This window comes from Garra rufa, chromosome 24 (genome assembly GCF_049309525.1).
Source record: "Garra rufa chromosome 24, GarRuf1.0, whole genome shotgun sequence".
NCBI lineage: Eukaryota > Metazoa > Chordata > Actinopteri > Cypriniformes > Cyprinidae > Garra > Garra rufa.
The window spans coordinates 27926088-27998176 of record NC_133384.1 but is presented as its reverse complement, the minus strand read 5'-3'; the positions used below and the strand labels follow the sequence as shown (position 1 = coordinate 27998176).

Here is a 72089-nt window from a genome sequence, read left to right as displayed (position 1 = left end):
CTTTTGTGTGCATAGAGTGGGTGATAGCAGTGCTGTACGTGTGCGTCCAGTGGTGTCATGCACCTTTTATTTTTGATCCAATAACAGTCCTGGTCCACTGCTTTGTGCACATTTTTAAATACAGTAGTTCCAGTTTTAAACAAACAAACAAAGAAAAAAAAGCAAAACAACAATTAAATTTAAATGTAAAGAGGCTTGTAATGAAAAATATATACCATGAATGCAATATAATTCGCTTTGGAAAAAAGCTCTAAAATGCATGAATGTAAATTAATGCTGTCAAAAAGATTATTTGTGATTAATCACATCCAAAATAAAGTTTGTGTTTACATATTATATGTGTGTGTAATGTGTATATTGGTATAAATATGCACAGTACACACACATATATTAGGCTATACATGTACATACATACACACACACACACACACACACACACACACACACACACACACACACACACACATATACAGGTCCTTTTCAAAAAATTACCATATTGTGATAAAGTTCATTATTTTCTGTAATGTACTGATAAACATTAGACTTTCATATATTTTAGATTCATTACACACAACTGAAGTAGTTCAAGCCTTTTATTGTTTTAATATTGATGATTTTGGCATACAGCTCATGAAAACCCAAAATTCCTATCTCAAAAAATTAGCATATCATGAAAAGGTTCTCTAAACGAGCTATTAACCTAATCATCTGAATCAACTAATTAACTCTAAACACCTGCAAAAGATTCCTGAGGCTTTTAAAAACTCCCAGTCTGGTTCATTACTCAAAATCGCAATCATGGGTAAGACTGCCGACCTGACTGCTGTCCAGAAGGCCATCATTGACACCCTCAAGTAAGAGGGTAAGACACAGAAAGATATTTCTGAACGAATAGGCTGTTCCCAGAGTGCTGTATCAAGGCACCTCAGTGGGAAGTCTGTGGGAAGGAAAAAGTGTGGCAGAAAACGCTGCACAACGAGAAGAGGTGACCGGACCCTGAGGAAGATTGTGGAGAAGGACCGATTCCAGACCTTGGGGGACCTGCGGAAGCAGTGGACTGAGTGTGGAGTAGAAACATCCAGAGCCACCGTGTACAGGCGCCAGGTCAAGCCACTTTTGAACCAGAAACAGCGGCAGAAGCGCCTGACCTGGGCTACAGAGAAGCAGCACTGGACTGTTGCTCAGTGGTCCAAAGTACTTTTTTCGGATGAAAGCAAATTTTGCATGTCATTCGGAAATCAAGGTGCCAGAGTCTGGAGGAAGACTGGGGAGAGGGAAATGCCAAAATGCCTGAAGTCCAGTGTCAAGTACCCACAGTCAGTGATGGTCTGTGGTGCCATGTCAGCTGCTGGTGTTGGTCCACTGTGTTTTATCAAGAGCAGGGTCAACGCAGCTAGCTATCAGGAGATTTTGGAGCACTTCATGCTTCCATCTGCTGAAAAGCTTTATGGAGATGAAGATTTCATTTTTCAGCACGACCTGGCACCTGCTCACAGTGCCAAAACCACTGGTAAATGGTTTACTGACCATGGTATTACTGTGCTCAATTGGCCTGCCAACTCTCCTGACCTGAACCCCATAGAGAATCTGTGGGATTTTGTGAAGAGAAAGTTGAGAGACGAAAGACCCAACACTGGATGAGCTTAAGGCCGCTATCGAAGCATCCTGGGCCTCCATAACACCTCAGCAGTGCCACAGGCTGATTGCCTCCATGCCACGCCGCATTGAAGCAGTCATTTCTGCAAAAGGATTCCCGACCAAGTATTGAGTGCATAACTGAACATAATTATTTGAAGGTTGACTTTTTTTGTATTAAAAACACTTTTCTTTTATTGGTCGGATGAAATATGCTAATTTTTTGAGATAGGAATTTTGGGTTTTCATGAGCTGTATGCCAAAATCATCAATATTAAAACAATAAAAGGCTTGAACTACTTCAGTTGTGTAGTAATGAATCTAAAATATATGAAGGTCTAATGTTTATCAGTACATTACAGAAAATAATGAACTTTATCACAATATGCTAATTTTTTGAAAAGGACCTGTACATATAATATTTACAAGTGGGTATGTATTATTATTATATACATATAAATATACACAGTACACGCATATATTATGTAAACAAACTTTTATTTTAGATGCGATTAATCATGATTAATCGATTTGACAACACTAATATAAATATGAAACTTCTCTCTAAATTAAACCAATTCATTATGTGACAAACACTAAAGCAGGGTTATTGTAGTTAACTAAAACCAAAACCATAAACATTTTTTAGTTACATTAAATAAATACAATCTAAAATAAATATTTTAAACACATTTGAAATGAAATATTGCAAAAATCTTGATTCAGCTAAAACAAACACTGAAATAAAAAAATAATAATACCACACAAAAAACTACTAAAAATATCTAAAATACACAACAAAATTACTACATCATAAATATAAAAAATATAATTTGCATATCATATATGATATTAAAATAAAACTGCCCTGGAATATATATATATATATATATATATATATATATATATATATATATATATTTTTTTTTTTTTTTTTTTTTTTTTTGAACATATTTGCTTGCATTTATGACACTTAACTACTTATTAAAAAAAAACATTTTGTGGATAAACGGTTTTTGATGAGAAGATTAAATAGATAAATAAATAAATAAATAAACAAATAAATAAAAAGAGTAAATGAATGAATAAATAAATACAAAAAAATAATTAAATATTACCTGAATAAACTCTTTTTTTCTTAATTATTAATTATTCTTTTTTTCCCTTCCTTAATGTGATATATGGATATTTGCACAATTAACAATGCCAAAATCTTTAAGGTTTTAATTATTTTTCAGGCTAATTTTTTTTTTTTTTTAATTCACCAAATACAAAATCTATTATTCTATTTACTACAAATTAACTTAATTTGAATTAATTAACTTAATTTGATTTAATTCAATTTTATTTAAAAATTAAAAAGTCATCATAGAAAATGTACACGATTTGCATTTTTTATACATTTTTTAAGAAATAGATTGGACAAAAAATGTTGCATCATTGATCCTAATATCTTATTTAGTTATTTATTTCCATCCTTTTTCTTTTCTTAATATGACATACAGTACTTGTGGATATTTGCAGAAATCTTGAAGGTTTTTATTAGTAATTCATTAAAATTACATTTATCAAATATCAAATGTATTATTCTCTTTATTACAAATGTATACATTAACTTAATTTAATGTAATTTTTAATTTAATTTAATTTAATTGAAAATGTAATTTATTTTAATTTAATAATCATCACAGAAAAGGTACACGATTTGCATTTTTTATATATTTTTTTAATAAATAGATTGGACAAAAAATATTGCATCAATGACCCCAATATCGTATTTATTTCATTCTCCAACTTTTATTAAATAGATTTTAAAAAATGCAATACAATGACATGAATATACCCTTTTGCTTAATTATAAATAATCTTTTTTCTTTTCTTTTTTTCCTTTCCTTAATATGACATATAGTACTTGTGGATATTTGCAGAAATCTTGAAGGTTTTTATTATTTTTCAGGGTAAAGTTTTCATTTTAATACCATGAATTAGTAATTCATTAAAAATCAAATATCAAATTTGATAAATGTAATTTATTTTAATTTAATAATCATCATAGAAAATGTACAAGATATGCATTTTCAATATATCTTTTAATAAACAAATTGGACAAAAAACATGGAATCATTGACCCTAATATATTTATTTATTGCATTCTCTAACTTCTATTAAATAAATAAATACAATACAATACAATGACATGAGTAAACCCTTTTATTACTCATCATTTTCTTTTTCATTTTCATTTATTTCTGACATTTTCCAACATTTATTAAACAAATTAATAATAAATAAATAAATAACCCTTCTATCAATGCATGTAACCGATAACGTCAACTAAAAAAGGAAAGTCAGTTTAGAGGCGGATTTCATCATTTAATTTCAATAAAATTTTTCAATAACGATTTATTTTGGACATTTTTGCGTGGGACAGATCAGAAATGAAAGGACGTGAATTGGGAGAGAGAGATAGGGGGCGGGATCAGGAAAGGTCTTCGAGTCGGGATTCGAACACGGGATGTGTTGTTTTTCTATGGATTAACATGCACTGATGAAACAGATACATAAGTGTATATGGTCAACATTCATGACACGAATAGACCCTTTTTTCCTTAATTATTAATGACTCTCTCTTTTTTTGAAAGTTCTATTCAAACTCACTTCAACCAAGGGATCTTCCCTTCTTTCAAAGTTATCTTTTCCAAACTTGACGTCTCTGCGAAGCAGTGTCGCACCGCACTCTCTCATCTCAACTACCTTCAGTACTCAAGGATACCAAGTTCGAAATGTAAGGAAGACGCTGACACTGATGTGAATCTGGCAGAAAGTGAGCCCTCATCACTTGTTTGTCTTTCATAGTGCGCGTGAACTTCAAGGGTAGAGCTGAGACAAGAGGCGAGGTGATCAGAGAAAGAAGAAAAGCGATGCTGAACAGGGCCCGAGGCGCTCCGCGAGGTCTCTCTCTCTCAGAGACCTGAGAGACTGTCAACACGGAGCCCCACTGGGCTGCCTTACAAAGCTTCCCATCTACCCTCTTCAAAGACACCCCAGCATTTGAATAAGTTCAATCAGGTCCTGCTGCCACGGACTGTAACGTGATGCGGCCGGGTGTCGAGGCGAATTACGCTCAAACCTCCGGGCTCATCCGGCTCAATGCTAGTGGCTCTCAGAAGATGGTCAGCGGCACCAGCGGGACGGGTCGAGCGCTGGGCGCGCAGAGGACAGGTGAGAAGATCACCTGACAACTATGATCAAAAGACGGATTCTGAATGCAAAGAGGCTCTCATCATAGTACATTCTGTAAAAAGATGTTTCAAGGATGTCCTCTTGGGCTGACTTTTATTTGATGCAGAGTCAAGTCTTTACAAAATTACTCTCGTTCAGGAACCTTATGATGGTTAGGATCCTATTTGGGAGAAAATAACCTATTCCAGGTTGGTTTGAAGCCAATAGAGGAAAAATTGACTTCTGGGCCTCGGCCAGCAGTCAATACATAACATTAAAGTTACATTAAACCCGTATCAACGGTCTAAAGATGAATCAGTGCCTAGTTTTAGACTGGCTGACTGATGAAGTTAAGACTCACATTAAACAGCGGCACATAAAGATCTAACGCGGTGTGCTGGAGAGAGAAAGCGTTATTGCGTCGTCTCAGAGCCGTTAAGGCAGAATCGGCCGGTTATTTGACGGTGCCGCGCTCCATAGATGGGTATAAATCTTCTGGCGGGCCTGCTGCTGTCCCAAGTGCTGTTGGAATTGATTGGCTGAATTATTGATGAGCGTGAAAGGCTGTGTTTAGATGGCTTAGTAATTACTGCTATCTGTATTAAGAATTAAACATGGCTCTGCTCAGTGTCATTAGCTAAAATTGTTCTTTGGAAGTTGATTACTTCACAGTAAACACAAACAGCTTTAAGAAGACGTGAAACAGCATCTGTAAAGCATGTTCCTTCTGTAGTGTGAAATACTTAAGGATATTTACTGAAAAAAGTACAAGTCCAAAAACAATAGGTTTTAAGTGTTTTTCAGGGTAATGTTTCTTTTTTTTTTAAATACCATGAATTTTTAATTCATAAATATATATATATATATTTATTACAGAAGTTTAGTAATTCAATTTAATTTAAAAACATGCTCATCATAGAAAAGGTACAAGATTTGCATTTATAAATGTATTTTTGAATAAACAGATTGAACAAAAAACACTGCATTATTGACCCTCTTATTTATCTATTTATGTATTGCTGACATTTTAACACTGATTTAAAATGAATTACATAAATAAATTAATATTTATTGATTTACCCTCATGTCATTGCATGCAACTTAAATGATGTCAATTTATAATTTAATTTAATTTAATTTTTCATTTGAAAACATGCTCATCATAGCATCATTGACCCTCTTATTTATCTTTTTATGTATTGCTGACATTGTAACATTTATTTAAAATTAATTAATTCATTCATTCATTAATATTTATTTATTAATGCATGTAACCTAAATTACCCCATTTTTTATTTATTTCTTTAATAAATAGATTGGACAAAAAAAAACATTGCATCATTATTTATTGCTGACTTTTTAACATTTAATTATAAATAAATAAATAAATAAATATTAATTTAATTTAATTTAATTTAAAAACCTGCTCAGCATAGAAAAATTACAAGAATTGAATTTTTACTGTATTTTTTAATAAATAGTTTGGACATAAAACATAGCATCATTGACCCTCTTATTTATTTATTTATTTATTTATTTACCCTCATGTTATTGCATGTAACCTAGATAATGTCAGCTGAAAAGGAAAATCATTTTATTCATTTAATTAAACTTTTATTTAAAAACATACTCATCATAGCATCACTGACCCTCTTATTTATCTGTTTATGTATTGCTGACATTGTAACATTTATTTAAAATTAATTTAATTAATTAATTAATTAATATTTATTTATTTGCCCTCTTGTCATTGCATGTAACTTAAATGATGTCAATATATAATTTAATTTAATTTTTCATTTAAAACCATGATCATCATAGCACCATTGATCCTCTAATTTATCCATTTATGTATTGCTGACATTTTAACATTTATTTAAAAATAATTAAATAAATAACTAAATTAATATTTTTTTTTATTTTTTTATTTACCCTCATGTCATTGCATGTAACCTAAATGATGTCAATTTATAATTTAATTTAATTTAATTTAATTTAGCATTTTTATGTATTTCTTTAACAAATAGATTGGACAAAAAACATTGCATCATTATTTATTGCTTTATTCATTTTAACATTTAATTATCAATACATAAATAAATAAATATCCTCATATAATTGAATGTAACCTAGATTATGTCAATTAAAAAAGGAAAATAATTTTAGAGGCAGAGGTAATAATTAAATTAAATTTAATTAAATTAAAAAAATGAATTAAATTTTTAATTTAACCTGCTTAGCATAGAAAAAGTACAAGATTTGCAATTTTACTGTATTTTTTTAATAAATAGATTGAACAAAAAACATAGCATCATTGACCCTCTAAGTTATTTATTTATTGCTGACATTTTAACATTCAATTAAAAGTAAGTAAATAAATAAATAAATATTTATATAATTGAATGTAACCTACATTATGTCAGTTGAAAAGGAAAATCATTTTAGAGGCAGAGGTAATAATTTCACTTAATTTAATTTAATAATAAGTAGAAAAAAGAGCAAAATTAGCCTTTTTACTGTATTTTTTAATAAATAGATTGGACAAAAAACATAGCATCATTGACCCTCTTATTTATTTATTAATTTATTTCTGACATTTAATTAAAATTGAATAAATGAATGAATGAATGAATGAATGAATGTTTACCCTCATATCATTAAATGTAAGCTAGATGATGTCAATTTAAAAGGAAAGTAATTTTAGAGGCAAAGGTAATTTCACTTCAATAAAATGTTTTAAAGAGAAATCTTTTTTTTTTTGATATGCACGTAAGTGTATCAGGTCAAATTTAATTTAGTTCAATTTTAAAAACACAGGACATTGCACAAAGCAGAGATCTGAAATCTCTATTGTCTTCTCACTACTGAGGACTTTCGCTTTTGAAACAAAAATGATATAGTTTCAAACAAGAATACAATAGCGTTCTCAAACTCATTTCCAAGAACGGAGAAGAAAATTATATTGACCTCGTCTGAATTATAGTTTGCAAATGCGCAAGGTCTTTTGCACAGGATGGATGAGCATTTATGTGAATTCATATTTATGTTAATGTGCACTTGTGGTTTTTGCGTGAATACCAAACCGCATCAGCCACAGGAGGATCTTTCTCAGCTTTAACCACAGAACATCTTCCAGGCCGACTACAGTTCCCTGCTCATGTTAAAAAGATTAGATGTCTGATGAGTACACGTCCCAGACACAGTTATGTCAAAGGAGGCAAACAACATCGAAGAAGAAGAAAAAATCAATCAGCTGTGTATCGCAGACTGTCTGGAATATTTTATGGGTTTGTGTATGAATGACTCCCACGGCCTCAATTTTAGTGCACCGCTGTGTCTAAACTGCAAGCAAGCAATGCGACAACTAGATTGCTCCCATTTTAATCAACAATGCCGTCTACATCACAATACTTGCAGCTTGATTATAATGGGAGTGATATAGGCTGCGTATCAATTTGTATACTTTTACTATGCACTGAAAGTACAGTATGTATTTTGCTGGTGTTAACAAAGTACACACTTTTGAGCATAAAGGCCCATTCATAACAAAAACGATAACTGATTATTGTCCACACCAGTTGTTTCAGCATGCTGCAAATAATATGGTAAGACACACCAATTTGCAATATCAAGCAGCAAAACCAGCTGTTTTGTACAGCTAAAAATAGCTGGACGCTTATGAGACTGGAAGCCTGACCCATAACATTTACAAATTTAACCCAACAAAAAGGTGGATATGAATTGTATACAGTTTGATCTGGGTTCAAACTGTTATTTGTTAAAAGAAAAAGCAGCTTGTGTTCAGTTAGAGATTGAAAGCTAGCCTGCTGTCTGTCTCTTTACTCTATTGAACTGTTGTTGTTTTCTGTTTCTGTTGGCTCCCGGGATGCCATTTGTGGTGTGTGTCTCCATTTGATTCTACATTTAATTGATGATGTTGGTGATAAGGATTTCTGTGTACTTCAGTGTGAAATTTTTTTTGAAACAAACATTTAAATGGTTTGAAGTCTGGGGCAATTAGCCTATTGCACAGTTATTGCCAACGCTACTTTTAAGATATGAATGTGCTTTGGCTTTTGCCCTCAGGGATTTTTGCAGATGTTATTTTTTTCTTTTTTAAGACTGCCACTTTAACACTATATGTCCACAGCGCAAAAGAACCACACAACACATAAAAACAAGCCCTTTGTCTAAATTTGCATACTGTTCATACTAATTTAACCACATTTTATGTAGTGTGACAGTACTTAGCTATTTTCATGATAATGTAGCTACTTATCCAGCGAATAGCGGTGTAGCATGATCCAAGGCTACTTTTTATCTGAGGGGTGTAATCAAATGCGCTCATCTAATGGTTTTCTTGCTTTCTTCATTTGAAATGCAAGAAAATGCTGTTCATATTCATTCCAGTGAATTTGTTCTATCACTTTCTTTCATATCTAGTGCTAGGAAGTCTGAATCAGTTCTCCTAAATGGTCCTTTTGGTCTCATAAGTATATAAAGATAGAAATACTTTATATTTTACTTAATTATTCTATTGAATCGGTTCGTTCTAAACAGTTCTTTCTTTCAAATGTTTAGCTCTGGAAAAAACAATTCATCCCTCTTCCATACTATAAGTAGCAAATAAACAGATTCATAAAAAATTATTCACCAGAAAAATCACAATGGCAGATGGAAAGTCTGAGCGATTATGGCATAATTGTTCTATAAAAAGCTTCTGTGACAACCAAAATTGGTGAAAATTGGACCAAAAGTCTAGGAGGAGTTCAAAAAAGTAGGTTTTCAAAGAAAATCAAAATCGTGAGATTCAGGCCGATTGTGACATAATTGGAATCAATGTTCTCACCATGATGTACTACACGCATGTTCTGGATTTTTTTCTTTATTTATAGGGTTTCTTCGTGTTTTATCATAATCATACAGCTCCATTATAGCCTATTTTAAATGATCTTGATCATGTTTTCAAATCTCCGGACCACTAGGTGCCCCTGTAGCAAAACTGAGCAGGTAGCCTCAGGTCACGGTTATCATAACACACACCAAGTTTGGCCTGAATACAACAAAGAGTGGGAGTGTCTCATGTCTGATTTGGGAAGCTTTTCGTCGAATTCAATGTGCGGTTTTGGAGAATGGATGGGTCTATCAAAAAGCTTTTGATAACTTTTTGCCAGGATGGTCTGAAGATGATCTGTGCCGATTTTGGTGAAAATTGAATGAACCATCTATAATGAGTTCGAAAAGAAAAAAAATGTTTTTCAAACTATTAAAAATTGCAGAAAATCTTGACACATACAATTTTTAATTTTGGTGTCCAAGAAATCAGAGGAAAAATAATTTTGTATTTAAACTTCACAGTTCAAAAGTTATTAACATAAACTTGAGTGCAACTTGGTGGTACTAGAGGGTTTGGGGTAGAGACACCAAATTTGCTGTGCCATTTCATAACTTTACTGCAAGCATTTCTATGGCCTGCCATAGACTTCACCTGAAGAAGATAGATAGATAGATAGATAGATAGATAGATAGATAGATAGATAGATAGATAGATAGATAGATAGATAGATAGATAGATAGATAGATAGATAGATAGATAGATAGATAGATAGATAGATAGATAGATAGATAGATAGATAGATAGATAGATAGATTTGGATAGATAGATAGTTTGGATCCTTTCTTCAGTGCAAGTCTTTGGGATTTTTGCCAATTTTCTTGGTCGCCAAGGGAAAATCATTACAGTCTAATTGCTCAATATGAGCCTCGGAAAGCAGCACTAATAAATGGATCAGATATCCACCAACAGACACTCACCCAGACGCTGACTCAATAAAACATCTATCACTGCTTTTTATATTTTTAAACAACTCACAACCAAAAGATTCCATTCATATTTCCAATAAAGTTTCTAATAAACAGACTTGTGTATGAAGACTCATCAGTTGTGGAAGGAACCTCATTTGTTTGGCTCTAACAAGCTTCATCTGTTACCATATGTTCATTTGTTGGGCAGAAGCTTTCTTTGCTCTATCCACAGCAAGTTGGAAACTGTGGAAACAATGGCTGCTATAGTGCCTGGCGTGACTTTGTGTTTTCAGCAATCTGGCGATGACAGTTCCTGTGGCTCCAACACTCAGACGGCATGCATATAGTTAGTCAATTAGACCTTGTTATTTCCCATATGAGGAATGTATTTTTGTACGTTGACAGGAGCTGACAACATGGAAAGTAACAGGATTATATGGATTTTATGTTACTCCGCAGGCTAGAGTCACTCCGCTTAGCATATTTCATTAAACGTTTTATGCTGAAGTTGCCTCCGGTCTGATATGAATTAGCGTCTTACATCCTAGGATGTTGTAGCACAAAGAGTGGCAAAAACTCATATTTAAGGACGCATACAGAATGATTTGCTGTGTAATTAGATTTCTCTTTAAAGCTGCTCTTTCAGCTTCAGAAGAACATTGAGGAAACCTTTACATTTACAGTAAGAGGACAAAGAAAATATGATTCAACCTAAGAAGTGATATTATTATACTATCCCAAGGCCCAATTATACAAAGTTTTCAGGGGTAAATCAGTTGTACTTCAATGTTTCGTAACTATTTTTCTCAGACCCTTAGAATCCTCTGACCCTTTTTACCTATATGTTTTCTAACAATGTTATTTTTCTTCTTTTACTACTATATGTTTCTGGCAGGAAATGCAAGTTTATATTTGGTTTAACTTTTTTTTTTTTAAGTTCTTGAGTACAAAAGCTTTCTCACAGGGTTAAAACCAGCACAATCTAATAAAACATGCTTCATGGATAAGAGGTTTTGATAGAAAGAACATATTGGTGGATCTTCTCTTAAAATTAAAAACTTGTGTTTCGTCCTGAAATGGCCTATTCGGCATCATTCTATCGATTTGAAAATGATCCTCATCCTAGACACAACTCTTTAGCATAATGGTAACCCCTAATACATTAAAATAACAGAATATTAAACACTAATAAATAACCTTGCTATAAACATGCTCAAAAACACATAATTTCAATTGCATCATCAAGCATCTTGCTCAAAAAAACCACAAAATAGTACAAATAATGTGCATTTCACCATGAGGCAACTTGCTCAAAAACAAACAAACAAAAAAAATCTAAATATTGGAAATTTCATCAACAGGAAAGTCTGCTGGACTGTGCATTTATAGATCAAGTTTTCCAACCTTGTGCACATGTGTAAGGTCTGTATGTGTCTGGAATTAACTGCACTAATTGATGTCACCACCAGACACTCACAGTTGCTTGTTAAGTCAGGGTTGAAGAAGACCATGGAAAATGGCAAGAAAAACAACAGAAAATGAGTTACAATAAGCTAATGCTGCATATTTCTTGCATGTTTTGTTTTAACTTCACTGTATGCTATACATTTAAAATGAGTACAATTAAAGAGATAGTTCACCCAAAAATGAAAATTAGCCCTTAAGCCATCTTAGGTGTAAATGACTTTCTTCTTTCAGACTAATACAGTCGGAATTATATGTGACCTTAGACCACAAAACCAGGGTCAGTTTTTCAAAACTGAGATTTATATATCATCTGAGAGCTGAATAAATAAGCTTTCCATTGATGTATGCTTTGTAAGGACAGTATTTATAGCTGAGATACAACTATTTGAAAATCTGGAATCTGAGGGTGCAAAAAAATCTAAATACTGAGAAAACTGCTTTTAAAGATGTCCAAATGAAGTTCTTAGCAATGCATATTACTAATCAAAAATTAAGTTTTTATATATTTACGGTTGGAAATTTACAAAATATCTTTATGGAATATGATTGTTACTTAATATCGTAATGATTTTTGACAATCAATAAATACAATGTACTTTTGGCTATTGCTACAAATATACCCGTGCTACTTAAGACTGGTTTTGTGGTCCAGGGTCACATATTAAAAAATATATTCTTTATAATGGCAGTGAATGGCTGTTTTTGAATGTATTTTGAAGTATGTCTATCCACCATAAAAAGTACTCCACACAGCTCTGGGAGGTTGATAAAGGCCTTGTAAAGTGAATCGATGCATTTGTGAAAGAATAATATACATATTCAAACTTTATAAACTGTAATCCCTAGCTTCCCCTAACTGTCGTACACGCATTCACAAGAAAGTGGCGTTCTAAAGGATGATGTAGGATGTAGACATAGTGTAAGCTCTGGTTAGAACATGCTAGTCTCGCAAGAAAGAAGTTTTGTTTACAACAAAGGAAAACCAGTCTCCACTTGGTTTATATCAAAATCCTCCCAACATTTTTCTTTACAAATTCTAGTTTTGTACTTTTAATTTATAGCCGTGTTTTGTTTCGCTCTCTCCACTGCCCTTCCAAAACTAGAGATTACAGTTTATAAAGTTTTCTAACACAACTGCATTGATTAACTGCAGAAGGCCTTTATTAACCCCCCGAAGCTATGTGGAGTACTTTTTATGATGGACGGATGCACTTTTTTGGACCTCAAAATCTCAACACCCATTCACTGCCATTATAAAGCTTGAAAGAGCAAGGACATTTTTTAATGTAACTCCAATTGTATTCCTCTAGAAGAAGAAAGTCATATACACCAAGGATGGCTTGAAAAATCATTTTAATTTAATGGACTCAAATGAAATAACTCATAAACTTTGTTTAAAACTTCTCTCACATTTGTAGTTAAATTTATCTTGTTTTCCAGAGTATCTTTCCTTCCATATTGGATGTCCTGCACAGCAGTCTGGAAACCCACACTTTGGCAGTGGATTAACTTAAATTGCAATCAATTCTACTCTAAAAACGTATGTCCGGCAATGTCCAGTCCTACGGTCAGAATCCATTTGTTCAAACTGAGTCCGCATAGACAGACTGACTCCAGTATACGATTAGATTCCGAGCCTCCACTAAAACAAGGTGCCAGGTGGGATTTTTGCAATGAGGGATATTTACAGTATGACTCAGTAACTTCTGAACTGTAGAAAACTTTCCTTAAGTTCAAATTCTGTCTGTATTTTATGTAAGATCAAACGTGACCTCTCTGGATCTGTTACAGAAAGTCAGACTCAGAGCCCAGAGGGAGGGCAAATGAAAGAATAACTTTTTAAAATAAGCCTTCCTAAAAATCAGTGATTGTGTGAGAAGAGCTCTGATTCCACTGGGGCAAGAAGAAAAAAAACAGGAAGGAGGAAATTGGGAACAAAGGGATTCGCCGAATCCCCCGTGAAAGCATGAAGCAGCACCTCAGCAACAGAAACAGGATGCCTCGGTCTGATGGGCCGTGAGACAGATCACTCCTTCAGCCATTTTTGTTTGAGCGAGGATCTGTGAAGCAGGCGCACAGAAGAGCCGGTAGAATTCAACACGGTGTGAGGAAGATCAACCATGTCTTCCTCATCCCTGCAGGCAGACAGTGATGAAAGGAGGCATTTGGATGCATTGCGCCATGCTGGGGGTTTAAACGAAAGTACCCCTGAGAGCTGTTTCTCCCTAATGCGCTCCGTCGACACTTTGTTTAAACTAATCAGCGCAGGATAATGACGGGGATGATTGAGATGTGCATCATGGGACGGGCTGACCGAACTCTGTGTTGGAATAAACTGTTGTTATTCTTTTTCCGCAGAGGTGAGAGAGAGAAAAAAGACAGAGAAAGAGAAAAGGAGAGACAGTGGAAATCAGTTTAACAGCTCACTGGCTGCATCATAATTCGCTCACTGCTACTATGCACTACAATTATGTACTTCGCTGGTGAATGGAAAGTACGTAGGTTGGAGTACGTATTTGAGGCAGTAAAGAGGCAAAACAATCCCTTAATAAACTGTGTTCTAACCAGTTTCAAGTTCAAGATTTAAACAACAAGCACTTTGTTAACTATTACGGACAATAATGTATGTATGCATATTTATATATATATATATATATTAATATATATTGTATACATATATTTAAAATGAAATATACACTACCAGTCAAAAAGTTTTTTAACAGTAAGATTTGTAATGTTTTTAATGTCTGAAAACAGCTGAGTAGAATTTTTCAGGCTTCTTTGAATACAAAGTTTAGAAGAACAGCATTTATCTGAAAAATAATTTTTTTGTAACCTTATAAATGTCTTCATCATCACTTTTGATCAATTTAAAGCGTCCTTGGTAAACAAAAATGTTAAATTGTATTATTTATTTCCCAAAAAAAACTAAAAATTATACTGACACTGATCATGTGACAGTGAAGACTGGAGTAATGATGCTGAAAATCTAGCTTTGATCACAAGAATAAATTACATTTTAAATATATTCAAATAGAAAGCTGTTATTTTAAATAGTAAAACTATTTCACAATATTACTTATTCTGTTGTATTTTGGATCAAATAAATGCAGGCAAAATCTTACTGTTTAAAAACTTTTGACTGGTAGTGTGCTTATTACTTACATTATCAGAAAAAAAAAATACAATTATATTTTATATTTAATGCCAAGTATGAATCTCATCAAGTTAGTGTTTTTAGGCATTTTACATTTATTCCAAAATAATAACTCAAGGCAGTAACAATTTAATATTTATAAATAATATTTGCGATCTTACATTCAGCTATTCTTTTTAATAGTAAATTATATTTTTTAATTTTTCGGATCATCGGTCATTAAAGCTCGGTAAATACTGGTCACAGACACTGAGATTTACATTAAATTGAAGCTTATCACTCACTAAAAACTCCCACAGATCATGTTTTCATGTCATTTTAAGTCTTATTTTGACATACAAAGTAGTTTAATCTGTGAGTGATTTGTTTACTTACTTTTTTAAATTAGTCTTCCATTAACGCCATATTATAGTCTACTATTGATTCTGACTCGCGAAAGCGGAGCGCGCAGAACGAAGGAGGCGGGATTTATCGCATGAACCAATCAAGGCAGAGCATAACCAGTCATATCCAATCATATCGCGATTGCCTCCTCTCGCGTGACTTGTCTGTTAAAATCTAAAACTCAAGCTCAGAGGAGATAAAAGAGACTGCTGGTGTCGCTGTTGGACAATGTTTCTTTAGAAAAACAAGGCATTTATACATTTTTTAATGTTATATTATATTGTTAGATTATTTTTTTAAATCTCCAAATCTCACATACAGTATTAATGATGCGAAAATTACACACTTCACCTTGAACTTCCTTCTATTCATTCCATCCACATTTTCTCTGTCTCTCACTTTTTCTGATACTGTCTTTTTGCTTCTCATTGCTGTCCCCTCGACAAAGCTGAGAGTTGTGATAAAGCTAAAATTTGATTATTATAGAACATCTACTGTTGCAGAAGCCCCCCGGCGCTTCAGGTGTTTTGTAATACGAAGCTGTTATTTGTTCTGCTGTAATGGAAAAGAGGTTTTCAGTGATTTATGAGAGGGAAAGTAGCTGCTTTTGTTTTCTGCATTTCTTGGGGTTTGTATCATCGTTTTGAATCAGTATGTGCTACTGCAGATAGCAGCGACCGCACAAGATTACATCTCAATGCAATGCCACTAATAAATACACACACGCTTTCAAATACTGCACTCTATTAATATCTCAAATACTGTAGAAACCACCCGTGTCGTTTCTCTCTCTTCCAGACAGATATTAGACAGTGATAAACCTGAGCAAATCAATACCAAAATCAACAGCTAACAAACTTGCATTTAAAATCCATAATAATTTTAGAAGTGCTAGTGCAAAATTACCATTTCAAGCAATCATTTTCTGTCTGGACACACTGCTTCCCTGTGCTCTGTCACTGGAGAGCGGCTCAGGCAGGGAAAAATTGTTTTTGCTGCATTGGGTTCCTCCTGCGACTCGCTGTGGTAATTAGTGCAGTACCACTACACTTGAGCGTCTGTGGTTTATAATAAAGTTTAGTTTATTAATTTTCAAAAGCCTTTAGAGCAGCATATACCATTTGTTTTCAGACATTTTCATATAACATGTCATTATTATTCATACACAGTGGAAATATGAATCTCAGGAGTATTTTGTGTATGCATGTGATGCAGTAGTTGTTATTTTTCCAGCAGCCTACTGCTAAATTGTGGCCTGTTACTGGAGAATGACTCAGCCAGGGAAAAATAATGTTCCTTGTTTGTTCTACATTATATTCCTCCTTCCTGCATAAACATGCAGTAATTAGACATCAAAGTCATCTGAAAGTTTACATTTACATGTAGGTGAAAATATGAGTACACTGTAAATAGTGGTAACTATTTACAGTGATTGTTACTTTAAAGAGATATTCATGATTTAACTCCAACAGAATTGTGACCCTGGACCACAAAACCAATCATAAGTGTCCATTTTTTAATACCCATGCTACCTAAGACTGGTTTTGTGGTCTAGGGTCACAATTGTTTTGTTGGTATAATTTTTTTTACATCGATTGTGATATTTTTGACTTGCATAAAACCAGTTTATTTAGATTCTACCATTTTTAAAGGAAACATTTCACCCAAGTATGAAAATTTGCTAAAAGATTTACTCACCCTCAGGCTATCCAAGTTGTAGATGAGTTTGTTTCTTCATCAGATTTTGAGAAATCTGACTCTTGCTCATCAATAGATTATCTGCAGTGAATGGGTGCCATTAGAATGAGAGTCCAAACAGCTGATAGTAACATTTCAATAATATACAAGTAGGCTATCAATTGACATCTTGTGAAGAGAAAAGCTGTGTGTTTAGATCCATAATTAGGACCTCTGTAACTTCCATCCAATTACTTGAATTTAACTTGAATCCATTGCTTTCTTAACTCGAATACCATTGAGTCCTCTATCCATAATATTGCTTTTTCCAGTGAAAAAGTCATCTTGTTTAAATCAGGAGAGAAATATGCACAGGTCAAGCACCGTGAAGTGAAAACTGTCCAAAATAGTACTAAACACATCTTTTCACTTCACAAAATGTTAGTTGATGGACTGTGGATTATTGTGATGTTTTTATCAGCTGTTTGGACTCTCATTCTGACGGCACCCATTCATTCCAGAGGATCCATTGATGAGCAAGTCCTGTAATGCTAAATTTCTCCGCCTGTTCCGATGAACGCATCTACATCTTGGATGGCCAGCAAATTATCATTTACTCACTCTCAAGTCATCCAAGTTGTAAATGAGTTTGTTTCTTTATCAGATTTGGAGAAATTTAGCATTATATGACTTGCTCATCAATGGATCCTCTGAAGTGAATGGGTGCCGTGAGAATGAGAGTCCAAACAGCAGATAATAACATCACAATAATATACAAGAAGTCTATCGACTGACATCTTGTGAAGTATAAGCTGCATGTTTGTAAGCAGATTCATAATTAAGACCTCTGTAACTTGAATCCATTGCGTTCAGCTAAAATAGCTAAGTCCTTTATCCATAATATTGCTTTTTCCAGTGAAAAAAGTAACCTTGTCTAAATCAGGAAAGAAAAATGCACAGGTCAAGCACCATTTGCAAGTGAAAACTGTTCAAAATAGTTGTAAACACACATCTTTTCACTTCACAAAATGTTAGTTGACGGACTGTGGATTATTGTCATGTTTTTATCAGCTGTTTGGACTCTCATTCTGATGGCACCCATTCACTCCAGAGTATCCATTGATGAGCAAGTCCTGTAATGCAAAATTTCTCCGTCTGTTCCGATGAACTTGTCTACATCTTGGATGGCCAGCAAATTTTCATTTTTGGGTGAACTGTTTCTTAATAGTCAGTTGCAAATATGGCTTGACCCCAAAAAAATTCTAACAAAAGGTTTCTCAGTGGTTTACAGTAGTATCAGATGTACTTAAAAACATACTAAAAGTTTACCAAAGTTTGACTCCAAGAAAGAAAATGGCGGCCGCCAGGTCCTTAAAATGACCATTACTCCTTTGTATTCCTCCTAGACCAGGAATACTGGTGCCTGATACATGTTTTGTCCATGTAATATTTTAATTAGCATATTTGCATGATAGATACAGGTGCATCTCAATAAATTAAAATGTCGTGGAAAAGTTCATTTATTTCAGTAATTCAACTCAAATTGTGAAACTCATGTATTAAATAAATTCATTGCACACAGACTGAAGTAGTTTAAGTCTTTGGTTCTTTTAATTGTGATGAGTTGGCTTATATTTAACAAAAACCCACCAATTCACTATCTCAACAAATTAGAATATGATGACTTGCCATACAGCTAATTAACTGAAAACACCTGCAATGGTTTCCTGAGCCTTCAAAATGGTCTCTCGGTTTGGTTCACTAGGCGACACAATCATGGGGAAGACTGCTGATCTGACAGTTGTCCAGAAGACAATCATTGACACCCTTCACAAGGAGGGTAAGCCACAAACATTCATTGCCAAAGAAGCTGGCTGTTCACAGAGTGCTGCATCCAAGCATGTTAACAGAAAGTTGAGTGAAAGGAAAAAGTGTGGAAAAAAAGATACACAACCCGCCGAGAGAGCCGCAGCCTTGAGAGGCTTGTGAAGCAAAATCAATTCAAGAATTTGGGTGAACTTCACTTCAATATACTGAGGCTGGAGTCAAGGCATCAAGAGCCACCACACACAGACGTGTCAAGGAATTTGGCTACAGTTGTCGTATTCCTCTTGTTAAGCCACTCCTGAACCACAGACAACATCAGAGACATCTTACCTGGGCTAAGGAGAAGAAGGAATGGACTGTTGCCTAGTGGTCCAAAGTCTTCTTTTCAGATGAGAGCAAGTTTTGTATTTCATTTGGAAATCAAGGTCCTAGAGTCTGAAGGAAGGGTGGAGAAGCTCATAGCCCAAGTTGCTTGAAGTCCAGTGTTAAGTTTCCACAGTCTGTGATGATTTGGGTTGCAATGTCATCTGCTGGAGTTGGTCCACTGTTTTTTAAAAACCAAAGTCACTGCACCCGTTTACCAAGACATTTTTGAGCACTTCATGCTTCCTTCTGCTGACCAGCTTTTTAAAGTTGCTGATTTAATTTTCCAGCAGGATTTGGCATCTGCCCACACTGTCAAAAGCACCAAAAGTTGGTTAATGGGGGGCAGCCGTGACCTAATGGTTAGAGAATCGGACTTGTAACCCAAAGGTTGCAGGTTTGATTCTCAGGTCCGGCAGGGATTGTAGGTGGGGGGAGTGAATGTACAGCACTCTCTCCACCCTCAATACCACGGCTGAGGTGAGTCCCTTGAGCAAGGCACCGATCCCCCAACTGCTCCCCGGGCGCCGCAGCAATGGCTGCCCACTGCTCCGGGTGTGTGTTCACGGTGTGTGTGTGTGTGTGTGTGTGTGTGTGTGTGTGTGTGTGTGTTCACTACTGTGTGTGTGCACTTGGATGGGTTAAATGCAGAGCACAAATTCCTAGTATGGGTCACCATACTTGGCCTCACTTCACCTCCTTTCCTTTCCTTTCCTTTCCTTAATTGACCATGATGTTGGTGTGCTTGACTGGCCAGAAAACTCACCAGACCTGAACCTCATAGAGAATCTATAGGGTATTGACAAGAGGAAAATGAGAAACAAGGGGCTAAAAAAATGCAGATGAGCTGAAGGCCACTGTCAAAGAAACCTGGGCTTCCATACCACCTCAGCAGTGCCACTGAATTGAGGCAGTAATTAAACCAAAGTAGCCCCTACCAAGTATTGAGTACATATACAGTAAATGATCATACTTTCCAGAAGGCCAGCAATTCACTAAAAATGTGAATTGTTTTACTTATGAAGTATTCTAATTTGTTGAGATAATGAATTGGTGGGTTTTTGTTAAATGTGAGCCAAATCATCACAATTAAAAGATCCAATTTATGCACAAGTTTCACAATTCAAGTTGAATTACTGAAATAAATGAACTTTTCCATGACATTCTAATTTATTGAGATGAACCTGTAAGTGATTACAAGTACAATTATATATTAAAGCAATTTGAAATGAGTGACCATTTTAAAGGGTTCACACACAGGCATCTGTTCGGGCTAATTCAGAGTTGTTTATGATCAAACAACTCCAATTTAAGGAACTTTTGGGTGCAATAACTTTTACATTGAATGTCAAGTTAGTGTTTTAGCAAAAAAAAAAAAGCTGTATGTGCCCAAAAACACGTACTGAGTAGGAGTTACATGACATAGGCTAAATCGTTTACATCTCTGGTTCACCCCAAACAAAGATAAAACCTTACAGTAATCTCACAAAATCATGTATTCCATAAGTATGTATCATGTCAGTGCAATTTAGACAAATCCAATGGATTTATAGACCCAGAAAACATGGGGTTAGACTGCAAGATTGCTTGGCTAGGTCAAATAATGAAGGAGTTAGGATATTTTAAGGGTTTTCTGCCCATCTTGGACGCCATCTTGAAAATGACACCTTTCTAGTGGTCAAACTTTGGTAAACTTTTAGCATGTTATTAAGGACACCTAATACTACAAAAAAACAGCTGAGAAACCTTTTGTTAGATTTTTTTTAGGGTTAGGTGTTTTTTTTCATATATGCAGCCGCCTATAAATGAATCACACACGAGATGAAGTCTGACCCTGGAATGGAGAACCATACAGATCTTCATAATGACCCACTAAACAAAACTGTGCCTTTTAGCTGTTTAGTAAAACAAAATACTAAATTTTAAAGTCGACAAAAGCCATCAGCAGGTGTTGCTGAGCAACTGAACTCTTGAGTAAAGCAATAATGAATAAGAGAGAGAAGACACCATGCCAAGTCACACAGAAAGGAGAATGGGTGAGCTAGAGAAGATCAAGGAGGGCAAGTGAGATTAATGCAATTGTGAGGTGGTGTGGGAAGCTCAGGTGCTCGGCAGCTCATTAATACTAGACCGCAACAAGAGCACCTACTCTGGAAAAACACCAGAAGCATATATTCACAAATAAAACACAGACCGGGAGCACTCAAACTTGCCTTATTACTATGTAAGTGTACGAGAGTGAGCTGAACAGATAGGAAGACAAGCAGGAGGAGAATTTGTAAGGAACAACACCGTCTTCTGATCATTAGCAAAAGTAAACAGTTTCATAGAGTCCTCTGATAGACTCATGAATAATGCAAGTGAAATATGAAAGGGCAAATTACAATAAGTTTTACATAAACATGCGGAGAAAGATTCAACAAAAGCTCATTTTCAAACACTTGACTTTGTTTTCTCACAGAAGGCTGTATGTGCAAATAAACGCGAGATGAGAATTTCTCCAATTTACCGTCCTCAAACAAGACGCTCTGCCAGCGATGAACTCAAATTGTTTGCCGAGCATAATTTGTCGGCGATGAGGATTTGCTGTGTGTGAACAAAATCATCCGACAACCATTACCGCGTACGGCGGAAAACTTTCCTAACTTTGATTTGTATTATTTCATTAACTAGAGTAACAATAACTTTTCATACAACTCAGAATATGAGCCTGAAGGCGATATATACAGTATATTATATAAAAACTCTCATTCCTAAACTCCTTTGATATTCATTAGTATTAGTTTGAATTGGAGGCTGCAAGCGGCAAACTCTCATGGAAAACTTTTACTTGCTCTACATGAGACCGGAGTAGGGTCTAATTATCCTGTTGGATGTATAATTAACTGATGTGCCTAACATTTGCAAAAAGTGAGTGAAATGCAGGTGGTAAAAAACTGCATTCATCCAAAAAAGAAAGGAAGTAGTAGTTATGGAGAACAATGTATGACCAGGTCTTTAAAGAACACCTACTGTGTCATATTGAAATATGTTGGCAGTAGGTGTGTTGAGCAACCACCTTTGCCTGAATGAATCTCATGCAGAAGTCCCTCATGGACATCAGTTCAACAGATGTGGGTGGTTTTGGAAGATCCATTTAGCATAAATCATTAACACTTCAGGAGACTGTATGTTAGTATATTCTGTCTCTGTCAGAACCGCATTGTATTACCAGCATAATAATTTGAGTTAAAAGTTACATTGAAAAATTAATTGTGTATCTGTTCCTCTTTATTTTATATGAGCATTTATTTTATTAACATTGATATACAACCTACTTAAACTACTAAAATGTACTTTGCACTTTAAAATGCATTCACTATTATAAGGCAGGTGGTGAAATAGCAGGCCACATGATGAATTAAAGTTCGCCAAAATTAACCTTTCCATGAGCCATGACTAATAATCATATGTAGACACTGTTCAGCGGTACACACACAAAGCACCAAGGTGACATGCATCTCACTGAAATAATGCAACAAATAAATTAATAAATACACCCACTTCAACTTAAACCCTTTAGTTGAATTTCTGCCTTGAAGGATTTGTTCACTTCCAGAATAAAAAAGATTCTGATAATTAACTCACCACTGAGTCATTCTAAATGTGAATGTCTTTCTTCAGTCGCAAAGATTTTAAGGTGTTTGAGGAAAACATTCCAGGATTTTTCTCCATATAGTGGACTTCTATGGTTCCCAAGGGTTTGATCTTCCAAATTGCAGTTTTTGTGCAGCTTAAAAAGGGTCTTATCTAGTGATAAGAAAAATACAAATTTATACTTTTAACCACAAATGCACATCTTGCACATTGCGTAATCACGCACACGTGATGTAGGCGGAAGTACCGAACCAGTGTTTACAAAGCGAATGTGCAAAGAAAGTCAAACACCTTTACGATAAAAGAAAAAAAAAAGATGTTGAAGTTGGAGGAGAAAATGAAATGGAATTTTTTACCCTACCCTACCTTTTTGAACTGAAGTACACATGTGACCTTTCCAATGTGATTACGTAATCCATGAAGACACACACCGCAGAGCTAGTGCAAGACAAGCATTTGTGCTTAAAAAGTATATACATTTTTATTTTTTTGAAAATGACCAATTGTTTCGCTAGATAAGATGATCCCTTATTCCTCAGCTGGGACTTTGAAGCTGCATTGAAACTGCAATTTGGACCTTCAACCTGTTGAGAACCATAGAAGTCCACTATATGGAGGACTACTCTGGAATGTTTTCCTCAGAAAACTTAATTTCTTTGTGGCTAAAGAAAGAAAGACATGAACATCTTAGATGACATTGGGGTAGGTAAATAATTAAAGGTCCCATATTGTCAAAATCGAAATTTCCTGGCTTTTTTCATGATAACTGAGGTCTAGGGGCTATGTAACTACCATATGAGGTTCAAAACAGTCAATCCACAGTAAACTGCACACAGCCTGCTTAAAGTAGCTGTTCATTTTCACGAGCCGCTGTGACTTCCGTAACGATGTGACGTCCGATCTACTCAGTCACCGCCTTCAGTCACCACCCCGAACACCAACCATGTCCCACCCTCCTTTTGTCAAACCCAGACAACATCGCGTCCATAACATTGCTAAGCAACAACAACACGGAAACAAGTGGAGAAAACCCTGTTCAGTCGATAGATGTCGAAACTACATCATTGCACAGGCTTCAGAACAACGTGAATATAAGAGACCAGTGGCACGTCAACTTCAGCCTCTTTCACACAGCGATTCCGGTAAATACACGGATAATGTGTCCCATGATTTGTTCCGGAGTTGTTTAATTTGGTTCATTCACAGTTGTTTTCCGGAATTTTGAAGAGAGGATTGAGATGCGTCTGAGAATCTATTTTTCACCCACCCTTAATGAAACCGAACAAAAGTGCAGCGCTGTGTTGCGCGGACAACTTGCTGGTATCACACACACACAGGACGCGTTGTATAGTTCAAGCATAAATCTAAAACAGTTTATTTAATCACCAAACGGGCAAATGTTTACTTCAAGAATGATCAAAAAGCGGCAAAGGTTAGTTTAAACATGAAACGGAAAGAGAAAGTGCGATCTATATTGCAGCCATTTCAGAAACAATTTCTTTTCTGTTTTACATTTATGTTTAAATATGATTTGTTTTTGTTTTGTTTCAGTTTAATATGTTAATTACGAAAGAAGTTTGTGTAATTTGTAAATGTCATAAAGGACGTGGTATGAATTGGACGGCAATACGCCAGGAGAATTGGAGAGGGTCAGACACAATTTTTGACCACTTCGTACGTTTTTATTTGTGGAAAATCCCTTCTTTAACGAATTTCGTTTTGTATTATTTTTATCTTAATTTTTAATAGATATTTTTGTTGATCAGTTATTAAAATCAAATAGGAACAGGAAAATGGCATTGTGAAATAAAGTGCGTAACAAGATGCAAACTCACCATGCTTCAACGGCCTGAAGAAAAGGCTAAAACATAAATTATAGCTCTATATTAAGCATACAGACTTAATTAGAGCTACAGAAATACAAATAGTTTGCTTAAATGCACAATACTTAATTTTCCAGCCCAGGGTCAAGTCTTTATGAACGATGTGGGACAGATGTGTAATGTAAAACTAAGGCGCGCTGTGACTGATTTTGTCGGCTGAATGAACACAGTTTGCTTTCTCATGTCTTTAAATCTGCAACTTTGCTGGCTAAAAATATGAACAGCTGGATATAAATCAATACAAATATATGGTAACAATCCTGGCATTAAACATTGGTCTGGGGCTTAACCTCTCATACTCTATGACAGCGGAGCGTGAGCCGCTTCAGCAAAGAATGCAACCCGGAAAACCCATCGGCATGGATTTTTGCCGATAACCGATAGTTCGGCCAATCAACTATCGGTGCCGATTAATCGGCAAAACCGATACATCGGTCGACCTCTAATTGCAACTGTATGTACAGTACTTATGTATTTACGTAAACAGTGAATTCCTCTCATTTAACTGTAGGGGGCTCCAAAGTCTCAAAAATACACGAAACTACATACAGTTTCTTTAAAGGTCCACTGAAGTGCTTTAAAACACAGTGTTATTTTATGTGTTGACATAATTTCAATGGAAATACTTAGGAATACAGGGTGGAACATATCCACCAGCCCCGCCCCCTTTTTTAAATAGCCAATAGCGTTTCGTTTATACCACTGCTTGGGCCACAGCCGTTGAGCTGGGTAAGACCTCATTTGACAGCATATGACAGCCATAAAAAACTCATCCATATCGCATTATCCATATATAAAATAGCATTCTGTGTAGAATTCAAATATGTCCGATATGTTTTGTGGTCTCTGCTAATTCGCGCATATGATTCACCCTGTGCTAACGTGTCTCTGGAACAGAGCACACTGTAAGCGCACTGCGTCAGTTCGCGTGACACAACCCCAAACCAGACGCAGGGATGGAAATTTACTTTTTTGTCCACCGGCCAGTGTGGCTGGTGGATTTCAAAATCTACCAGCCACTAAATGTTTTACCAGCCACTTTATGTTTTTAACCAATAATGTGTAGCTGCATGTGAAAATTAATACTGCAAGATCTACTATACTTGAGCAGTTTATTTAATCTCAAGTCTCAATAAAATACTGACATTTTCACCAAATTTTTCTATCATGATACAGAGCTATCTTCACAACTACACAAATTATAGCCCACATACTATAACAGCCTAGATATTTTATGTAGCCTAATTTGCGCGCATTGGGGAGTCGCTCTCTAAACGCAGGGTATTTAAGTTGCTTTTGAATGCCCGTACACGTTTTACTTTTGGTTTCGTTTTTACTATAGCGCGAAACTCTCGGCAGCATAGAGCGTGCATTCTAAAATACAAGAGATTACTTAAAGCAACACTTAGTAACTTTTCCCTTAATGCTCCCTCTACAGGTTGAAAGCGGAATTGTCCATTACCGCTGTCGTAAATAATTTAGCCTACTGTCGTGTCACATGCACGTTATTTGTTTGAAAGGCTATCCAGGACTGGCTTTGGAAATAACGATGTCCAGTGACAAGAGTATGTTGTATGACTTTATAAAAGTATGAAAACCTTTTGTGAAGCCTGCCATGAAGCAAGTCGCATTTGTAGTATCATTTAAACTACAAAACCGCGCAAAGCGAATACGAAAGTGCCGTTTCACCCTGTTATGAGTTGATGAACCACTGACATGAGTTCGGAAACATTATTTTAAGGTAAAAAAAAAGTTACTTAGTGGGGCTTTAACAAAACCATTTGGGTGGACACCAACGGGATTTTGAAAAGCGCGTCCCCAGTGGAAATTACGCCCCTGTGTGAGTGGAACTCTGCCGCTGAGTTATCATCTGATGTGAATGAATGCCGTGTTGTTCCTGGCTTTTTTCATGATAACTGAGGTCTAGGGGCTATGTAACTACCATATGAGGTTCAAAACAGTCAATCCACAGTAAACTGCACACAGCCTGCTTAAAGTAGCTGTTCATTTTCACGAGCCGCTGTGACTTCCGTAACGATGTGACGTCCGATCTACTCAGTCACCGCCTTCAGTCACCACCCCGAACACCAACCACGTCCCACCCTCCTTTTGTCAAACCCAGACAACATCGCGTCCATAACATTGCTAAGCAACAACAACACGGAAACAAGTGGAGAAAACCCTGTTCAGTCGATAGATGTCGAAACTACATCATTGCACAGGCTTCAGAACAACGTGAATATAAGAGACCAGTGGCACGTCAACTTCAGCCTCTTTCACACAGCGATTCCGGTAAATACACGGATAATGTGTCCCATGATTTGTTCCGGAGTTGTTTAATTTGGTTCATTCACAGTTGTTTTCCGGAATCTGTGCGTGCTTTACACACAACCCATAAAGACATGTGACGTTTGGATGTGAGATGTAATGCGACACGTACGTTTCATTAAACTGAAACTAACCTGAACAAACTGTGCTTCAGCGCTGATAGTGAGGAGCTGGCTCTGCCCGATCGCCGCTTCATTCCACTTTGCACGTATTTTTTTGTCGTGAAGAGTCGGAGGGTAACGTGCATCATCACTACAACACTGCCTTTATGGTTCTGGCTTTTGTTCACACAGCGCTCGTTCCCGTAATTTTCCAGAATCAGCGCGCATTGTGAAAGGGGTTTTACTAAAGCAACAGTTATGTAGCTTACTGCATTCGGTGTTTGAAAAAGAAAAAACATTAATGATCATTCTGAAATATCCTGTTGAGTATCAGCAGGCTAGGCTCTCTCTATGGCTCTGGGTTCGGCTACAACGATACATGACCGTAGTTACCTGTGATTGCCCTGGCTATGCGTCACTCAGAAAACAACAGGCCAATCAGAAGAGAGGCTCATGAATTTTAATTAGATGGGCCAAAATCGACCTGTTTTTGACAGAGCTCCTAAAAAAGGAGCTGTAAAAATATATTGAGATGGATTTTGGCACTTATACCGCAAATATATATTCTTAAGGACATCAACAACTAAAATAAACCTCCAGAAATGTGTACAATATGGGACCTTTAAGACATTTTTATTCTGGAAGGGAACAAATCCTTTAAAATGTAATTTTCTAATCAAAGTGGCTGTACAACTGTACAAGTCAAAACTATGTTGAAATTGGTTATATATGTATTGCAACTGTATGTACAGTACTTATGTATTTACGTAAACAGTGAATTCCTCTCATTTAACTGTAGGGGGCTCCAAAGTCTCAAAAATACACGAAACTACATACAGTTTCTTTAAAGGTCCACTGAAGTGCTTTAAAACACAGTGTTATTCTATGTGTTGACATAATTTCAATGGAAATACTTAGGAATACAGGGTGGAACATATCCACCAGCCCCGCCCCCTTTTTTAAATAGCCAATAGCGTTTCGTTTATACCACTGCTTGGGCCACAGCCGTTGAGCTGGGTAAGACCTCATTTGACAGCATATGACAGCCATAAAAAACTCATCCATATCGCATTATCCATATATAAAATAGCATTCTGTGTAGAATTCAAATATGTCCGATATGTTTTGTGGTCTCTGCTAATTCGCGCATATGATTCACCCTGTGCTAACGTGTCTCTGGAACAGAGCACACTGTAAGCGCACTGCGTCAGTTCGCGTGACACAACCCCAAACCAGACGCAGGGATGGAAATTTACTTTTTTGTCCACCGGCCAGTGTGGCTGGTGGATTTCAAAATCTACCAGCCACTAAATGTTTTACCAGCCACTTTATGTTTTTAACCAATAATGTGTAGCTGCATGTGAAAATTAATACTGCAAGATCTACTATACTTGAGCAGTTTATTTAATCTCAAGTCTCAATAAAATACTGACATTTTCACCGAATTTTTCTATCATGATACAGAGCTATCTTCACAACTACACAAATTATAGCCCACATACTATAACAGCCTAGATATTTTATGTAGCCTAATTTGCGCGCATTGGGGAGTCGCTCTCTAAACGCAGGGTATTTAAGTTGCTTTTGAATGCCCGTACACGTTTTACTTTTGGTTTCGTTTTTACTATAGCGCGAAACTCTCGGCAGCATAGAGCGTGCATTCTAAAATACAAGAGATTACTTAAAGCAACACTTAGTAACTTTTCCCTTAATGCTCCCTCTACAGGTTGAAAGCGGAATTGTCCATTACCGCTGTCGTAAATAATTTAGCCTACTGTCGTGTCACATGCACGTTATTTGTTTGAAAGGCTATCCAGGACTGGCTTTGGAAATAACGATGTCCAGTGACAAGGTAGAGTATGTTGTATGACTTTATAAAAGTATGAAAACCTTTTGTGAAGCCTGCCATGAAGCAAGTCGCATTTGTAGTATCATTTAAACTACAAAACCGCGCAAAGCGAATACGAAAGTGCCGTTTCACCCTGTTATGAGTTGATGAACCACTGACATGAGTTCGGAAACATTATTTTAAGGTAAAAAAAAAGTTACTTAGTGGGGCTTTAACAAAACCATTTGGGTGGACACCAACGGGATTTTGAAAAGCGCGTCCCCAGTGGAAATTACGCCCCTGTGTGAGTGGAACTCTGCCGCTGAGTTATCATCTGATGTGAATGAATGCCGTGTTGTACAGTATATTGACAAAGACGCGCCATGAATTGCATCTGACAGAATGTGCGCTGTAGCACGAAATACAATATATTTCTTCAAAAGCAGATTGCAAAGATTTTAACAGACCTCTTAACGCCTGTGATGTATCGCCACATTTTTTTGAAGGTGTGCCTCCGCTAAAAGTGTCCGCCGTCTTCTTCTTCGTGTATTTTAACGGCAGTTAGCAACCAACGTTAAGGTGCATTACCGCCTCACGCCGTCCGGTTGAAGTATGTTATTTTTACCCGCCACGGTGGCTGGTGGGTGAAGCGAGTTTACCCGCCACAACACAAAATCACCCGCATTTGGCTGGTGGCGGGTGCTAATTTCCATCCCTGCTTCATTTGCCCCAAAAGTAATGCATATTTAGACTGTATGATCATTATCATTCCCTATCCTCTATGTAGTGCACTACGTGCCATTCACAATACAGAAAATATAAATTCTTTGAACAAGTGACCACTTTTTACAGTGTAGGAGGCGGACGCTTCGGATTCTAGAGAGCATTTGATTGGACAATCAAAGTTGAAGTGCAGGGTAATGTCATCAAAATTGTTGATCCATATTGGCCAATAAAAGCCAAAACACTGTTTTGATTTCATGAAGACTTAAAGTACTAAATAAAATAAACAAATTAAAAAAAAATCCTATTACCGTTGTATTTGTGGGTTAAATAATTTCACTCCTAATTATGAAAGCATTTATTTTTACTTTACAAAAAATATTTGTTTTTGTTGTAATTTACAGTTAAATTGCATGTATTGTCCTATTAAATAAAATAAAGTTTAACAAAAATTAGTAGGTAAGTTACAGTTAACAGGTAGCATTTTTGTATTGTTTTGCCTGTAAATGACTTAAAATAGTGCATTTAGGGGTTCTTCACACTACGCGTTTTTCTATCCCTCTCCGTCTCCGGTACATTTCTATTGTTTTGTAAACGCGCAAAACGGACGCGTTTGAACGCTGCGCACGAGTCTCGCGTCTTTTGCCGCATCTCTCCCATGACACGGCGTTCTAAAAACGCGTCTGGAAACATTTACCCCCATTTCCACCGCCCGCGTTCTGTATGTTTGTTCATTGTTAAAAAATCTAATTCCAAAAACATAATTTAAGTTTATCAAAAACAGTTTTCTATTTTGGTCACAGACATTTGGACCCCATTGTAGCCTATATGCAGTTGCAGGTAGAACTTTTGCTCCACCACAGGCGATCCTGACAGCATGACCATTTCAGCTCACATTACCAAAGTGTTGCGTCCATTTGGAACAGGGTGTGTTGACGCTGCAGTGGCCGCATACACTCGCCAACGTTGCTCAACAAGTTTGGACGTTTGGAATAATCACATGATGTCACATCCGCTGTGAAGGTCTCCTTGGCAGTGTTGAATGCTCTCGCTCTCTGTCTGCTGAATCCTCACGCGCGTGCGGTCGTAACTTTGGACAGCGCGCGCTCAGTATTGGCTGCACGCGGGAGCTCGCGCGGCGGAGCAACACGGTAATGAATGTGGATCTATCCGCCCTGTTCTGCTCGGGCATCATCTGCCACGCCGAGGACGCGATATTAACGCCAGAAAAGTGCGATAGAGCCGTGACATTATGATCCTTCTGTTCGGTGCATTAAATCCCCTGCTTTTCCTCATTGTCTTCGGACTGTATCCATCCATGGTAAGTAAGTGATGAGTTGCAAGCTTAAAGATTTCAGGATAACGCATTTCTGACTGCATTAGTGGGAAATCAATGATTTGTTATTTTAAATTATAGCAAGTTGTCTAGCAGCTTCAAAGATGTAATTTAGTATAGAATTATTTAACATAATTTCATAGGGTCCTCTAAACAGTGGTGTCCTCAGTATTATGCATTATAAAATATATGTGCATGTTGTAGGAAAATAAATCTATTGCATCTGAGGTCCACAGATAATAAACTTTGGCTCATTCAAGCATGAAGCACCATTTGTCTTTCCAGATGTTTACCAGTTTTGCTAAGAATGCATTAGTGAGTTACAAACAGATCAAGTGACATGCAGCAAATATTTATAAGCATTGAAAATGTGCATTTTTTAGATTTTTTTTACACTGTCGCCAGTGTGGATTCATAAGATGCATACTTATGATTTCAGCAGCCAGTGAATAGAAAGGTGTATTGCTAAATTCTGGTCCACTGCCCACCACAGTAAATAAGCAAAATAACCTGTTAGTGTAAAAATGATAGAGGAAGCAATATAAAGCAACATTATTAATTAAAGAAAACGTTTAAAACTATTACTCAAATGGGCTCCACAAAATTGAATAATCAAAATGAGCATAGAACATAAAATAGAACAAAAAATTTCTGCTGTTGCAAAAACAACTTTTATGTTAATAAATAGGGAATAGATTAATTAACCAAGGATATTTGTTGCAAAGCCAGATGCTTGTCTAATAAACACCGCATGAATACTCATCACAAAATATGCATGGAATACCTAAAACATAACGCACAGATGAAACAGACAAGGTAACTACAATCAGATCATTTTAAGTGCAAACAGATGGACAAACCAACCAATGGCAACAAAAGCAGCGTAAATAAATCTGGCAAACGGATAGACAATGCAACCATAATTATTCACACCCCAGTGCACACTGGGAAGTGGACGAATGGGACTAAAAGAAAATGCATGTAAATTTAAAACTGCTTATTTGCATTATGTTGGATTTCCACAGTCGTATTCATTTTTGAGTTGATTATAGCCTTGACAACAAAAGATAGAAAGGTTAATACCTAAATTATGGTATTAAAATATTAATAAAAAAAAAATAAAAATATATATATATATATATATAATAACAAATTTAGTATCCAAATAACATTTTTATAAAAGATTTTTCATTTCCATGCAGCATTTTTAAATAAAACTGCATAACATTTTCATTTAAAGATACTTCTGCTGAAAAAATTTTTTTTTAAAAAAAATCCCATGACAAGATGTAACAAGTGCTAAAATGAGTGTGGTAATGTGCTTCAGCTGTTTAGTCATAGGCAAACAGGAGCTGTCCACACTGCCGTGGTTCTGAAGTGAACTAATCACATACAGACATATGTGAATTGCTTTTAGTCGGAACTATGTTTAAACAATGAACAGCTTAGTTGGTAGTTCTATGCCGGCTTTTTGACCTCCCCATATAAGTCTTCAGAATGTCGAAAGGTCCTAAAATAAACACACACACACACAAAATAAATAGCAAATCTCCCATTGACCCCCAGCAAAAGGGTGTTGGAGGTGTTTGACTATGAAACTGAATGGACGATAGCGTAATGCGCTTCTAATTACATTGCTGTTGCTTGTGGGATGAGTGATTCATGATGATTAATTTGACGTGCTGAAATGCGCTTTTTATGGTGACAAATTGCATTACATACCTATGGGATACAGCTTTCGAATGTCAGTGGATGGATCCATAATAATACAAACCTTCACCTCATTTAGCATTCAGCATTTAGTTTTATAGCAGGACAGTTTTGTATGAGTTTGAATGGAAAAGTCAATTCAGTCATGTATTGATCCAATGTCATTACGATAATGAGGTGTTGTGAGTCAGGGTTATTATCGTTCACAAAAAACTAAAACCATAAGCACTTTCATTACTTAAAAAATGTTAATTGAAATAAAACAGAAGATAAAAAACAAAACTAATTACAATTATTAATTAAAACTAAAATGAATCTTGATGTTGTGATGTATTAAAAGTATTAAAGTATTAATGTGTGACAATAATAAATGATATCCAGAACATAGCTGACTTTATGAAATCTCAAGAGATATGTCTGCTGACTATCTACTTTTCTAACCCGAACATTACAGACAACAATGAATGAATAAAAGTCACCGCACACCGCATACACATGTATTTTCATTTACCTGTGCAGTACTGATAACCATAGTACACATGTACATGATGAATGAAATAAACCATCATACCAGCACAATAAATCTGCTATGCACGAACACTGCCACACCCTCAATTTTTCCTCAACAGATTTATTGCTGAGACTTTTTAAAGATGGCTGATAATGAATGAAAGCCTTTCTTTTATCTTTCTATGCCTTGCTAGCTTTCAGAAGTGCACTCAGATATGGAGATATAGTCTAGAGGTCAGAGCACAGGAAAGCGAGTGTAAGCAAGCCACAGAAAGGGAGAAAGAAAAGAATCGCAATTTCTGTAAGCAGCAGGCTAAGCCCTTTAATTTTCAAACAGGTGTTGTTGAAATCAGCACTTAGCAGAGACAAATACTACTGAGAACAAAGATGTGAGGACTGTTTTCTCTGCTTTGTATTAATTATCACAGTACAAATATCACGAACCCCTGCATTGAGTGTGATCAGCACAAACACAAATGTATACATTACATATTTTTCCCACCAAACTTTTTGACCATTTGAATTTAGTCATAACAGGCACTTTTGAAAACATGATGATTTTCACCATCAGAACAGAAATGTGAGTCCTTCTAAAAGACATGATCATCAGTACCTTTATGGTCAATGTATGTTCCTCCATGCTCTGTAGTGATATATTCTGTTTTTTCAAACCTTTTTCTTTCTGTCTGGACGGCGTGTGCGATTTGTTTTCATCAACTTAAATGGAAGTGGACGTGCATGTTGTACTGTGTGTGACTGTAAAAGAATCAATCATTTTATAACTGAAGTGCTTTGTTGAGATACTGCTGATGTTGTAATGTAAGGTACAGGTATAACTGCCTTACACTGCATTTATCATAAATTACTCTATTTCAGAAAATATTGCAATGCAAAATAAAAGCAGTTTCACTACTGGTTTAGACAGACTGTCAGTCTTTGCATTAGTGGTAAGGATTTTTTCAGTCATTTTTTATGCAAGTTATATAGTTTTGCCAGTAGGTGGCGACATGTGACCAATTTGTTAAAAAAAAACGATTTATTTAGAAATGGCTGCCTTTATGAACAAGTCATCATTTACGGAAATGATTTCTTCAAAACACCTATTTATTCAGGAATGAAGCTAGACTGCCTTTACGAGTGATTCGTTGAATTATACACTTAACTGATTGATTCAAAAAACACCAATTAGGAACAGAACTAGTGGCCATCTTTATGAGCAACCAGTTCATTCAGGCCTGAAAGATGTGACAGTCTTTATGAGTGAGTCATCATTCATTCAGTTGATTCATTTAGGAATTAAACTATTGGCCGCCTTTATGAACGAGTCACCATTCACTCAACTGATTCATTCAAAAAATCTCATTCAGAAATGGAGTTGGTGACCACCTTTATGAAAGAGTCATGATTTGCTCAACCAATTCGGATTTGTTTAAAACACCTATTCATTCAGGAATAAAGCAAGACTGCCTTTATGAGTGATTCATTGAATTGTACATTTAACTGATTCATTTAAAAATCACCAATTTATTTAGGAATGAAACTAGTGGACGTCTTTATAATCGATTCAATTGATTCACTCAACTGATTTGTTCAAAACACTAGTTCATTCAGAACTGAAAATTGTATGGTCTTTATGAGTGAGTCACCATTCAGTGAACCAATTCATTCAAAACACCAATTTATGCAGGAATGAAACAATACTTCTTTTATCAGTGAGTCATTGAATTATTCCCTTAACTGACTGATTCAAAAAACATCAATTCATGTAGAAATGGAACTAGTGGCCATCTTTATAAGCAAGTCAATCGATTCACTTAACCGATTTCAAAACACCAGTTTATTTAGGACTGAAAAATGTGATGGTCTTTCTGAGTGAGTCATCATTCATTCAACTAATTCATTCATATTTCTAATTTAATTAGGAATGAAACTAGTGGCCGCCTTTATGAACAAAGCACCATTCACTAAACTGCTTTGTTCAAAAACACCATTCAGATTTATTCGAAACTCCAATTTATTCAGAAATTAAATAAGACTCCCTTTATAATGAGTCACTGAATTACACACCTAACCATTTCTTTAAAAAACACCAGGATCTTTATGACCGAGTCAATTGATTCACTCAGCCATCTTGTTCAAAACACCAGTTCTTTCAGGACTGAAAGATGTGATGATCTTTAAAAATGAGTCATCATTCATTCAACTCATTCAATCAACGGATTTGTTAAAAAAAAAAACACCATTCAGAAATGAAATTGGTAGCGGCCTTTATGAAAAAGTCACGATTCAGTCAACCGACTGAGATTTGTTCAAAACTCTATTTTATTCAGGAATGAAATAAGACTCCCTTTACAAGTAAGTCATTGACTTATACACTTAATTCATAAAAACACCAATTCATTTAGGAATAAAACTAGTAGGCCATCATTATGAGCAAGTCAGGATCTAAACATGTGATGGTCTTTATGAATGAGCCATCAACTGATTCATTCAAAACTCTTAATTCATTTAGGAATTAAACTAGTGGACAGCTTTATTAACAAGTCACCAATCACCGATTTGTTCAAAACACAACATTCGGAAATTAAATTGGTGGCCACCTTTTAAGAGTTACAATTCACTCAACCGATTTGGACTTGTTCAAAACTCCAATTTATTCAGGAATGAAATAAGAATGCCTTCATAAGTGAATCAATGAATTATACGCTTAACCAATTAATAAAAAAAAAAACAATTCATTTAGGAATGAAACTAGTAGGCCATCATTATGAGCGAGTCAATCGATTCACTCAACCGACTTGTTCAAAACACCAGTTCATTCAGGATCGAAACATGTGATGGTCTTTATGAATGAGTCATACTTTATTTAACTGATTCATTCAAAACTCTAATTCATTTAGGAATTAAACTAGTGGCTGCCTTTATGTACAAGTCACCATTCACTCAACCAATTTATTCAAAAAACACCAATTCATTCAGGATTGGTCGCGTGGCCATCTTTATGAGCAAGTCAATTGATTCTCTCAACCGTCTTGTTCAAAACACCAGTTCCTTTAAGACTGAAAAATGTGATGATCTTCATGAGTGAGTCATCATTTACTCACCTCATTCATTCAAAACTCTTAATTCAATTAGGAATGGAACTTGTGGCCACCTTTATGAACAAGTCACCATTCACTAAACCGATTCATTCAAAAAACACCATTCAGAAATGGAGTTGGTGGCCGCCTTTATGAAAGAGTCACGATTTACTCAACTAATTCGGATTTGTTTAAACTCCAATTTACTCAAGAATGAAATAAGACTCCCTTTATGAGTGAGGCACTGAATTATACACTTAACTAATTAATTAAAATTCATTCATTCAAAAAACACCAATTCATTTAGGAATGGGTCTAGTGGCCAATTCACTCAACCGACTTGTTCAAAACACCAGTTTATTCAGGACTGAAAGATGTGACTTTATGAGTGGGTCATCATTTTTTTCAACTGATTCATTCAAAACTAGTAAACTAGTGGCCACATTTATTAACAAGTAACTATTCACTCAACCAATTTATTCAAAAAGCACCATTAGGAATGAAACTAGTGGCCATATTTATTAACAAGTAACTATTCACTCAACCAATTTATTCAAAAAGCACCATTAGGAATGAAACTAGTGGCCATATTTATTAACAAGTAACTATTCACTCAACCAATTTATTCAAAAAGCACCATTAGGAATGAAACTGGTGGCCGCATTTATGAAAGATTCACTCAACCGATTCGGATTCTTTCAAAACTACAAATTACTCAGGAATGGAATAAGACTGCCTTATAATTGAGTCACTGAATTACACACTTAACTAACTCATTCAAAAAAACACTAATGAATTTGAATGAAACAAGCAGCCATCTTTGTGAGCAACTCAATCAATTCACTCAACCGATTCGTTCACAATAGATTAATTCAGGATTAAAACAAGTGACCATCTTTATGAATGAATCATTGAATCATGTACAGATTTGTTTAAAACAAATGAATTCAGGAAATAAACTGGTGGCCTTTTGTGAGTTACTCAGTATAAGAAGAGGAAAATGTTTTTAAGAAATTTAAAATATGTGACAGTGGTAGAAAAATATAAGCAGAGGCAGTGAAGGATGGCAGCAGTAAAATGAGTGTGTACGTACATGAATGACATGGGAAGCCACTGTCCTCACCTTATCAGTTTGCCCTCTCAAGTGAATCCTCAGAACCTCCCTATCATTTTCCATCCTGTCTTTTCGCTATCCCAATTCTTTCTTGAATTGTTTTTTGTTTATTTTTTAAGCCTTGCTTGTATTTGTGGATCCGTTGAGTGCACAGTTACACGTCTCGCATATCAACTCTGAGACTCAACTGTACAAATTATACATCAAAGCTGGGGAATTGGATCAGTTACAGCACAAGTGGATTAGAGCGAGAGAACACTAGCATTATTGTGACTGACAGGGACACGCCCACTTTATGATGTCACGGGCACTCGGGTCCAGTATAAGACAGATTTCCAATAGATAAAAGCAGGTTTATGATGTGGTCCTCTTTGGCTTTTCAATCCACCCAAGCGATTTATTTCATTCATCTCCTGAGAAACTGCCGTCTGGGGGTAACAGCACGCCTGCTCGACTGTTACGGTCGGCAAAAACAAGTTAGCAAGGCCTGTGTGTGCGTCTTATAAACGACAACCGTCGGTTTTAACATTCGTGCCATAGTCTTGTTGATAAAGGTGATCTAAAAGCTGCACAAGAAAAATAATTTACAATGACATTGCCTTGAACTCGCTCAGTGGAGAAAATCTGTCATATTTACCACCCTACAGCACAATGAAATAAATTAGTTCAATGATAAGTAAAAGGGACAGCTCACCCCTAAATAAAATTAACAGAACAGAATTAACAGAAACACAAAGCTCTCGGATTTCATCTAAAATATCTTAATTTGTGTTCTGAAGATGAACGAATATCTTACATGTTTGAAACAACATAAGGGTGAGTAGCCTAATTAATGACAGAATTTTAATTTTTGGCTGAATTTTTCCTTTAGGATGATTTTGGAATAAGGTGAATAAAACATGGACCACTTCACAGACTTTTAAGGTGCTTTTGTGCCACTGTTCTTTGAAAAAGACTATGGAACACAGTATTCTCTTTCGAGCAGAAGAGAGTTATACTGTCAAAGTCATGTCATACTGTTTTTGAAAGACATCGGGATGAGTGAATTATGACAGAATGACATTTTTTTAGTCAACTAGTCTTTTAAAGTATGTGTGTGTGTCTACAGACGATTGGTCCCAAGGAAGGATGGCAGGTGTATAGTTCGGCACAGGATGCTGACGGACGCTGTATCTGCACTGTGGTCGCACCGGAACAAAACCTCTGCTCCAGGGATGCCAAAAGCAGACAGCTCCGACAGCTGCTGGAGAAGGTCTCATGCATGAACACACACATTTTATCACGCTTCTTTGTTTTTCGGACACATATATATATCTCAATCACACTAGGGAAAATATATTTACAGTATATATGCATTACTATTCAAGAGTTTTTTTTAGCAATAAATGAAGGAAAATCCTTTGTTTTTTCGTTTTGACCTTTTTGGTATTTGTCTCCTATACACACCTATCTGTTGCCTTCAGTAGTGTTGGGTGTAATTAGTTACTAAGTAATTAATTACTGTAATTGAATTGCTTTTCCCTAAAAGTAAATGAGGGATTACTCTTATTTTCCTGTAATTTAATTACAGTTACTTCTCACACTCTTAAAAATAAAGGTGCTTTAAAAGGTTCCTCACAGCGATGCCATAGAAGAACCAATTTTGGTTCCACAAAGAATCATTCAGTCAAAGGTTTTTTAAAGAACCTTCTCTTTCTTAACTTTTTATAATCTGAAGAACCTTCTTTCGTCACAAAGAACCTTTTGTGAAACAGAAATGTTCTTCAGATTTTAAAGGTTCTTTATGGAACCATTTAGACAATGGCATCGTGAAGCACCTTAATTTTTAAGAGTGTATGTAATTGAATTGAACTTAATACTGTGTATAGACTCTAGAACATTAATATACAATGCAATATTGAAGGTCTAACCTTAAAATGCACGCTTTTTATGTACCCTTCTCACTTTAAATACTTTGGTACCCCCTTGTTATCCAAGATGTTCATGTCTTTCATTCTTCAGTCATAAAGAAATTATGTTTTTTGAGGAAAACATTTCAGGATTTTTCTCCATATAGTGGACTTCAGTGGCACCCTTGAGTTTGAACTTCCAAAATTCAGTTTAAATGCGGCTTCAAACAATCCCAAATCGTTGTAAACGATCCCAGCCGAGGAAAAAGGGTCTTATCTAGCGAAACGATCAGTGATTTATATACTTTTTAACCTTGCTCTGCCTGAACTCAGTTTTTTTTTCTGGTTCAAGACAGTTAGGGTATGTCAAAAAACTCCCATCTCATTTTCTCCCTCAACTTCAAAATCGCCCTATATCGCTGTTTCACTTTTTTTGTTAAGGGTGTTTGATCTTCTTTGCGTGTTGACTTTGCAAACACTGGGTACTTCTGCCGCGATGTAGGGTGATTTTGAAATAATTTTAGAAGTTGAGGGAGAAAATAAGATGGGAGTTTTTCTTCAAAAAACATTTCTTTACAACTGAAGAAAGAAAGACATTTATCTGTAAATTTTTGTTTTGGAAGTGAACTTTTACTTAAATAAGAATATAAGTAACATTTTAGTGTCCAGTTCTATTAACTAGTTGGTTATTCGCATGAATATCATTGGGATATTGCTTTATTATTACTTAAAAAGCACATTAATGTCTTATTCTGCAAGACCTTATTCTAAATCCTTAATCCTACCCAATTCTTAAACTTAACAACTACTTTACTAGGTATTAATAAGCAGTAATTTGGAGTATATTAAAGCAAAAGTCATTGTTAACAGTTAGGAAATAGTGAGAATTGGACCCTAATCTAAAGTGTGACCTGAATAAATTAAGTAGCTATCTGTTATTTCTTTGAAAGTATTAAAAGAACCGTTTCATGTCTATCCTCATATCATTAACTTGTCGAGGTTGATTAGTAATTAATAATTAAATACTTTTTGGAGAGAGTAATTTCTACAGTAATCTAATTACACTGTTGAAGATGCAATTAGTATCTAGTATTACTTTTTATTAACTTACCCAACACTGGTCTTCAGGTGTGCAAGGATTGATAGTTAATTGATTTAACAAATAAATAAAATTGGACTAAATAATTGCACACACACACACACACACACACACACACACACACACACACACATGTTGGGTTTACATGTTTTATGGGGACATTCCATAGGCGTAATGGTTTTTATACTGTACAAACCGTACTTTCTATCGCCCTACACCTACCCTACACCTAAACCTAGCCCTCACAGGAGATTGTGCACACTTTTACGTCAACAAAAAAACTCATTGTGCATGATTTATAAGCCTGTTTCCTCATGGGGACCTGAGAAATGTCCCCACAAGGTCAAAATCCACTGGTATTCCTATCATTGTGGGGACATTTGGTCCCCACAACGTGATGAATACCAGGTACACACACACACACACACACACACACATACACACACAAATGATATTTCAAATAAATGCTGTTATTTTAAACTTTATATTTATCAAATAATCCTAAAAAATGTTTAGTTTTTTTTCACACAAATATTAAACAGCACAACTGTTTCCAAAATTTCTGGAGTAATAATGATTAAGCTTTGACATCACAGGAATAAATTACATTCTAAAACTTCCTGTATTAAGACGTTTTTCAAAATTGTAATTTATTTTAAAGTTTTACTGTTTTACTCTATTTTTGATCAAATAAATGCAGGCTTGATGAGCAAAAGATGCTTCTTACCAAACAAAAATTTTAACATTTGAACAATAGTACATACAGTGAATCAAATGTACAACTGTGTACAAATGTCATTTGTGCAACTGAATACTTAAGATATTTAATGCTATTAGAATATTTGTGTCTTCATGTTCTCATATTTATAAAAGGGTTAACTGGGATGGTGTTTTGGAAACTTAAAAGGATAATTCACCCAAAAAATAAAAATTCAGTCATTAATTACTCACCCTCATGTCGTTCTAAACCATAAGACCTTTGTTCAACTTCGGAACACAAATAAAGATATTTTGAATGAAATCCAAGAGCTTTCTGCACCTGCATAGACAGCAATGCAACCCTCGTACTCTCTTGAATGTGCGTTAAAGACAAAAGAAATTGTTGAATAAAGTTGCTTTTTTTTCTTCATGCACAAAAGGTATTTTCATAGCTTCATAAAATTAAGGTTGAACCACTGATGTCACATGAATTGTTTTAACAATGTCCTTACTACCTTTCTAGACCTTGAATGTGGTATAGTTTCATTAAAAATAGCTTAATTTGCATTCCGATTTTTTATTTTCGAACTATGTCTTTAAAGGCTTGATAAAACGGCACATTAAAATCATGATGTTCACATTGTCTTAGTTTTATATCGCTACCACGTGCATTGTGAAACTCATTTTAATATTCAGAATATTGCAAAGTCTAGTAATAGCAAGGTTTTTTTTTGTTTGTTTTTTTATCTTTGCATTTTCTCGCTTTCTGTTCTTTCTATTACCACACACACAGGCATCATTTGGCTAGTATATATTGTGTGGACAACTAATGTACTGTTTTGCCTGAGGGACTCACACATTTCAGGATCTACTGTAGCCTGCCACTAATACTGACATGAACATGAACACACACACACTTGTCCTTTTTCTTTTTTCTCTAGGTCTTTCAATCACACATTACATATTCCCCTCCCCCATCATTTTTTATTCAGTTTTTTATCAGTCTCATTCCCACTTAGGACTTTTACGCACACAAGTAAAAAAGAAAAAGCGCTGATGAGTGCTTCAGCTCTGTTCACAAGAGGCTGATTTTATGCAAGTCATTAATACCTGATTTTATGATAAATGATACATGCCTCAATCCAGCGGGAGGCTGACTGTGGTTAATATTGATATGTACATTTATTAACGCCTCCATTTTCCCTATAGCCATAAAAGAAAGTCAGGGCCTACAGAGGACGCCACTCATTCATGATTCATGGATTTCCGCTTTTCTCGCGCCTCAGTCAAGGTAGCTAATCAGACCGTTTGACGGGGACAAACACAGTGAGATTGGAGCGACTGCGTAGTTGTTTTTTTTTATCGGCCTCTTTTTAAAGATTTATTAATTGTAGTCAGTTTATCTATAACGTATGCAAAGATACGTGTCTTTGGAAAATGCATCCTATTACCTCTTGCGCTGACCTGCGGAGGTGGAATAGATAGGTCACACAATAATAAATGCATCTTCTCACCCTCATGATGCTCAAGGTATTGTTTTCCATAAAAATGTGACCAGCTGCTGTCAAGGAACAAAACAAACAGAAAAGTACCATTAATTGAAACTGTCTATGGGTTACTGTTCACTGGTGCAAAAGTTTAAATATCATGGATTGCAATACGATTTAAAAGTAAGTCTTATGCTCACCAAGGCTGCATTTTTTGCTTGCATTTTTTATTTGAATATATTTTAAAATGTAACTTATTTGTTTGTCCTGAACTGCCCACTGTCCTTCAGAAAAATTATTCAGGTCCCACAAATTCTTAAATTTTGTAGCATTTGTGTGTATTTGAACCCTTTCCAACAATGACTGTATGATTTTGAGATCCATCTTTTCACACTGAGGACAACTGAGGAATTCATATGCAACTATTACAGAAGGTTCAAACATTCACTGATGCTTCAGAAGGAAAAATGATGCATTAAGAGCTGGGGGGTGAAAACTTTTTGAATTCGAAGATCAGGGTTAATTTAACTTATTTTGTCTTCTGGGAAACATCTTCTGTAGCTTCTGAAGAACAGTACTAAATGAAAAAAAAATATATAATATTTAGAAAAAATAAGTAAAATGTACACATCTTCATTATGTTCAAAAGTTTTCACCCCCGACTCTTAATGCATCGCTTCATTCTGAAACATCAGTGAGCGTTTGAACCTTCTGTAAAAGTTGCATATGAGTCCCTCAGTTGTTCTTAGTTTAAAAAATGGATCTCATAATCATACAGTCATTGTTGGAAAGGGTTCAAATACACAAAAATGCTGAAAAAGAAAATAATTTGTGGGACCTGAAGGATTTTTCTGAAGAACAGCGGGCAGTTCAGGAAAAAACAAAGGACTCATGAACAACTATCACTAAACAAAAAAAGTGAAATATCTTATTCAGGTCAGTACTAAATAAAAAAATAACATGCATTTTATATGATCCCTCTTAATTTGCTAAAATAATTAACATTTTTCAAATTCTGCAAGGTGTATGTAAACTTTTGACTTCAACTGTATTTACTGATTTTTATTTATTTCTAACTTTTGTGACGCAGGTGCAGAACATGTCTCAATCCATCGAAGTCCTGAATCTGCGTACGCAGCGTGATTTCCAGTATGTCATGAAAATGGAAAATCAAATGAAAGGGTTGCGGACCAAGTTCCGGCAAATTGAAGAGGACAGGAAAACAATAATGGCTAGAAACTTTAAGGTACATTTTTATTAGGTTACAAAAGACCTGCTTGCTGGAAATGCAAACATCAGCATTAGACATGAATATTGTATGTGTTATGTCAAAAGGTGAAATATATGTATAGAATTTTACTATAACTACATAATGGAAGGCGTTTTATGGGTAAACGTTGTTTACTGGGATCGACGTGTCAAGCGTAACAACGTCTGTGTGGGTGTGTGTCTACAGGAGCTGAAAGATCGCATGGATGAACTCCAGCCATTGATTCCTGTGCTAGAGCAGTACAAAACAGATGCTAAGCTGATCTCTCAGTTCAAAGAGGAAATCAGGAATCTGTCTGCCGTGCTGACGGGCATCCAGGAGGAGCTGGGAGCTTATGACTACGAGCAGCTCTATCAGAGAGTCCTCAGCTTGGACAGTCGACTACGAAACTGCATGAGCAAACTCAGTAAGTATAATCCACTATGCACAGCAATTTTTGTGTAATTTTAAAGCAATATTATACGGTTTCAATATTCTATCAGAATTCTATATGCAACTAATCTCTGCTATGATTGATTGAACTTTTCGGTTAATGACCAACATGATTGATTTGTTATCAGGCTCACTTTCCCAAATGAGTTTTTTATGAGTGTTTACATGAGATGTGTTTTTGCATTTAAAACCAGGTAGATTGAGATGAAACAATGTAAACAAAATGCAGGATTTGAACTTTAGTTGCACTCTTTTTAACGCTATACTCTTGGCAGGCAGGATTCTCAAAAAATGATGAGATGGGTCAAAACAGCCAAAGGCATCTGTCTGAATGATTATGGCTATAGCGATAGTGCATCAAAGAGCTACAATCTATTTCACATTTATTTGTGCAGAAATACAGCCAAAGCAGTGATATTGTGAAATATTATTATAATGTAAAATAAATGTGTAATATATTTTGCTGTGAAGGCAAAGCTGAATTGTCAACATCAATTATCCAGTCTTCAGTGTCACATGATCCATCAGAAATCATTCTAATATGCTGATTTGGTGCAAGTAACATTTCCTATTATTATCAATGTTGAAAACACTTTTTTTAAGAACAGCATGTATTTGAAATAGAAATCTTTTGTAACATTAACAGTCTTTACTGTTACTTTTGAACAATTTAATGGATCTTTATTGAATTAAAGTATTAATTCCTTTAATAAAACCTTACTGACACTAAACTTTTGAAAGACAGTGTATGCCAAAATCTTTTTTTTTCTTCTAAAAGAAGAAACATACTGTTTTACATTTCCCCCCTGATTTACAGCACAGTGTACTTTAAAGGATTAGTTCACTTTCAGAATAAAAATGTACCTGTCATCCAAGATGTTCATTCCTTTCTTTCTTCAGTCAAAAAGAAATTAAGTTAAGGAAAACATTCCAGGATTTTTCTCCATAGAGTGGGCTTCAATGGGGATCAACTGGTTGAAGGTCCAAATTGCAGTTTCAATGCAGCTTCAAAGCGTTCTACACGATCCCAGCCAAGGAATAAGAGTCTTATCTAGTGAACGAAACAATGTCATTTTCTAAAAAAAAAATACTTTATATACTTTTTAACCACAAATGCTCTGCAATGGGCAAACGTCTTTACGCACTGCATAATCACATTGGAAAAGTCACATGTGGTTTTTGTCTGTGTATTGTAAAAAATGTAGAGTAGGGCGAAAAACTCGAAGCCATAGAAACCATAGACGAGAAACCCAGGCAGAAGCCGAGAAAAAAAAGTCGAAGAGGCCGAAGCCATAGAAACCATAGACGAGAAACCTAAGCAGAAGCCGAGAAAAAATAAATTAATAAAATAAAATAAAAAAGTCGAAGAGACCGAAGCCATAGAAACGATAGACGAGAAACCTAGGCAGAAGACGAGAAAAAATAAATAAATAAAATAAAAATAAAAAGTCGAAGAGACCGAAGCCATAGAAATGATTGACGAGAAACCTAGGCAGAAGCCGAGAAAAAAAAAAAAAGTCGAAGAGACCGAAGCCATAGAAACGATAGACGAGAAACCTAGGCAGAAGCCGAGAAAAAAAAAAGTCGAAGAGGCTGAAGCCATAGAAACCTAGACAGAAGCCGAGAAACAGAAAAAAAAAGTTGAAGAATCTCATTTTCTCCTCCAATTTCAAAATCGTCCAACATCGCTGTTCTACCTTTTTTTTTGTAAAGGGTGTTTGACTTTCTTTGCACGTTCGCTTTGTAAACACTGGGTCGGTACTTCTGCCTACATTACTGCGTAATGCGTGAGGTCGAGCTAGTGCAAGATGAGCATTTGTGGTTAAAAAGTATATAAATTAGGGATGCACGATTTTTATCGAACAGATAAATTATCGACCGATATGGATAAAAATTACGCCATTTTTATTGCTCCGATAAATAAATGAAATCCGATCCGATAAAGTACTCTTGCTGGTAAATCATTTAATCAGTCTGGTTTATCTGAGATTCATCTGCTTTCCGAGTGCAAGTGACTGCAGCTGTAAACTGCAGTGACTCTCGGCCTTTGTCGCGTTTAATACGTCATCATCTGTGTCGTCATCATCGTCTTCGCCGGTCTGGAAGTTTTTCTCGGTGGCTGAGGAGGACAATGCTATTGCTATTTGCAACACATGTTTAGCAAGGATTCCGAGAGGAGGTAAAAAGCCATCTAGTTTTAACACAACAAATCTTATATCTCACTTGAGAGGTCGTCATCGCGGTGAAACTGTTTTAGGGGCCGCTCACATGTCGCGCCTAAAACGCGAGGAAAACGCTAGGCGTGCCACTTTCTCTTTCTTTCCAAAGCGCTCTGTAGCTTGCTCTCCAGTGGCGTCTGCCGTTGCTAAGCAACCATGACCTGCGCTCTCCATAAATACGGGGAAGTTTCAGCAAAGGATAAATGGATTTTCAGCATTAAAAATCGCTTGCAGTAGCTCTGCTATTAAATTTATTTAAAAATGTTTATTCCTGTACAGCTATGATAAGCTGTTTCTCCAACTTGGCAGTGCTTTCAATGTTATTAATGAAAGGATGAAGCTGATTGGTTGGTTCATGTCACATGACCTGCGTTGCGCTTGCGGCATTCTGAAAAGTTGAGATGTTTTTATCTCGATTCTGATGTTTCACTCCCTGCCTTGTACGATTTGGTCGCTGCACGCATTCATAATATGATCAATAAGAATGGACTACACAATCTTTAGCACGGACATTTGGACATCTGACGTTAGTCCAGGATGCACTTTTCATTTTTTCCAGGTTGACAAATGTCAAAGCATTTTATTTTATTTAGAATTGCGGTGCCTTACACAAAAAATAAAAACAGAGAGTTTGAAGAGTCAGGACTGATGTTTGCTATGATTGTTAAACCAAGATATATAATATAAATTTCATTAGTTCATCTTAGATTTTTTATTCTCCTGGGTGCACAAAATTATTATATAAAAATATGAACGTATTCGGTATCGGTATCGGCCACAAGAAGGACTTAATTATCGGTTATCGGTATCGGTTAAAATTTTTCATATCGTGCATCCCTAATATAAATATTATTTTTTATAGATAACGACCAATCATTTCACTAGATAAGACTCTGGGATCATGTCAAGCTTTTTGAAGTTGCACTGAAACTGCAATTTGGACCTTCAACTCATTGATCCCCATTGAAGTCCACTAGATGTAGAAAAATCCTGGAATGTTTTCCTTTTTGACTGAAGAAAGAAAGAACATCTTAGATGACATAGGGATAAGTAAATATCAGAAGTGAACAAATCCTTTAATAAACTAAATAAATTTTACTTGAAGCCACAAAGTGATGTCTCAGTTAAAAAAATAACATAACCTGCCCAAAGCAAAATGTAAAAACCACAGGTTTTCCTCCAGCTGCAGTTTTTCTGTAATGGATATTTAATTATTTCATTGCAATTAAATAACAATGTGTTTTTCAGCAGCCCTCAAATAACACCTGTGATTCCGAAAATGAAGTGCTAAAAAGCCTTACAGTATTAATAAGTTGGTTAGGCAAATTCAACAGATGTTCGAATATGTTATTAATATCTCTGATAATTACATCCTAGCATTGGGGGTTGGATGCACTAAGCTAGTACATCATTAAGAGTTGCTGTTGTTTTTCATATGCACCAAAGGCAACAGTCTTTAGAAAGCATGAAATTGCTTCTGCAAAATCAGCCGCTTGAAAAAGATAAGATGATGATATTAAAATTAAGAGCTTTCTTATGTTTTCAGCATGTGGGAAATTAATGAAAATCACCGGCCCTGTGACTATAAAGACATCTGGAACGCGGTTTGGCGCATGGATGACCGACCCTCTAGCATCTCCAAGAAATAACCGGGTGAGTTCTGCTATACTCTTCACTCTAATGAATAATCTTCTTCCTCCTTACTTTATACTTTAATCTCACTCTGTCATATTCCCACAGGTTTGGTACATGGACACTTACACCAACAGCAAGGTGGTTCGAGAATACAAAAGCACTGCAGACTTCATCTCGGGCCTGGAATCGCGAACCTACTACCTTCCCTTTAAATGGGCTGGAACCAACCACGTTGTCTACAATGGCTCTCTATACTACAACAAGGAGCAAAGCAACATCATTGTCAAATACAGCTTCGAGACCGGACGGGTTCTCGCCCAACGTGCTTTGGAGTACGCCGGCTTCCATAACGTCTACCCCTACACCTGGGGAGGCTTCTCAGACATTGATCTGATGGCGGACGAGCTTGGTTTGTGGGCTGTATACGCTACCAATCAGAATGCAGGAAACATTGTGATTTCTCAATTAGAACCGCAGACGTTGGAAGTTCTCCAGACGTGGAACACGGAATACTCCAAAAGGAATGCAGGTGAGTCCTTCATGATCTGCGGCACGCTCTATATCACCAATTCCCACCTGACCGGAGCCAAGGTGTATTATTCGTACAACACAAAGACCTCGTCGTATGAGTACATGGACATCCCGTTCCACAACCAGTACTTTCACATCTCTATGCTCGACTACAACGCTCGAGAGCGGGCACTTTATGCCTGGAACAACGGACATCAAGTAATTTTCAATGTCACGCTTTTTCACGTCATCAAAACCGAAGACGACTCCTAATGGACTTATGGATATGAGAAAGAAGGATGGTTTGGTTTGAATTGATGCTGTTGTTTTCTACTCGTTTATGGTTTTGTTCCCAAAGTCCCAAATGCGACATATTGCCTTTACTTCACCATAGACTGCAGTTTGAGTCAAGCACCGTCTTTGCCGTGACTGATGACATATGAAGACTGGATGATGCAACGCCATTACGAACAGAACGATTTTGAAGTTCTTTTATTCATAGCTGCTCTGAAAGTAAGGCCTTACTTGCAATATTTCACAACGTGAGCCGCAGACGGATTGCTCTACTGCATGAATGTCTGATCCTTTTGCCATTTGTTCTCCGTTACGTGGTCTTTGTATATCAGAAATCCCATTTTCTTATATAGTGGTGTGTTTTTTCCGCGACTTTGATTTCTCCAGTCTCTCCTGGTAAACTATTGTTGTGTCAAATTTAGTTGTATGAAACCGTAGAGCCCTGAATATGAACCTATGTAAACGATTGTAACATTCATTGTCACTGTGAGAGGAAATATTTTATATTAAATCTAGAACAAAACAATAAATCAACTCGAACGAAGCCACACATCTACTTCCATAAATGTAAACAACAGAATGGAAGAGGGCCGTGTACGACGCAGAGCAATTTTGTCTGCATTCGGCCTGGGTTATAATGAGGTCATCTGCTGATGATTGTGACGAGCCAGAGCGCGGTCGCGTTCACATTCATTTATGAGCAGTCCTTCTTACTTGATGACTTTGAATGCTGTCCTTTGGCATTTTCAATCAAGATCAAGGGCACAGGAGCTGGGAGGGGATGATTCCGACTCCTCTCTGCAATTTCCTCTCCCTTCATGTCTGTGTCAAGACTCCCTCTCTGCTTGGGCACTGGGAATTTAAATGCACTTTTACCACCATCAATTCAGTGCTGGGAATAGATCACCCACAGGGATTTACTACTGCTGTTTCCTCTCATCACACCCAGTGCAGCTCTCATGAATATTTGCTTGCAACATAGTCTTGCAACATATCTGCTAGCAGTTTGGATGTTTGTGTTTTTCCCCATTTCAAACTTAATTTTAACTCAGTTAACTCTTCATTTAAAGCCACAAATGTAATATTTTATCTATGTTTTACCCCTGCAATAGAAATCCACACTTTCCTGCAGGTCTGTAAATTGTTCATTAGTGGTTGGTATTTTTGGACCACAATATAATCACTTTTTTTAATAACACTGTTTTATCAGATGATAAATCCAATACAGGCTGATATTCACATTATCTCTTCAGTAGTCACCTGACAGTTTCGGTTAAGGCAATGTGTATTGCACTCCGCACTGCAACTCATTTAAAATTCCAGACAATGTGCGGGAAAAAATGAGAAACTCTGTGGGATGCCATACTATTTCTATTTTCCATCCTTTCACTGATATTTTTAGTCCTATTTTACCCCCTTTTTTTCTCTAACCTACTGGAAAAACTTGCCAAAAATCCTTTTATATCAATCCCATGAGACTTATATTCACACAGAGATGTTAAATTCACAGAGAGGTCCACTTCACTATTTTATAGTATTACTAAAGGGATAAAACCTGTCATTAATTATTCACCCTCATGTCGTTCTAAACCTGTTAGACCTTCGTTCATCTTCGGAACACAAATTAAGATATTTTTGATGAAATGCAAGAGCTTTCTGAGCCTGCATAGACAGCAATGCAACTGGCACATTCAAAACCCAGAAAGGTAGAAGGACATCATGAAAAAAGTCCATGTGACATCAGTGGTTCAACTGTAATTTTCTGAAGCTTTTGTGTTCATGCATTGTGGTACTGTTGTGAACGCATGTTAAAGGCACAGAAGAGAAGAAATTGTTGAATAAAGATATTTTTGATTTCTTTGTGCACATAAAGTAAAAAATAACAACTTTATTCAACAATTTCATCTCTTCTGTATCAGTCTTTAATGCTTGTTCACAAGAGTACCACAACACATGAAGAAATAGCTGAATAACGTGAAGTTTCTTTGTGCAAGTATTCTCATAGCTTTGTAACATTATGGTTGAACCATTGATGTCACATGTATTTTATATTGTCCTTACCAATGTTGGGGTAATGCAATAGAAGTAAGGCGAGTTACGTAATCAGATTACTTTTTTTCAAGTAATTAGTAAAGTAATGCATTATTTTTTCAAATGTACAAGAAAATGTGTTACTTTTTCAAATAAGTAACACCAGTTACCAGCTACTTTGTTTGAAATTCTCATCTGAAATTTTCGCACCTTAAAAAATAAGTACAACCTCATGTTGTCTTAACCATATTTATACACTACCTCCGAAATATTCATCCGTCATAAAAAATTTTTGGATTGGGCACAATTTTTTTTGTTTGTTTTTGCATCCATAGCAAGCATTTCGAGAGGTGTTCTGATATCTTTGATTCACCCAAAAATTTAAAACTGATGTTTATGTGCTTACCCCCAGGGCTTCCAAGATGTAGGTGACTTTGTTTCTTCAGTAGAATTAAAACAAAGATTTTTAACTCAAACCGTTGCAGTCAGTCAGTCATATAATGGCAGTCAATGGGACCCACGGCTTTGAGAGTCAAAAAAACATACACAGACAAAACCAAATTAAACCCAGTGGCTCATGACTATACATTGAGGTCTTAACACACCAAACAGTCAGTCTATGCAAGAAACTGAACAGTATTTATATAATTTTTTTACCTCTGATCCACCCCACATTCTCAACAGCTGCGTGTGACGAAGACCAAGCAACCATAACTTCAGTCGATCAGGCTCAAAAGTTGGGAGTCGGTGAAAATCAACACTCCCAGATGAGTTGCCGTCGTACCCACAATCAGTGACGTATACATGTGACAGATCGCTTCCGTGTATGCGTCTACTATGCCAGAGTACGTTAACACATCACGCGCCAGCTGTTGTTAACATGCTCAGGACAGTTGGACATTGCAGTGGATCTAAGGTAAAAAAGGATAAACAAAGTTTTGGGGTGAACTATCCCTTTAATTTCACTTTTGGTGTGAAAGGGCCTTTACATTTGCCAAAAATATAACTTCTGACTTTTTGGTGAAAGTTCACGAAAAAAGTAACGTAAAAGTAACACAATGCATTCCTTTCCACAAAAAGTAACTAACACAATTAGTTACTTTTTCATGGAGTAACGTAATATTGCAATGCATTACTTTTTTAAAGTAACTTTCCCCAACACTGGTCCTTACTACCTTTCAGGACCTTGAGCGTGTCAGTTGCGTTGCTGTCTATGCAGGTTCAGAAAGCTCTCAGATTTCATCAGAAGTATCTTAATTTGTGTTCCTAAGATGAACAAAGGTTTTGAAACGACATGAGGGTGAGTAATTAATAACAGAATTTTCATCCTTTTAAGCAACATTCATATTCAGACATTTAGTTCTAGCCTTACGTGGGACTGCATTTTTGCAAGCTTTTTCAGACAACAAATTTGTGGAATATAGTAGTCATTTGAAAATTATTGTGATCTCTCAAAAGTAACTTGGCACAAATTAAACTTTGAGTTTGAATAAAAATCAATAGCATAGTATTCCCTTAATGTTTTGATGAAATGCAATCATACTTTAAAACTGTTCTCCATCTAAGTAATTTGTTCAAGCTTTCCCTCTATTGACTGAGTTAAAAAAGAAAAATAATGCTGGAAGGGAGACTGCATAATAACCGGGTGAGTTCTGCTATGTTCTGACTTTTCAGTGACTTCTACAAATCGTTTTTATGTTACTGAGTTTTCTCACACAGATTAGAAATACTGGGTTGATTATATAATGAGAAGAAAAAACTGAGACCAATCTGGCTTTCGCACTTTTCCTAAAAGACATCTGTCTGCAACACCGATCTTAGACATCTGTCTGTAGCTTGAGCCGATAACATCTGCCCTTAATGCTGAACTGGCTTTCGTCTTATTCAAAAAGATCATTACTTATGTGATTATGCAAATGAATTTGAATTTGGCAGGGCTGCTGCAGTTTGAGTCTCACGTTTGTGAGTGTCAGATCTTCATAAGAAAGATAAAAACTTCTTGAAGTGCTGCTGTTTCTAGGGGGAGCTTCTTTGGCCCTATGAACCACCAATTAAAAGGCAGATAGTGTTCAGCTCGACGTTTTATGTCTCAAATGTTTTTCTTTAACAGCAGGCTTATATCCCAGCAGGAGATTCAGATCACACAATACATCTGATGGTCGACTTGATTCTTGATTAAAGGAATTTGCTTTTCTTGTTAAATTAGGCAATTACTAGTTTAATCACACTGGTTTTAAAGTTCTAAACATCCACTCCAAATGACTTATAGATATGCAGCATTGCCAGACATTGCATTTTAAAGTCATGATTGTATGTATTAGGGCTGTCAATTGACTAGATTTCTTTAAATAATATGCAGATTAATATTTCAACAATGAACAGTTGAAACAACAACACAAATCAATTGAATGCTAAACATGAATACTAAATCATATTTGCAGCCTAAACTGGAAAACAAAATGTACAGTAGAAAAAATTCACTCAGAAATTGCTGGTAAATTTAACAGCAAATAAATGACAAAGAAATGGAAAGTAATACACCGAATTAAACATGAAATGTTGATGTAGAAACAAAATAATATTTTATTGTAAAATTAACTCAATAATAATCTTAATTTTATTCACAAATTTATTTTTATTTTATTTTATTATTATTATTATTATTTTACATTGCATGTATAATTTAGGTTTAAAGGTGCCATAGAATGGAAAACTGAATTTACCTTGGCATAGTTAAATAATAACAGTTCAGTACATGGACATGACATACCATGAGTCTCAAACACCATCGTTTCCTCCTTATATAAATCTAGTGTTTGCAAAAGACCACCGAAAAATAGGTCAATTCCAACATAACACCGACTGTTACGAAACTGTCGGTGTTACAGCCGAGATCGTTAATAGTTACGCCTCCAACATTTGCATCGCCCAATCATCGGTAACGTCAGTACATCAGTAACACAAGGCAAGCCACAGAAGGGACATGGTTAGCTTAATGTTAGCGCTAGCCCGTTACATTACAATACATAGGATTTCACTTACCACATAAACAGAGAGATGCCTGCGCTGATGATGGTGAATGATGGAGAAATGACTGCGCTGATGATGGCGAATGATTTACAGATCTTGAGAATCATTGACAAGCAGCTCAACTTGTGTGGTAAGTTCTTGTGTCTCTGCATTATAACTGTGATGTCCACCTGTCCGCGATTCAAAACGGCAGATTCAACAAACCGCATATTAAAAGCGGCTAGAGCTCCTAGTTAAATATATATTTTTATCCCTGTGCGAGCTATTGAGCTCTGTGAAACAGCCAATCAGAGCAGAGCTCATTAATATTCATGAAGCTTCCAAATAAGGCAAAAACAGAGCCTTTTATTCTAGGGGCAAATCCTAGGGTTGTAAATGGACCTGTAAAACCATTTCTGGAGATTTTTTGCCCTTTCCTATGCCATATACCTTCTATGTAGATATCAGAGAACAATTTTAAATATTCTCTCAATGCATTCTATGGCACCTTTAAACATTTCCACAAAATAATTAATCAGTAAGTTTGAACCTACATTTTTTTGTAATATATAACTCCCATAGTGTTTGGTCTAAAAAACAAGTCATTTGTTCAGACCCATTTTTTCAAATTTTGTTATGTAAAAAGTTTATTGTGACTTTTTATCTCACAACTCTAAGAAATAAACTAAATTGAGTTATAAAGTCAGAATTGCACAATATAAACTTACAATTCTGAGAAATTAAGTCAGAGCTACTAGATATATAGTCACAATTTAGACTTTTTTTTCTTAGAATTGTGTGATATAAACTTACATTTGTGAGAAATAAAGTCAGAATTGCAAAACAAAAACTTGGTTTTGCCAATTCTGACTTTTTTTCTCACAAAAGCGAGTTTTTATCTTGTAATTCTGACTTTACTTCTGGCAATTCTGACTTTTACTCAGAACTCAGTCACAAATGCTAGAAAAAAACGCACAGAATCAAGAGTTTTTATCTCGCAAACTCTAGGAAAAATTTCAGAATTGCGAGATATAAACTCGCAAATCAGAAATTTTTCTTAAACTTAATAACTTAGAATTGCGAGTTTATATCATGCAATTCTGACTTTATTTCTCACAATTGTGAGTTTATATTTCACAATTCTGACTTTTTTTCTTGCAATTATGATTTTTTTCTCAGAATTATGAGGAAAAATGCGAGAAAAAAATCTGAATCGAGGGTTTATATCTCACAATTCTGACTTTGTAACTCGCAATTGCAAGTTTATATCACGCAATTCTGAAAAAAGTCAGATTTCTGAGTTTGTATCTTGCAATTCTGACTATTTTTTGCAATTGTGAGTTTGTCACAATTCTGACTTTTTTTCCTCGAAATTCAGAGAAAATTCAGATTTGTGAGTTTATATCACACAATTCTGACTTCAAGTTGATGAGTTCAATATTTGGTGAGAAAATGCCCCAAATTAAGAAAAAAAATACATTATGCTATGTTACTGTACATAAACTTACTTTTGTCAATTATATGACTTTTGTATGGGTCTCTTTATTTTATTTCTTTACTCTTTGTATAATTAACTGCACTAAATTAATATGTTAAATTCATAGCCACTGATAATTTGCTTTTATCCCAAAATCCCAACAGCTCTAGAGAGAACCAAACACAATTTAACGTAAAAGATGAAAGCCAAGCCTCATGACAAATGTTCAAACTCAATATCTCACCGCATTATGAATGTAGAGCGGTATTTACTGAACAACCTTTGATTATTTCCCCACACAAGCCTAGCATTCCAACATTGCCTTTTGCCATCTTGTCACCGGCCCAAACTAAAGCAGAGAGTAATTCACCGGCAGATCAACAGCGGTCTGCATTTCATTTCACATTGAAAAGAGTTTAAAAAAAACACCACTGATTTCCATATCAATCACGGTAACCTGTTATTCCTCTATGTACGTTTGTGTGCGTGTATGTGTGAATCGTTTCGTGCAGCTCCCCAGTGTTATATTATTGGTATTCTTTATGATTCCTCCACTGCTGGTGTCGCCCAGTGTTATGTTAGGAAATGTAAAGTGTTATGGTTTCACCCCTCCAACAAAGGCACATCAAATCTATGTGAAGGATCTTTGAAATGGAGAGAGGTAAGCGCCTAAGGGAAAGGTTTTCCACTGCCATGAATTTCAATAAAGACGCAAGGGAAAGACACGGAACAATCAGCACAGTCCATTTCTGCTTAATCAGGTCACATCGAAAATAACAGAGTCAGATTAATATTCTCTCCCTCAATGTCCAATTACTGCATATTTCTCAAAAAATTCCAATTAATATCCTTATCACTGTTGTTTCTTATCTGTCTTTACTTGCCAGCAGGCCACGTTCCTCACCCTTGAGGTTTTCGCCACTGATTAGAATGTGAGATTACTGTCATGAAAACAGCGGCGAAACATCACCAAGAGCCATAAAATGGACATAAATTAACTTGGCAGGTGACACTCGGATCATTTGTGGTCATCTGTTGGTGAAATGAGAGCATAAAAAAATCAATGTGCCCACCTCAAGCATGCTGTGTGCATACAAAGGTAGTTTCATAACTGAAATGAAACACAGGCACAGGCAAATCAATCTCTCGATTCAACTTATGCAATACAACTCAATGAACCTGTGAGGGAGGCAAATATGGAAATCAAAAGGTTCACCTTAATTGTTTAGCATTTGTTTGCCTTTTTAACTATTCTGAAATGTTAAAAATATTATTCTTGGTTATTTTTGATTAGTCTAGTTCTGAGAAATGAACAGCTGTGTTTGAGTAGCTCCGATTATTTGGGGTGTAGAGTTCTGAAAGGGAGACAATCATACTTGAGAGAGCGAAAAATCAATATTGAATCACAGGACGCATATTCTGACATCTTAATGCTCAGTCAATAAAGAATCAGGCAATGGGCTTGCTTAAATATACACTACCAGTCAAGAGCTTGAACACACTTCCCTATCAAAGAGAATGGGGAAGTGTGTCAAAACTTTTGACTGGTTGTGTGTATGTATATATATATATATATATATATATATATATATATATATGTGTGTGTGTGTGTGTGTGTGTGTGTGTGTGTGTGTGTGTGTGTGTGTGTGACCCTGGACCACAAAACCAGTCTTAGGTCGCTGGGGTATATTTGTAGCAATAGCCAAAAATACTTTGTATGGGTCAAAATTATTGATTTTTCTTTTATGCCAAAAATCATTAGGAAATTATGTAAAAATCATGTTCCATGAAGATTTTTTGTAAAATACCTACTGTAAATATATCAAAATGTAATTTTTGATTAGTAATATGCATTGTTAAGAACTTCATTTGGACAACTTTAAAGGTGATTTTCTCAGTATTTTGATTTTTTTACACCCTCAGATTCCAGATTTTCAAATAGATGTATCTCGGCCAAATATTGTCCTATCCAAACAAACCATACATCAATAGAAAGCTTAATTATTGAACTTTCATATGATGTATACATCTCAGTTTTGTAAAATTTTACCTTATGACTGGTTTTGTGGTCCAGGGTCACATATATATATATACACCATTTCCCAAAAATGATAAATACTATCATTAAATACTACTATTGTTTATATAAAATATAATTTATTGAATAATAATATTTATTAAACAACAACAGCCATCTTAAAAGTTGCTAGGTGATTCAGTCAAAAGTGCAAAGGCAGCACTCTGATATACAGCATAAAATTTACATTAAATATACTGTGATGAAATTTTGCCCTCAGCCAAAACTATTTTCTCTGGAACAATTAATAGATTAATGGGACCAAAGACTCATTAGATTTACTCGAAACAAATTATATCTCATGTATAACCACTACAGAGCCAGCGGCAAATTCCAGAAGATCTGGTCGACGTAAGGCTGCTCTCAGAGGGTTTATGAGCGCCGATGCCCTGGAGCTTCCATCTCCGAAAACATCTAATGCCGAGTTCAGACTGCATGATTTTAGCCCCGATTTTGACTCGCCGACAGGTTTTGAGAAATCGCCGACAAATGCCCGAAATCACAGGCAAATCAGTGCTCGTTCACATGAGTGACACTCACACAGTGTGAACTATCAAAGACGCGATCTGAGAGAATCGCCGATGTGTCGCCGACACCCGTGAGATATTTGGCATGCTAAATATCTGGACCTGTCGGCGATTCAAAATCATGCCGTGTGAAAGGTGATCTGACTGAAAATCACATCGGCGATTACCTACAGCCAATGAGACAGCAACATCCAGGCCAGCGGGAAGTTGGGGGAGGATTTACGAAGGTATAGACCACAATATCAACAAGAATAGCTTCGGCTTCTTTTCTTTTCGCTGCAAATGAGTGCACATGCAATTTGTATGACAAGCTTCTTGCGGGCTACCATTTTTTATAGTAATACCAGTCTCATGTGAGAACTTCCACGACTGACCTCGCGTTGTTTCCATGTCACTTCTCGCGTCGCGTGTGTTTGGTTGTGAGACGTAGTTTGCAGACCGGGACAAAGTTGTCAGCGATTCTTCCTATTGTAAAGTCATGCAGTGTGAAACCCCCTGTCGCCGATCCATCATGCAGTGTGAACACAGCAGCGACGGAATGCTACCCCAGATAGTCAGGCAGTGTGAAAACATCTGTGACGCGATTACTTTGAAAATCATGCAGTCTGAACTCGGCATAAGCTAATTTTTAAATAGACGTAATCTTTATTAACAAACCACATGTTTGAAGTCTAAACAAGTACATTCCCACCTAAAAAACTTTATTTATAAAATTATACTGGATTTGGGCATCCACCATGATACTCGCTGTGAGAAACACATCCAAAATGTATTTAGTTTAGTTTTAAATATTTTTTTATGTAGGTCCTATTAAATCCCATAGACTAGTTCCATTAATCTATTCCATGCTGTTTGGTGTGCCATTGTTGGCCTCCTCCAGGATAAAGGAGCAAAGTTGTGTTAGTTTTAATCAAAATTGATTAGACTTTATTCCCAGCATTGCTAGCAAACTTGATGTGTCACTTCTCAGACAGAATTAATCATTCTGTTTGTTATTTACATTCTAGTTTAAATTAAATTGTCGTCATAAATCTTAGTTTCTCCACTTTATGTCCTGTTCCGAGTGAATGAGTCCTTTCCCTTTGAAGCTTCGTAAAGAAGGCTTTGTTTGTATGGATTTCTCTTCTCAAGGGTGTTGGTGAGTGTTTGTGGGGGTTTCTGAAAAAATATACTTTTTAATCTGCTTGAATGGCTGGTCAACTAATAGTAAAACTAAGTGCTAAACATGTCTGTACATCCAGGCTGAGAAGCACTATAAATGCAAATTGAGGGAACAATGTAAATACCATCACATTTGCATCAGAAGGCAGACTGAGCGCAGCACTTAATTGGAAAATTAATAGATTCCACATGATCAGTTCCAATCAAAGAGATATCCTTTGATCAAGTGCTGTTTCAAAGAATTGAGCAGCAAAAAAAACAAAACTTTTTTAAAAAATGCTCTGAGTGTGTGGTTTACTAAGCGGTTGCTGTTGTATAATTGCAAGTCTCATCACTGTAACGCTTAAAGGGATAGTTCACCCAAAAATGAAAATGTGATGTTTATCTGCTTACCCCCAGGGCATCCAAGATGTAGGTGACTTTTGTTTCTTCAGTAGAACACAAACAAAGATTTTTAACTTGCAGTCTGTCAGTCATGTGATAGCTCACTCAAAATGAAAATTCTGTCATTAATTACTCACCCTCATGTCGTTCCAAACCTTTAAGACCTTTGTTTATCTTCAGAACACAAATTGAGATATTTTTGATCAAATCTGACAGCCTTCTGACCCTGCAAAGACAGAAACACAACTGACACATTCAAGGCCCAGAAAGGAAGTAAGGACATTGTTAAAATAGTCCATGTGACATCAGTGGTGCAACTGTAATGTTATGAAGCTACTAAAATACTTTTTGTGCACAAAGACAATTTACGAGAGTACCACGACACATGACTGTGCCAATGCCTGACTGTAGTTTTTAATGCCAAAAGAAGGTTTGCACTGGCACAAGCTGTCAGTAAATCTGGTCCATAGACTGATGCTGGATAGTGTAACTTGCAGTACTGGGACTTAAAAAAAAAAATCAGTTGAACCTAGTTGGCTGGCTGTACTGCGCACTATTCCCTTATCATCTCTTTGGCATCGACTTACAATGGCAGTTTGCTATAAAAGGGTGCTTAAAATGTCATTGAGAATAATGAGTCCACTGCCTGTCTCTGCCATCCAGGTGCACTGCCAGCAACTGTCTCACTCCAAACCCATCTCTCCCCTGTTGATCACACTCCTGGATGAGTCGAATAAGAGGCTCACTCAGCTTGAAGCTGAAACCACAACAAGGTCCCAAGGGAGGAGGAAAAGCTAAGAGAAGCCAAAATAAATGCTGCAAGTAATAGAGAATAATTGTTGCAGCTGCAATAAAGCCACTAAATCTGAACATTGAAGATATTTATTAAACCATTGCACATGGTTTATCTGCAATACAGAGGTTCCTCTGCCCCTATAATTACTCTCAGCAGCGAGCAAACGTAACATCACACTGGAACTGGTTGATTCCAAATAGATGCAGGCAAGTCCGAAGCCAAAAGGAAATTGAAGGTTTTATTTACTTGCCATCTGAGGTCAAATGAAACAGAAAAGCTCTAATACAGAAACACCATCACTGTTTGCCCTGACCTCTTATCTTGTTCCAACAGAGGGAGATGAACATACATGTTTGTGCAAGGACTGTGTTGTTTGTTGATTGACTAATGTTTATATTGCATTGGGTTAACGTACATGTGGTGGCCAAGGTCATGTTTGCATGCAGTATGTTGGTCAGTTCCCATCTGTGCAGGGGGACTAGTGCAAGATAATGTCACTTGCATATGCTCTAGACACATTGGTACTAATGCAAGTTTAGCCTGTGTCATGCAGCCACTGTAGCTATAGTATCTCTTCAAAATATTTGATGAGAACAACAATATTACAAAATATAACATTAGAAAGTGTGTAAATCACTTGTTTTCTAAAAAAACATTGTCCAACAGCGCCACCTACAGATAAAGTTACAGCGAGAGTCCGTGTCTTTCTTGGCTTTCCTAAGCTCATTGAGTTTTAACAGACACCTTAAAGTGTGCAGTGTGTTTTGGTGGGAGGTAATTGAGAATTAATGGGGGAAAGTCACGTGAGAGGAGGCAATGCCTCTATCGTGATATGATTGGTTTGTGCGCATTCTGCGTTAGCGAATCAGTCTGAACGAACAATATAATGGCGTTAATGGGAAGACTAATTTAAAAAAGTAACAACTCACACATTTCAAGTTGACGTCAAAAGTTTACATATGTCTTGCTAATTATTTTACCAAAATGAGAGAGATCATACAAAATGCATGTTATTGTTTTTTCAGTACTGACCTGAATAAGACATTTTACATAAAAGACGTTTACATATAGTCCACAAGAGAAAATAATAAGAGTTCTAAATTTTACATACACTTGATTCTCAACACTGTGTTGTTACCTGAATGATCCACAATGTCCTGAACAGTTAAACTGCCTGCTGTTCTTCAGAAAAATCCTTAAGGTCCCACAAATTCTTTTGTTTTTCAGCGTTTTTGTATATTTGAACCCTTTCCAACAATGACTGGATGATTTTGAGATCCATCTTTTCACACTCAGGACAACTGAGGGACTCATATGCAACTATTACAGAAGGTTCAAACGCTCATGAATGCTTCAGAAGGAAAAACAATGCATTAAGATCCTTAAGAAAACTTTTGGAATTTGAAGATCAGGGTAAATTTGACTTATGTTGTCTTCTGGAAAACATGAATCTTCTGTACATGATATGATGTTTAGGCAAAATAAAAAAAAAGTTCAAAAGTTTTCACCCCTGGCTCTTAATGCATTGTTTTTCCTTTTGGCGCATCATTGAGCATTTGAACTTTCTGTAATAGTTGAGTCCCTCAGTTGTCCTCAGTGTGAAAAGATGGATCCCAAAATCATACAGTCGTTGAAAACGGTTCAAATACACAAAAATGCAGAAAAACCAAAGAATTTGTTGGACCTGAAGGATTTTTTTTCTAAAGAACAGCGGGCAACTGTTCAGGACAAACAAGGGACTCATGAATAACTATCACTAAACATAAAAAAACACAGCTGTGGATCATTTTGGTAACAACACCGTATTAAGAATCAAGCGTATGTAAATTTTTGAACAGGGTAATTTCTATAAGTTCAACTATTATTTTCTCTTGTGGACTATATGTAAATATCTTTTATGTAAAATATCTTTTTCAGGTCAGTACTAAATAAAAAATAACATGCATTTTTTATGATCCCATTTATTTTGGTAAAATAATTAACATTTTGCAAATACTGCAAGGTGTATGAAAACTTTTCACCTCAACTGTAGATATAAAATCACCTGTAATTACGATCTGTGTGAGTTTATAGTAAGTAATCAGCTTGTTGAAATTTAAAGTAAATTTTAATGACTGATGAAAAAAAAATCAAAAATAGTTCAAAGTTAACTATTAAAAACAAAAGCTGAACATAAGTTCACAAATAAAATATATTGTTAAAAATGTTACTGCCTTAAGTTATTATTTTGGAATATATGAAAAACGCATTAAAAAAAAACACTAACTTGAGCAATTCATACTCGGCTTTAATAAATAGAATATTGATTTCATTTTTCTGATAGTGTAAGTAATGTTTATTTAACCAAGAAAATGCAATTGGGACATGAATTTTAAAATGTAATATAATCTAATTACAAGTACTTAATTTTTGTAATCTGATTACGTAATCAATTTACACCCACACCCACGCACATACATTTTTAACAAGTTAAATAAAAAGCCCATCCGACTCCATAAAGCATCATCATAAATGTAGCACAGAAGGGAGGACTTCAAATAAACATCGATAATTTAAATATGTTGATTCAGTCTCCTTGGAAATTAATTACCAGAGTCACTCACCTGTTTTTTCATTAGTGAACACTCTGTATGGCACGGAAAATGTTCTTCGGCTCTGTAATTACTTTCCCCTCTATGCACAGACTTTAAACGAATTAACTTTTTGTTCCACAACGAAAAGGAACATGCGAATGTGTCACCGAGCGCATGGTTCAGCGCACGCCTTTCTTTGTAAATAACATCATGTAATCTTGCTTCTCGACCGGGAGAAACAGCCTGTGACATGATAGATGGGCCGCAGAGATGAAAGATGCTTAATCACGTAAGATGTTTTTAAAGTCTGCCGCATTTCAAGGACTAGATGTTCATTCTCTGCTACGATAGACAAACCTAATCTGAAGTCTATTTTGCTGAAGCAAAAGAGAAGCGGTAAATGAAAAGGAATGCAGCGGCAGCGGCCGGCTGTTCATCTGCTTTGTTTTCGTCATTTTAGTTCTCATCAGACGGTCCTCTGGGATTGCTGTGTTCAGAGGAAAGGTCTGTGGGTCCGGCTTGACCTAACGCACGAGTGCCATGGTAACCGCCAGATAGAGGGTGATGAAGGCTTACCGAGACCTACAGGCAAGTCCTTCTTGAACAGAAGAAATAGTTAAATCTCATGCCTACCTTCTGCATCACTTTCTGTATAATGCAATTTAAACATACTCAGATTGGCTAGCTTATAGTTTGAATGTGCTGGTTGATCAGACATTTCGTTTTTGACTAATACATTGTGTTATTTAATAAACACTGCAAGCTGTGATGATGCAGTGCTATATTTTTTTTCTCCCTGTATTGAACGACTCCTGAACGCCTGCCCATGAACATAGGTGTCTGAGGGGTGTTTTATCTGTGACTTGGGCCACTAAACAATCACCCAGTAAGCAGGTATTCTATTGTTTTTCAGCCTTAGAGTTCCTCTTGCCAATGATTAGCATAGCTAAGTTCGGCTGAGGTTATTTGCTTATATCTCTCTCATTCAGCACACAGCTCTGGCTGTTCCCCACCTCCACTGAGCTGAGAGAGTTTGGAGCCCATCCAGACATTCAATATGCCAGGAGCAATGATGTACTCCGACATAGCAGGTGTGGAAGAGCTCTAGGTCTCTCTTGCTTTGAGTGAGGGATCCTGCCACGCTGTTAATAAGAGCTCGACTGTCATGGTTGACCAGGCTGGAACAAGCAATGACTTCATCATAAAACTGAGTGGGGACTGACCGAGCCTCAGAAAATGGGCCACAGAGAGAAATAGAACATGATGCATTCAGCCCTCGCTATTCAAAAATATGAATGAATGAAACTAGGCTTGTAAACATCAGACAGAATATCAAGCATGCACACAACTGAGTGCTTAGATCACTGACTTCTCTGACTTCAAGTAGCAAAACCTAGTATTCACATGTAATTAGTTTATATAAAAATGTCATTATCGATTTATTTGAGTCTGCATTTAGACCTATTATTTTGCAGCAAAAATTATTTTAATTTTATCTGTTAAATCAATAGGTCAGCCAAAAATACAAATGTACTTACCCTTAGGCCATTCAAGATGTAGATGAGTTTGTTTCTTCATCAGAAAAGATTTGCTCACCATTGGATCCTCTGCAGTGAATGGGTGCCGTCAGAGTGAAAGTCCAAACAGCTGATAATAACATCACAATAATCCACATGATTCCAGTCCCATGAATTAACATCAATTAAAAGCTGCATTAATGCATTTTAACTTTAAACCATCACTTTTGGCCAAAATACTGGTCCAAATTTGTTCTAATGAAGGGTGAGTAAATCTTCAGCAAATTTTTATTTTTTGGTGAATTATTCCTTTAAAAGTGTAAAGTCAAGAATATAAAAATGAAAGGATTCATCATATTATTCAAATCCATGGAGAATTTTGGTCTATTATTTTGTAGTGAAAAGCAATTACAGCAATTAAATTTTTGAATATATACTAATATATTTGTATATATGTAGCTTTATTTGTTGAATTTAGTGGAAAACATATTATAAACAGGGGTGCACATAAGTCGCTGTTGCCAAGTCTGCAGTTTTCCCGCAGAATTGGGCTACTTTAACACTGCTGCTGCGAGTTGTTTCACGGGTTGAAGCAACCCCAATAAACCCCCTTAAAAAAAAATAAAAATTGTATTTTACCCCGGAACATGATTTTTACGTGGGTGACCCCTCAGAAACACGACTGGGCTAGTTTTGGGCTACTTTTGAGTAGCAGTTGGGCTGGTTTTGTTGCGAAAACCTGGCAACCCTGACATAAGTGGTGTGCATCCGTGACCAAGAAAAAAATGTGATGCGTAAAAAAAAAAGGTTTTTCAAAAAATCTGAAATACCCCAAAATTTGCCAGGCTCACAATCGAATCTGAGGTGTGTATGCGACTGACAGTTTAGGAGTGTTTACATACTTTTGATCACTGCAGCGCCCCTGTCTGGCCAATTGGGGCGAGCCTTGGTCACGTTGTAGGCAAATTGAGTACTACCATCCCTCCAAGTTTCAAATCTCTATGATTTACGGTTTGGTCTGCACAATTCGGATTACGTGGGGATTACTGATCCGTGACCATTCTAACAATTACAATAGGGTTTTAGCGCTACACGCTTGGACCCCTAATAAAAAAGGCCTTAAAAAGGCTTTGAAATAAAAAATTTATATATAAAAAAGAATTAACTAAATGAAGTGCAACAAAACTATTATTAATGTTATTAATTATTTACTTTTTTATTGTTATATTTAATGACTCACACTATCTGCAGTGTGAGCACCAAACCTAATCTCCCGGCGCTCTCATGAGAACCAGACCGAAAAACTTATGTGCACCCCTGGTTATAAAATACGCCCAATGAATACTGCACTCATTGCAAAAAAGAAATTACATCATGTGATATTAGTGCATTTAAAAATACATTGCATCCTTAAATAGCTCAAATATAGTTAGCTTTGCTAATGTCTTTACCAGACATAACATTTTTGGAATGCATTTTATATAGTACTCAACTGAACATGTTTTCTGTCAGGATAATTTTTGATGGTATGGAATCTAAAGTTTGTTTTTAACTAAATGTTTTGCTTTTAATTCTAAATTGCTTGAGGGCTCACTAACAGAGCATAGTTTGATAATGAGATCCAAAGAGATATGATGACTTTCTCAACTGCAGATGCACATAACAGCAGCTCTTTTAGAGCCCTTCTGGCTTTGCTTTTGCTACAACACAGGCGTACAGCTGACTAGACACCATTTTTTCATCCTCATCGTGTGGGGTATATGCCTGCACGTAAACGCTAATGGCCACACAGCGTCCCCGACTGTCACCCACCCCTGTTTTATCGTATTGTGACTCGGGCGCCTCTGGCAATAAATCTGATCACCACCAAAACACCAACAGCGCTCTACACATTTCACAGTGCTGGATGCCTCAGTGCAGCGGACAACTGCTCGCTTTGCATGCAAATGTAGGTGCACAGAAGAAGGTGGGGCGTTCAGAGAGGACCACAGGTTTTTCCATTGCTCACCGTGCTCACAAAAGTACCAAATGCCTGTGAGCACTCATATGTGAAACCGCGAAGACAGACGCGAATGATTGGGAAAGATTCAGGAGTTTAAACACAAGGTGTGCGGGCAGAGTAATTGGGTAATAAATCACCAGAAGTCTGTCTGATGCAAGTTACTGAAATAAGATGTCGGTTAAGAGGCAAATGATTTATAAAGTTGCAAAAGTCTTTTTTAACTTGCCAGTATTTGAGGTTTCTGTCAGACAAAGCTAGATAAAAAAGGAGGTCGGTCTGTGAGGCACATCCTTGTGTATTAGAAAACACAGACGTGGCATTGTTAGATGGTTTAGCCTGTGGCTTCTCACAGATGGAGACGTTAACATGACTTTGTGGAATGAGGGATAGTGAATAAGTTTGTTTACATCCTCTCAAAAAAATGGAATTCAATCCTTTACACAGGCACAAAAGAAGAAAACAAATCAGTCGGACAGCCAAAAAAAGAAATCCTGTTATTGGAAGTGGAGAAGAACATAAAATGAGTCCAATAAAAAGCTCCCTAAAACGAGGAACACTAGAGGGATTTCCCTGCTGTGCCAGCTCAATAACGTTAATTTACAAATTAAGTTAAGTCCCTTGTACTGTCGAAGGGAAACTGCCGTGAAGCGGTTTCTTTCAACGGTTGCTTTTAATGCCATATCAGCTCTTTTTATTCACGTCGGTCTCGGTGACATTAAGATGAGGCAGCAATTAGCCTTCCTCGGGCCCTCCATGAAAATTTAATTTAGCGCTCCATCCACTGCAGCCAAAACGCAGCTACCAGGAAACACTCAGCAGCACCTCAGATCTATATGGATTTTCTCTAATGAGCCATCTTAAACGGCACAATGGAAAGCAGACAGATGGTGAGGGAAGCAAACAAACAGGTGTTGGAGAGTTCGGATGAAGCCTGTATGAGTTGAGGCAAAATTACTAGAGAGATGTGAAACAAATCCCTGACACTTCACAAGCCTCGAGATTGAAATCCTATCAGATATCAAAACAGAGCAGGAGACGGCAGACAGCTCACCCAAAATCAAAGGGAATATCAAAGAACATGAAGGCTTATATGCAACAAAGCCATGGGGTACAACAAACACCATCATACATCATAAATATCATAAATTACCCCAAGGCAGCACCATGCTCAAAACAGATAGCAAGTGCTGAAAAGGTATATAACAGATGGCACATTTACATTTTTTTCTTGAACTTTACACTTGTCAAATATAGCCATTATTCAGAATGATGAAATTAATTATTGAAAATGCTCAAGTTAAAATGTCAGCTCCATAAAAGCACCATTAAATTTAGTATTATATCGCAGGATTACATTTTCTATTATTTAACGATAGATAATCAGGACAGATTTAAAATCAAAATTGATTCCTGGGAAACTGAAATTGGCAGTGCCTTGAGATGGATTTTTGAGATGCTAAGCAGATAACAAGCAGCAAAATTGATTAGACAATAATAATTGAAGATGCAGAACAAGTAGGCTTGCAGGTTCAAGGCCAAATTTGTTAACTGAAATAATAAAAGTAATTAATTCTAAAATTAATTAATTAAACCTTCAACTAAACCCCTAAATGTTCATTTTAGATTAAACTTTCAGAAGGCCATCTTCAGAGTTCCTCCACAGTTGAAGGACCCAAGGGTTCTGGGTTTGGCTGATTAGCATGACCAAACTAGTCCCTGTTGATATGCATTAAAGGATTAGTTCACTCTAGAATTAAAATTTCCTGATGATTTACTCCCCTGTATGTCATTGAAGATGTTCATGTTTTTCTTCAGTCAAAAAGAAATTAAGGTTTATGAGGAAAACAATCCAGGATTTTTCTCCATGTAATAGACTTTAATGGGGATCAGCGGGTTGAAGGTCCAAACTGCAGTTTCAATGCTGCTTCAAAGGGTCCTATACAATCCCAGCCAAGAAATCTTGCAAAATAATTAATCATTTTATTTAAAAAAACAAAAATCAACAATTATATGCTTTTTAACCACAAATGCATGTCTTGCACTTGCTCTGAGTCTACAATTTATTACATATTATATAGTCACACTGGAAGGGTCAGTATGGATATAGTCTTAGTCTATATCTTAAAACGAAAATGCTTAATAGTCTTAGTCACATTTTCATTTGAGTCTTTCATAGTTTTAGTTGACGAAAAGTCAACTTTTAGTCTTTATTTTAGTCAAACTGCGGTTACCAACATTTATTTAGTAGCTATTTTATAGTCTTCAAACAAAAATCGTTATGAATTCTTCTCTCTTTAGACCAAATCAATTAAGTTTATGAGAAATTTGAATCAAGGATTGAATTTGGAAAAACTGGAATAAATGATGACAATTTTCCTTTCTGGGTAGAGATACAAATTAAACTCATTTTTCAGATACAGTAGGTTTACTTAACACGTATACATTTATTTACCATCTTTTGTTGGTTAACATTATTGACACAGATAGGAATAAGTTTTTACCCACCTGTTTACATTTACTTAAGCCATAACTGTCTGTGTTTATGTGAAATACTCAACACGATAGACATTTGGACTATTGTGTGTGTATTTGAGCACTGAGAACTGATCGGCTATCATACTGAGACTAGATATGCAAATGGCCCTTATGATCCAATGACAGGGACGCACATCTTGAAATACAAGACAGTTAATTTAGCCTACAGGATGTATTTTAAATGTCCGGTAGTCCTCAAATAACATACTAGTCGCGTCTCGAAGATGCGGCATAAATTTCGTCATAGTTTTTATCATCAGATATTAGTTTTCCCTGCTGAAAAAAATAACCAGGCTCATTACTGTCAACCAGGCTGGCATTAGCTGGTCAGCAGGCTGGTTTTAGATGGGTTCTGGCCACTTCCCCAGGCTGGGAGACCAGCTAAAAGCAGCTACTTCTAGTTTAAACCAGGGTGAAGGGTGTCAACAATCACAGGTGTTTTAACAAGAATACAGCACCCTCTAGTGGCAAATTTAATAAGCACATCTTAATATCAAGCAGACTGTGATAAAAGATCTTTTCTTTTTGCTCGTCACCCTTGTTTCTAGTAAATCCACCTTTATATTTCTCGCTATTTGTCAGTGAGACACTCATGCAGCCCTTTATCAAATAAACACTCTCTGGACTGCACTTGTGTGCTCATTTTGCCCTTGAACGCTGAAGAGGAACTCTCTGTCAGCGGACTTCCTGTTCACTTTCCCTGAAGTGGCCTGAGTGCCTATGGCAATTCACAGAGTCTCTTCATCTGAAGTTCACAACTCAATGGCAGCTGGGTCAGAAAGTTGTTTTTTTTGGGTGGGGGGGGGGGGTTGCCTGTGTGGCTGAGCAACCACAGACATGAAAAAGATGAGAATTTACAGATCCCCATCATGATAGGAGAGCTAATCTGACCTTGAGGACAATCTTAGAGACGTCACAAAGACTCCTTAAGAATAAAAATGATCTATCTGTCTTTCTGTCTTTACCAGCAGAGGTTGGGGTTTCTTCAGAATGGCAGCAGATGCTGTCATGGCCACTGAGCTCTCTGAAGTGCTGGAAGCATTCTGAATACATGCTTCGCACTCAGAGTTTGCTGGGCTGAGACCGAGAGCCCTCTGCCTCTGTGCTACACTTGAACAAAGAGTCAAGCTTCAATCACCATGTCTAAGCCACTTGACGTGACTAGACTCCCTTGACAACAAAGACAGAAAAGGCTGTAACTGTGAAACACTGGTCAAAACTAAAACAATGTAACATGATGAAAGTAGAAATAATTAGGAATAAATGCAGTGAAGGATCACATTGTACAAATTTAGACGATTTAGTAATAGAGTGTTTTTACAACGCATCATCAATCAGCCTTATTGGCGGCACTGAACGCCAACAATGCCACTGAACCTAACGAAACTTGCATATTTTGCTGATTATTGCTGCTGAAAATGATCAATTATTGTCATGTTTTGGGCTGTACTTGGTCGGACGGGGAAAAACATTTGGAGTGCTACTGACTGACAAAAGTTATTACAAATCAAGGAGAACATTGCAAAAAACTGTTCATGTTTGTTCTTATCATTTCCGGTCAGGTAGGTGAAATATTAGGCTAATATCTTATTTAATACTTCTCGTATGTATCTTTACCACCTATTAACTTTAGTTTGTCAAAATATTGCACCCTCTCCTGCTTACTAAGTCCTTCTCTATATGATTCAGCAGCTTCCACACATTTTTTCCCTGGTTTAGACAGCATAAATTAGCAAAACAATGTATTCAGTAGCTCGTTAACCGTGCAATCCAAGCTGTTGTTTACATCTGAGTATCACCAGTATGGCTGTGCATCCAGGTAACTGACCAAATCGTGACGTAAGTGCAAACCCTCTATATACTCTATATAGGGATAGTTCATGTAAAAATTTAAATTTGGTTATTGATTACTCACTCTCATGTCATTCCAAACCCATAAGACCTTCATCTTCGGAACACAAATTAGGATGTATTTGATTAAATGCAAGAGCTTTCTGATCCTGCATAGACAGCAACACAACTACCACGTTCAAGACCCAAAAAAAGTAGTAAGGACATATTTTACATAGTCCATGTGACATCAGTGTTTCAACCATTACGTTATGAAGCTACGAGAATTTTGTGCCCAACAAAAAAAAAACTACTTTATTCAACTATTTCTTCAACGCACATTCATGAGAGCACCACGACACATGCAATACAGGAGCTGACATTCTGATTTTTGTTACACACAAAAAATATTCTCATAGCTTCATAACATTACGGTTGAGTCACTGATGTTTACTTGAGATTAACAAGCCATATTGCCAAGATGGTTAAGGAAAGAAATGTTTTGTTCCCCAATAACTCACAGCAACAGCCCTTTAGATGACACAGGAGATCAAAACACTGCCAATTTCACTCATTTATTTCAAGATGACAGCTCATCACAACACATTCCTGAGGGTGTTTTCTATTTTTACCCCAATGGACAGTGAAGGACTTTCTTACTGTAGGTACAGAAGCATTGATCTCCTTTCAAACCGGCTCTAAACTGACTGATTGATTTGATTATTTGATTGATTGATTGATTGATTGATTGAGTAGTATTTTATTTTGATAAAATGTTTGTATCTTTAATCATAGCACTATTATTTTATTTTTTAAAAGTGTTCATCTAATAAACAGTCTTGTGAATCAT

The 72089-nt window shown here is 36.2% G+C and overlaps 1 protein-coding gene across 1 annotated transcript; it reads left to right on the top strand.

Moving 5' to 3' along the window:
• The first annotated feature begins 31019 nt into the window (after positions 1-31019).
• olfm3a (olfactomedin 3a) lies at positions 31020-49854 on the top strand. The gene is made up of 6 exons (XM_073830923.1): positions 31020-31357; positions 38895-39038; positions 44051-44206; positions 44417-44636; positions 48428-48534; positions 48622-49854. The coding sequence occupies exons 1-6, from the start codon at positions 31289-31291 to the stop codon at positions 49297-49299; spliced, it is 1374 nt and encodes a 457-aa protein (XP_073687024.1). The 5' UTR covers positions 31020-31288; the 3' UTR covers positions 49300-49854.
• The last annotated feature ends 22235 nt before the right edge of the window (positions 49855-72089 follow it).

Coding starts and splice junctions, on each gene's coding strand:
- olfm3a (XM_073830923.1), top strand. CDS start 31,289: ATGATCCTTCTGTTCGGTGCATTAAATCCCCTGCTTTTCCTCATTGTC. Junction 44,207..44,416: donor TAATGGCTAGAAACTTTAAG/GTACATTTTTAT, acceptor GTGTGTCTACAG/GAGCTGAAAGATCGCATGGA. Junction 48,535..48,621: donor CATCTCCAAGAAATAACCGG/GTGAGTTCTGCT, acceptor ATATTCCCACAG/GTTTGGTACATGGACACTTA.